General features: G+C 34.3%; 3 protein-coding genes and 1 long non-coding RNA gene across 5 annotated transcripts in view; 1 reads left to right on the top strand and 3 right to left on the bottom strand.

Moving 5' to 3' along the window:
* LOC141723999 (rhodanese-like domain-containing protein 6) overlaps positions 1-2397 on the bottom strand; it is a 6780-nt gene extending 4383 nt beyond the window's left edge. Inside the window, exons 1-3 of the mRNA XM_074525983.1 lie at positions 2136-2397; positions 1517-1678; positions 113-218 (exon numbers count right to left, since the gene is read on the bottom strand). Of these exons, the coding sequence (XP_074382084.1) occupies positions 113-218; positions 1517-1678; positions 2136-2333 (466 nt within the window). The 5' untranslated portion in view covers positions 2334-2397. The remainder of the gene's footprint in view (positions 1-112; positions 219-1516; positions 1679-2135) is intronic.
* A 15887-nt stretch (positions 2398-18284) lies between these two features.
* LOC141724000 (uncharacterized) lies at positions 18285-23713 on the top strand. Of its 2 annotated transcripts, none has more exons than XM_074525984.1 (4): positions 18285-18436; positions 20381-20990; positions 22186-22242; positions 23475-23713. In XM_074525984.1, the coding sequence occupies exons 2-3, from the start codon at positions 20447-20449 to the stop codon at positions 22206-22208; spliced, it is 567 nt and encodes a 188-aa protein (XP_074382085.1). In that variant the 5' UTR covers positions 18285-18436; positions 20381-20446; the 3' UTR covers positions 22209-22242; positions 23475-23713. The 2 variants fall into 2 exon arrangements, with proteins under 2 accessions (XP_074382085.1, XP_074382086.1); XM_074525985.1 differs by having other exon boundaries at positions 18394-18481.
* Positions 23714-24522: 809 nt separating this feature from the next.
* Positions 24523-26952, bottom strand: LOC141660513 (uncharacterized). The gene is made up of 3 exons (XR_012549877.1): positions 26742-26952; positions 26394-26545; positions 24523-24925 (listed from the first exon to the last, which is right to left on the bottom strand). It is a non-coding gene; the product is annotated as an uncharacterized LOC141660513 (long non-coding RNA).
* A 1977-nt stretch (positions 26953-28929) lies between these two features.
* On the bottom strand, positions 28930-35247 carry LOC141661480 (high mobility group B protein 9-like). Its single transcript, XM_074468497.1, has 6 exons — positions 34943-35247; positions 33588-33663; positions 30899-31076; positions 30643-30768; positions 29786-30063; positions 28930-29421 (listed from the first exon to the last, which is right to left on the bottom strand). The coding sequence occupies exons 1-6, from the start codon at positions 35161-35163 to the stop codon at positions 29032-29034; spliced, it is 1269 nt and encodes a 422-aa protein (XP_074324598.1). The 5' UTR covers positions 35164-35247; the 3' UTR covers positions 28930-29031.
* Between the last annotated feature and the right edge of the window lie 36842 nt (positions 35248-72089).

Below are 72089 nucleotides of genomic sequence, written 5' to 3' on the forward strand. Positions count from 1 at the left end.
GTTTATATGAGTAGAAAACAATTAGATTAAACTACAAAGAAATCTAACAGAAACTAAATAAACTAAATAGGACATTAAGTAAAGAGCTTAAGAACATATATAGTTAGCTCACCTCCATTCTGGAGCACAGAATGGAACTCAGCTGCAGATAGATGCTGCCCAGCATTTGAAATTTCTGGTGGATTGGACAGAGGATGAGAACCAAAAGTTACCAACTCCTGAGCACAATATCGACCTATAACATTAGCATAAAAGAATAGACTATACTAGAACAACGAGAAGCTCAAGACCCAATGCATTAAAAATACTACCTTAAATCCCGTGCGATGCACGGGTTTCCGTTAATATTTAAAAATTTTATTTATCCCGTCATATTTTAATTTTAAAATATTTTTGTAAATATATAATAATTACAAAATTATAATAAAAATAATAAGATAATTTTAGTAAAATAAGTAGACTCCGTCTAATGATTTAACAATTTAGTAGTTTAGCGGATATATAACACTATTTATTTATTTGTTAATAATAGGATACATTGTGGTTGTAGTTTAGTAGGATAAGTAGACTATATCTAGTAGTTTAACAAATTAGTAGTTTAGCGGATATATAACGCTATTTATTCATTTTCTTTAATACCCAAAATTAGGGGATAATCATGAAACCAAATTATACCCCATTGCGGTTATTATAGTATATTATAGAAACCTCTAACCCTTGGCTCAAATGAATTTTATTTAGAGCAGTCTGGTATATATCCATCTCTCAAAAACAGACTAACCCATAAAGGCAGAAACGATTACATGATATTCTAGATAGAGTTTGTATAAATCATCCAAGATTTGTAGCTTGCTGCATTAGTAACTCGGATAGAAGAAGCTGTATACTTCAAAAGAAATCAGAATACATTTAAGAACCTTTATGACTACTAATGTAAAGATTCATAATATGCTTTACATTCTAGTTTGTGGACTACGTGTTGGGGTTAAACCCAATATGTGATATGGGCTTGGTGATACAAGACATAATTGTATTGGGTAATAATTGTATTTGTTGACAATTATTATCATAATGGGATTGAGTAATAATTGTATGTGTTGACAATTATTATCATAATGGAAATGGGTAATAATTGTATGGGCAAACAATTATTATTATAATCGAATTAGGTATGTCTTGTTGGTTAAGTTTGTGATGGCTATATATACATAGTCACGTTATTATTTTGATGTATGATTAAGAGATGTAGTTGTCTTAGGTATAGTGTGAGAGATGCTTGAGCATTGGTCGGCTCAAGTATCAGTTTGGGACACCATTGAGGTGTTATGTATTGATGTACAATTGATAATTGTTTTGATTAATAATACAAGTTGGGATGTGGGTTTTTCACGTCAAATATATTATTGTGTGTTTGTGTGCGTACTCTGTATTGATAGAATTGAATCTCGAATATGTGCGTACTCTGTATTGATAGAATTGAATCTCGAATATCTCAAATAGTAAAGAGTTACCTCACCTTGACAATGCGGATGGAGAGAGAAGTGAATCCACACTCCTCAGCAACTCTGTCATTTGAAGGTTGGCGGCAAGTTGCTAGCTTAAAATCCGTCCCTTCGAATGAAGGATTAGACTTCATTGTAGCAATGTGCTTCTCTAAAGATGCAAGCTTTCCACCAATCTATAAATAAAAATAAGAATCACTAACTAATAAGCATTAACACCAACTACGTACATGTACTACTGGAACTTAAAGCTTAGATCGCAACTAAAACTCTCTTCATATAATTGCAAGTTAAAGAGAATTAAGGACATAGAAAATCAGTGTAACAATTTTTGGGAGTACATTTTCTTCCTACCAAATTACCGTACCTTGAAGTATCATGTTTATAGTAAATGGAAATCATTATTGGTAAGAATGAAACCGTGAGCAAACAGATAATTAAAAGTACTCTACTTGCAAAAAATTATATAGTTCCCGGTCAATTCAATCTTCCTAATCAAAAGAAGCACTTAATCGAATAATAACTCTGCTGCAAGAGACTAGTATTTCGAAAAATTATACTCATTGACCAGTAAATAAATAACATAAAAAAGGGGAGAGAGAGAGAGAGAGAGAGAGAGAGAGAGAGAGTTACAGTGACATTGACGCCATTAGGAGAGAGACGAACACGACCAAGGAGGGAGAGAGAGTTGCAATTGGTATTATACAAATTGAATAGCTCGTCTAGGTCTGGAATAACAGTGTACTTGTAATACAACAATACGCCGTACTCCTCATTTGTGCTCTTTTTATCCGCCATAGCTGTGGCTTGAGCTTCTGCATTTGTTGCCATGGCCTCAAACAAACCCTAAACACAATTTCCAATTTTACAATAGTTTGAATTTAGGGTAAATTGCAATCTGTGGGATTTTAAAACTATTTTCTTACAGTCCAATGACCGTATTTTAAATATTGTAATTTGATGACTTAAAAATTTAATTTTTGGCCAATTTAAATGATTTTCAAGTTATTTTGGTGAAATTAACTAACATTCGTTGGTTTAGTGAAAAGTATTACACTCCGATCGTTAATGAAAACAAGATGTCAGCTCAAACAATATACATATAAATAAATACAAGTAGTCGGAAAAATGTTATAAAATGAGAAAAAAAAATTAGAGAACAAAGTTTAATTTGGGTTAATTATCGGTCAATTGGTTCAAATGTACAAGTAATATTTAACAATTAGCGTGCTTGGGACTCAGACTGATTGTTTCAAAACACATTTAAAAAATTTATTTGTAAAATTTTGAAATTAAAAAAAATTATAAATTATAATGGACTTAACACTTACAACCTTCTTTTAGTAGACCTCCAACTTCAGATATGCACTTGAAATCAATGATTGGGTTAAAAATACAATACAAAAATAAGCCTCTATAAATTCATGTAGAAGGGAAGGAAGGCTACACTCTTAAAATCAGCTGCTCAACTCAGCACCCAATTTTTGGATAAATCTTTTTTTGATTTCAAATGAGGCGTGTAAAAGTGTTGAAGTGCAGATGAATGGTTTTTGGTGGGGGCAGGGCAGGAGGGAAGTGATAATAAGGGCATACGGTGGAAATCTTGGGACAAGTTGTGTACGATCAAATAAGTTGTTGGGCTTAGTTTTAAAAGTTTCAAAAATTTTAACATTGATATGCTTGCTAAACAAGGTTGGCGACTGTTAAATAACGACAACACATTAGTTACATGATGTATGAAAGCGAAATATTTCCCAAAAGGTTATTTCTTGAGTGCAAAACTGGGAGCAAATCTCAGCTACATGTGGAGAAGCATCCTAACATCACATGAAATTGTTCGAAAAGGATGTAGACGAAAGATTGGAGATGGCAGACAAACAGACATATGGAAGGATCCATGACTACTGTGCGCAGAAAATGGGTTTATGACAACTATCATGCCAAAGGAGTTGGAAGGAAGTAAAGTCAGTGGCTTGATGGAAATAGATCAAAAGCGACAGGATGAAGAGGTATTAATGGATGTATGCAATGAAAAAGATATAAATCTTATTAAGAAAATTATATTATCGTCACGGATAACAGATGACTCATGGTTTTGGTTTTTTGATAATAAATGATGTTTTTCAGTTAGGAGTTGTTATAGAATGCTGCAGGGAGAGATAAGTACACCATGTACAACTTTTTGGAAGAGGCTCTGGAGTTTAAATCTACCATCTAAAGTAACTCATTTTGTCTGGATAACCTGCAAACTGTGTTTGCCAACTGTATCACGATTGATGACTAAACGAATTCAAATTGAAGAGGTATGTCAATGGTGTCGAAATGCCTCTGAAACTGATATTCATGTTTTTTTATTGTGAGATTGCTCATGCAGTTTGGATGGCAGTGGACTTATATAATGCCATCAATATATCACCGTCTGATAGTATTATGGATGTTATGAGTCGATTGTTTCAAAGGTGTACTAGAGAATAGTGTAGCTTGGTGTCTGTAATTTGTAGGAAAATGTGAAATAGACGAAACAAATGGACATGTGATAAAGTAAATGTCTCAGTGTTCAAATTAAAAGCAGTTGCTATGAATAAGTTAACATAATGCAAACGAGCTCAGCAAGAAAAAGTGGCTAGACGAGGAAATACAGGAGGATCAAATGCACCAAGATCATGGGAGAAACTGCCAGTAAATTGGGTAAAAATTAATGTGGATGCTGCTTTGTTTGGGAGTGAAAATTGCATCGGGTTAGAGATGATAGTTCGAGATGCAATTGGGAATTTCATCATGGCTCGTAGTAGTAAACAAGAAAATCCGGTACCACCAAGGGAAGCTGAGGCCATGTGTCTGAAGGAAGCATTATCATGGATAAAAAATAAAGGTTTCCAGAGGTGTATATTCGAGATTGACTCTCAGGTCCTGGCACAAGCATGCAAAGGAAGTAGCGGAAATTCTTATTTTAATACAATTGTTAGTGATTGTATTGATAGTTTTAAGCACTATGATGATGTGCGAGTTTGTTTTACTCATAGATCCGCGAATGAAGCGGCTCATGTATTAGCAAGAGAGGCTCATTATGTTTCCCAGTAAAGATACAATTATTTAAGGGGGGTTGGATACAATTGTATAAATGTTTCGAATAAGTAATAAAATATAACAGTTTTTATATATATCCGATACAAACTGTTATAAAACTCTATCAAGAAATACTGATGTTCTTGAGAGCTGCTAGGTCGAATGATAATCGAGATCGATACACTATGTGATGACCTAAACTGTGTTTATATACTACACAGTTACAACTAAACAATCTAAGATATGCATTATCAAAAGCTAACTGAAACTGATACATATCTTCAACTGAATAGATAAAGTCATATAACTTAGACGTAAAAGATATCTACTCCACAATACAAGGAACAGAATAAATCTTCTAAGCTGACTGTCTTCAAATATTGATGACATCCAAATGCTGATGATGTGTCCAATCCTGATGACACATCAAATACTGATGACACCCGAACAACCAGATCATGAGCTTCTTCTGATCATTGAGAATTCAATACGTAACAATCTCCCCCAATTTATGCTTAATGTAATGAAGCACAAATTCCATTATCAATGATGCCAAAACCAATCTACAAAATGTACAAGGAGTAAAACTTACTTCAGTATCTTCAAATAACTTAAAGTTGTTTCCATAAAGTTTTTCAATCTTTCTTCCTCCTTATCTCGTAGGACTTTAACAAGCTTTTTCTTCAACTCTCTCTTCTCTTCAGTGTCTTCTCCAAGCTGATAGATGGTTGATCTCAACTTAGAAATTGAGTTTTTTATTTATCTCAAGATCACCAATCAACATGAAACTTAAACTGACATCTTCATTATCGGGACTGAAGGATAACTGAGGACTGTTGAGAAAAACTTTTAGCACTGTAGCTCCCTTTTCATCTTTATTTCTTGACCAGTATAAGTTCTGTACTCAGGAACATAATCACCATTATATTTATCATCTTTTGCCATGACTCTTCTTTTGATGACTTCAAGTATCATAGAAGACCAATTTCTGGTGACACTATTCTCAACTCTAAGAAGATAGTGAATATATTTCAATTCTGTCACAGTCTTCATTAAGAGTTGCTGCAATGTAAAGCTCTTTACTTTACCATCTCTAAAAAAGTACAGAATCTCTTCTCTGACATCATTATAATTTATCTTTCTATAAACGATCTTCACAGCTTCAACTCTCTCAAGATGTGAAGGAGAAATTCTTTCACCAAGATTCTTTATCAGAGTATTTGAATCCAGCAGATCAAATCTTAAAATCTCCATATCAGAATGACCAATGCCTCCTCTGGTTCGAGATTTAACAAGTTTCATTTTTTCATTGTATTCCACCCAAGTAGGTTTCTTGATGGACTTATCAACATCTTCATGTTCTGAAATAGAGTCTCTTAACCCTGCTCACACAAATTCAACATGCTTGAATCCTTTAGGATAATCAAATGTATAAATGTCGTCCATCTTCTATCCTTCTTGCTGAGAGGAGCATAACTTGTAGACAGATCATGAATCTTCCCTTTTGCTTTATGCCATAGTTCTCTCTTTGATTTTAAAACTCTCTGCACATAATCTTTGCATGCTTGATCAGCTTTCCTTCTATCAACCTTTTCTTTTTCATCAACCTCTGAAATATGAGGAGTGACTAATGTAGTAAGGGCTGACTCATTTAGTGTTTCGATCACTTTTTCATCAGAATCAAAATCAGTTATCAGGTTCATAGCATTAGGATCTACTTTAAGTATTAGCTTCAGCTTCAGTTATTTGTATCCAGCAGATCAAATCTTAAAATATCCATATCAGAATGACCAATGCCTCCTCTGGTTCGAGATTTGACAAGTTTTAGTTTTTCATTGTATTCCACCCAAGAAGGTTTCTTGATGGACTTATCAACATCTTCCTGTTCTAAAATAGAGTCTCTTAACCCTGCTGACACAAATTCAACATGCTTGAACCCTTTAGGATAATCAAATATATAAATGTTGTCCATCTTCTATCCTTCTTGCTGAAAGGAGCATAACTTGTAGACAGATCACGAATCTTCCCTTTTACTTTATGCCATAGTTCTCTCTTTGATTTTAAAACTCTCTATACATATCTTTGCATGCTTGATCAGCTTTCCTTCTATCAACCTTTTCTTTTTCATCAACCTCTGAAATATGAGGAGTGACTAATGTAGCAAGGGCTGACTCATTTAGTGCTTCAATCACTTTTTCATCAGAGTCAAAATCAGTTATCAGGTTCATAGCATCAGGATCTGCTTTAAGTATTAGCTTCAGCTTCAGTTATTTGTATCCAGCAGATCAAATCTTAAAATCTTCATATCAGAATGACCAATGCCTCCTCTGGTTTGAGATTTGACAAGTTTCAGTTTTTCATTGTATTCCACCCAAGAAGGTTTCTTGATGGACTTATCAACATCTTCCTGTTCTGAAAAAGAGTCTCTTAACCCTGCTGACATAAATTCAACATGCTTGAACCCTTTAGGATAATCAAATGTATAAATGTCGTCCATCTTCTATCCTTCTTGTTGAGAGGAGCATAACTTGTAGACAGATCATGAATCTTCCCTTTTGCTTTATGTCATAGTTCTCTCTTTGATTTTAAAACTCTCTGCCCACATAATCTTTGCATGTTTGATCAGCTTTCCTTCTATCAACCTTTTCTTTTCCATCAACCTCTGAAATATGAGGAGTGACTAATGTAGTAAGGGCTGACTCATTTAGTGCTTTAATCACTTTTTTATCAGAGTTAAAATCAGTTATTAGGTTCATAGCATAAGGATCTGCTTTAAGTATTAGCTTCAGCTTCAGTTATTTGTATCCAGCAGATCAAATCTTAAAATCTCCATATCAGAATGACCAATGCCTCCTCTGGTTCGAGATTTGACAAGTTTTAGTTTTTCATTGTATTCCACACAAGAAGGTTTCTTGATGGACTTATCAACATCTTCCTGTTCTGAAATAGAGTCTCTTAACCCTGATGACACAAATTCAACATGCTTGAACCCTTTAGGATAATCGAATGTATAAATGTCGTCCATCTTCTATCCTTCTTGCTGAGAGGAGCATAACTTGTAGACAGATCACGAATCTTCCCTTTTGCTTTATGCCATAGTTCTCTCTTTGATTTTAAAACTCTCTGCACATATCTTTGCATGCTTGATCAGCTTTCCTTCTATCAACCTTTTCTTTTTCATCAACCTCTGAAATATGAGGAGTGACTAATGTAGTAAGGGCTGACTCATTTAGTGCTTCGATCACTTTTTCATCAGAGTCAAAATCAGTTATCAGGTTCATAGCATCAGGATCTGCTTTAAGTATTAGCTTCAGCTTCAGTTATTTGTATCTAGCAGATCAAATCTTAAAATCTCCATATCAGAATGACCAATGCCTCCTCTGGTTCGAGATTTGACAAGTTTCAGTTTTTCATTGAATTCCACCCAAGAAGGTTTCTTGATGGACTTATCAACATCTTCCTGTTCTGAAATAGAGGCTCTTAACCCTGCTGACACAAATTCAACATGCTTGAACCCTTTAGGATAATCAAATGTATAAATGTCGTCCATCTTCTATCCTTCTTGCTGAGAGGAGCCTAACTTGTAGACAGATCATGAATCTCCCCTTTTGCTTTATGCCATAGTTCTCTCTTTGATTTTAAAACTCTCTGCACATATCTTTACATGCTTGATCAGCTTTCCTTCTATCAACCTTTTCTTTTTCATCAACCTCTGAAATATGAGGAGTGACTAATGTAGTAAGGGCTGACTAATTTAGTACTTCGATCACTTTTTTATCAGAGTCAAACTCAGTTATCAAGTTCATAGCATCAGGATCTGCTTTTACCTCAGGATTTGTGTCTGCATCAGGAGTTACATTCTGACAATGTCAGTGGCTGATCTTTTCTTCTTTTATATAATCAACTCTTCTGGCTTCTGAACTTCTTCATCTCCTTCATGTCCTTGTACAGGAACATAACCTTCTTAGATAGAAAATTCAGAAAAGTAGAGTTAAATGCGGTCACTTGACTTGATTTAGAATTCTTCCTCTTCCTCCTCTTCCTCTAGCTCTTGTAGATCTCCCACATCTTTTTCCTCTTCCTTTAGAAGTATTAGCTTCAGCTTTAATTTGAGCCATTAACTCCTTTTGTTGCATAACTGCTTCTTCAGGTGTTAGATCAAGAAATTCTTCAGTTATATACCCAAGAGCACTCCTAGCATTCTTTTGCTCAAACCTCTTGTCTTTGTAGTACAAGACAATCTCTTCACATCTTTCCTTATGCTTGTAAGGGAAGAATAATCCCCTAGCATCTGCTAAATTAGAGATTGTAATGCCATCATCCTCAGGAGCACCAGTAGTATTCTTGTGCTTGGCTTTATGAGCACCAGTAGACTTCCTTTGTCCCGAAGAACCAGTCTTCTTGGAATGTTGAGGTTGTTGAACAGTAGAAGCAATTTGAACATCTGTAACTGGATTTTTATTCTTATCACCATCATCATCAATATCTTTATCCTTTGTCTGAATGGAATCTGGTGTACATTTTGTAGCAACTATCCTCTCCCCCTTTTTGACATCAGTATTTGAAAGAAGAGAAAATAGAGCATCCAGTTTGTCACTCATAGAAGATACCTTATCTTCTAAGGAGGAAAGTCTAGAGGTCATGCTATGTTGAGAGTCAACAACATCTATGATAGTATTTTTCACACTTTTGAATTTAGTTGAGGTAGGTGTGTGAAGCATAAATCCATCAATTTTCTCCTTGACAGCAGCATGAGACTTCTTCATTTTATCAAGGTCAGAGTGAATTCCTTTAACAGAAATAGTGGAGGCCTTAAGATGCAACTTCAGATCAGGAGTTTGAATTTTATCATAGGCACGATGAATATGTTGCAGGCCAACAACAGATGAGATAGAAGTATTTGCAAGTTTTCATTTATAATCCCATTCTTTCTATCGAAAATGCTCAGCATCAGCATTGTAATAAGAAGGATTTTCATTGAAGTGCGAAGAAGAACCAACACTGGACTTCTTAGATGCATCAATTGCAGTCTTAAGCTGAGCTGTGTCAGAATCATCTACATCACTGTCATTATTAGAATCAGACAACCCATCAGAAGAATTTGCAGAATCAGGCAGAATTGCCTTGCCTTTATTCAAATCCTTTGCAAGAGATGCTTGTGGCTGATGAGATCCTACAACAGAAACATGGTAACACCTAAATCTCTCTGTTCTTTTCAAGTGACCTCATCACTTCTCACACAATATATTACTTTTAAGAGTATTATTGTTCTCACAGAAGAAACTCTATAAGAAAAAACTTATAAGATTCTTGTTTCAAAGCTACCTCTCCTTTTGCCAGTACAGGAGACTGCCACTCAAAAAAAAATTATATGATATTTTCACACAGTCTCACAAAAAGGCTCAATCACACATTTATCAAAGAAATAAGAGATGGCTGAGAAGAGTTGTATGCTTGTCATATAAATAGAGGTAACCTCAAAGAAGAGACTATTTATAATCATACAAACATGAGAATATATGAGGAAGTTGGCAATACGTTAAGGTGAGTCCTCAAGTGGAAGTGAGGATAGTGGTGGAACAAACAGCACATCCAGATGCTTTTACAAACTAGCAATCAGTTGGGGATCATTAATAGTAACTACTTCAGTTGAAGAATGAATCTCAGCAAGAGCTGTTGTAATATCAGGATTTGATCTGTCAGGAGAAGGTGAAAGACCAGCATCAGTACTTTGAACTGATGGTTCTTGTGGAGTCCAAGAAATGTGAGTTGCTTCAGCAATGCTTGGTGAAGGTTCTTGTGTGCTCTTCTCAAAAAATAGGATCATTTATGATTGCATCCAACTTTGACAATATCTCCTGATGTGTTTGCTTTTCCTGTAGTAGTTGAACAGAGTCAGCAAGAAGATCACTCTAAGAAATATTAACAATGATTTGTACAACCTCGGTGTCTACATCTTCCTTTTGAGAAGATGGTTCTTGTGTGACTGGATGTGTTGCAATTGCTAAATGCCTTTGAGACTTAGGTTCTTATGTACTGACATCCTTGGCAAGAGGCTGAGTCTTCTTCTTCTTTCTGATGTATCCAACTACTTCTTCACTTTTCTTTTCAACTGGCTCTTTGCAGTTGTCTTGAGTTCATCATTTGCTTTAATTACTGGAAGCTTGTCGAGCAGAGCACTAGCATCAGTAGTTGGCTCCTTGGTTCCAGTAGTGTAAACAGAGTCATCAGGATTTTTATCAATGGATTTCTTGATTTTTGACAAGGACCCTATTGACATCTGATCATCCGAGTCAGAATCATCATGTATGATCAATCTTCTTACCCTGACTGGAAAACAGTCTTCTTTCTTCTCACTTTCACTCAGTGAGGCTTGTCTAGCTTTCTGTCCAGATGTGACAGATTTCGTAAACAACCTTTTCTTTATTACAACTGATGTCTTTTGAGAGACAGCAGAGGAGGCTAATTTAGAAGCTGGGTGTGTTTGTTGTTTGGAAGAAGAAATGTTTGGGTTAGAAATAAGATGGGTGGTTTCTTGATTCTCAGTATCAGGAACTGTGACAGAGGTGCCAGCATCAGAATTTGTAGGCACTTGTGTGGGAGTAGGTCTATTTCTTAACGGAAATTGCCTGACCTCTCTAGGAAGAAAGGGAGGTCCTGAAAATTTATTCTTTTCATCCCTTTTAATATGATCAGTGATTGCTTTTTCAGAAATTTGAAAAACACATCATGATAAAAAATAGCATTAGGGCATATCATGATTTGATCAAATATAAATTGAAAGGAATTTATTTGTCCCAACTAACCATACCAAGTTCATTTACAAGATTTGTAAATGTTGCTTCAGGTAATGGCTTTGTGAAGATATCAGCCACCTGTTGATCAGTAGGAACAAAATGAAGCTCTATGGTTCCTTCTATGACATGCTCTCTTATGAAATGATATCTGATACTGATGTGTTTAGTAAGAGAGTGTTGCACCGGATTTCCTGTCATAGTAATAGCACTTTTATTATCACAATAAATAGGAATTTTTGAAAATGATAATCCATAGTCCATGAGCTGATTTCTCATCCATAACAACTGAGCACAACAACTCTCAGCTATAATATATTCAGCCTCAGCAGTTGAAGTAAAAATAAATTTCTGCTTCTTGCTGAACCATGAGACTAATCTGCCTCTCAAAAACTGACAGCTTCCTGATGTACTCTTCCTGTCTATTTTGCATCGAGTAAAATCAGCATCTGAATAACCACATAACGCAAAATCAGCTTCCCTTGCATACCAAAGTCCAAGTGAAACAGTACCCTTTAGGTATCTGAAAATTCTCTTTACTGCAATTTGATGTGGCTCCCTTGGATTTGCCTGAAATCTTGCACACAAACAGGTGGCAAACATAATGTCTGGCCTACTAGCAGTTAGGTATAAAAGAGAACCAATCATACTTCTGTAGCTTGTGACATCAACTGTTGTACCTTCATGAGGATCAAGTTTTGTAGCAGTTGCCATATGAGTGCTTGTAGTTGCACTTTCTTGCATATTAAACCTCTTCAGTAGATTCTTTGTGTACTTGGACTGATTAATATAGTTGCCATTATCAGTCTGTTTAATTTGCAAGCCTAGGAAATAGCTCATCTCTCCCATCATACTCATCTGATATCTTGATTGCATCAACTTTGAAAACTTATCACACAGTGTTTGATTAGTTGATCCAAAAATGATATCATCTACATAAATTTGAACTAAAAGCAAATCTTTACCTTTATTCAGATAAAATAAGTTTTATCAATTGTACCTCTTTTGAATTCACTCTCAAGTAGAAACTGAGCAAGGGTTTCATACCATGCTCTAGGTGCTTGCTTCAGTCCATAGAGTGCTTTATCAAGTCTATAAATATAGTCAGGATGTTTAGGATCCACAAATCCTGGTGGTTGTTCAACATAGACTTCCTCTTCAAGTTCTCCATTGAGAAATGCACTCTTGACATCCATCTGGAAGACTTTAAATTTCTTGTGAGCAGCATATGCCAAGAAGATTCTGATTGCTTCCAGCCTAGCAACATGAGCAAATGTCTCATCATGGTCAATACCTTCCTGTTGGGAATAACCTTTAGCCACCAATCTTGCCTTGTTTCTGATGATTGTTCCATCAGAATCAGTCTTATTTCTAAAGACCCACTTTGTGCCTACTATTGACCTGTTCTTAGGTCTAGGCATCAGCTTCCATACTTCATTTCTTTCGAACTCATTCAATTCTTCTTGCATAGCCATGACCAATCTGCATCCTTGAGTGCATCTTCTACTTTCTTTGGCTCTTCTTTTGAAAGTAGATTATGATACAAACATTCATTCTGAGTTGCACTTCTTGTCTTTACACCATCATCAGGATTTCCAATGATCAGATCAGGAGTATGATCTTTAATCCATTTTCTGGCACTGGGAAATGTCCTTCTGGAGCTAGATGTTCCCCCTGAATTGTATGCCCCATCAAATGCATTTGAGGCTCCCCATGAATCTGTTATGTTATCTCATAATGAAATATTGGGACTTGACTCATGTTCATCTGATGTTGAATAGCATTGGATTCTGAGAGATTAGATTGAGAAGAACCTTGAGATGATTCTTCAGTGTTAGTACCATCAGTTGACCCTTGTTGTTGCTCCCCCTCAACATATACAGGTTCATTGGTACAATGATTATCTTCAGAATCTGAAGGAGTGTAAGGATTTGGATCATCGTGATTTGACAGTTCATTAGAGTTTGATCCAGATTCTAACAATGTATTTTTATTTACAAAGATTAGACTTTCATGAGTGTCTTCTGCAAAACCAGGAATCTTCTTATCGTCAAAAGATACATTTATGGAGACAACTACAGTGTTTGTTCTCAGATTGAAAACTCTGTATGCTCTTGATGGTGAGTATCCAACAAAAATTCCTTCATCAGCTTTTGATTCAAACTTTCCTAACTGATCAGTATGAGTTCTCAAAACAAAGCACTTACATCCAAATACATGAAGATGTTTGAGACTGGGCTTCTTTTCTTTCAGCATCTGATAAGGAGTAACACTATGTATGTTTATCAGAGTGATATTCTGAGTATAACATGTTGTGTTTACTGCTTCGGCCCAAAAGTAAGTGGGTAGTTTTACTTCTTCTAGCAGAGTTCTGCCAGCTTCAATCAAAGTTTTGTTCTTCCTCTCAATAACACCATTTTGTTGAGGTGTACCAGGAGCTGAGAATTGTTGTTCAATGCCTTTGTACTTGCAGAATTCCTCCATTTTTGAATTCTTGAATTCAGTGCCATTATCACTTCTCAGAGTTTTCACTTTATGAGTGGATCCATTTTCAATTTGCCTTATGTGGTCTAGAAGTATTTCTGGAGTTTCATCCTTCCTGTGTAGAAAATAAACCCAAGTATATCTAGTGAAATCATCAACAATTACGATTGTGTACTTTTCCTGTTGATGGACATTATGTTCACTGGTCCAAAGAGGTCTAAGTGTAGCATGTGATATGGCTTAGAAATAGAGATTCTGTTTTGCTTTTGAAAGATACTCTTCTTTGTTTGGACTTTTGGCAAGCATCACAAAGACCATCAAATGAGTATAGCATATTTGGTAATCCTCTTACAAGCTCCTTCTTGGCAAGTTCATTGATTGAATTGAAGTTGAGATGTGAGAGCTTCTTATGCCAGTTCCAGCTCTCATCTATTGATGCCTTAGTGATAAGATAAGTAGCTTCCTTTTCAAGACTTTCATGTAGCCTTGCTTCATATATGTTACCATATCTGTATCTTATCAAGACAATTTTCTTTGACTTGTTATGTACAACTTCACAGTGTGAGTCATAGAGTACCACATGATAACCTCTATCAGTGATTTGACTGATGCTCAGAAGATGATGCTTCAGTCCATCCACCAGAGCTACATTCTCTATTTCTACCTTTCCAATTATCAAGTTTCCATATCCCAGAGTATGTCCTACATTTCCATCTCCATAAGATACATCTGGGCCAGCCTTCTTTTCAAATTCTGACATCAGGGATTTATTTCCAGTCATGTATCCTGAACATCCATTATCCAAGACAAGTGTATTTTTCTTGTTGCACTGCAATCAAAAGAATAATTAATTTGAATGATTTTTAAGGACCCACACTTGTTGGGCCCTCTTTTTGGATAACTTAAGTCTTTGTGTGTCAGGAGTACTTCTGACAGTTTTTCCTTTGTCAGGATTTATCTTGTCAGAAGCAGATTTAGTAGAACCAAAAGAATTAAGCATACAAGCAACTTTATTAAATTTAGGCAAAAGTTCATAATAGTTGTGATACAACTTATGATAGGAACTACAAGTATAAATCGAATGCTAACTACGACCATAATGAAAACAAGGATTTTGTGGTTTATAAAATACTGATCTACCCCTAATATCAGACACAGGAATAGCAGTTTTTTAATTTCTTACTCCTCCTACAATCAATAGCAAGATTATTAGTATTTCCACAGTTAAAACAAGTTTTTCTAGGAGCATTGGAAATAACTTTGTAATTTGAATCATTAGAAATACCTTGCTTACCATTCCTGTTTCTTTTAGGACTTTTTACTTGAGGTTTGTCAGTAACCTCAGATAATTTCTTTTTCAATTGTCTTGCTGACAAAAGTCCTATATTCTTTTCTTTCTTAACAGTCTTAATGGTTTCCTTGCTCTCCATTCTTTGAGATCTATTATTTACCAATTTTTTTGTGATACTGATGTTGAACCCTTTTCAAAGATGGATTTGGGTTCATCAGCTTCTGTAGAGATAAACTTAACAGGAGTCTTAAGGAAAATTTTATTTTCAGTGTCAACATCTTTAACTCCGTCTTTATAGCCTAGGCATTCTTTCCAGTTTTTCTTTGAGATCATCTCATGAACCTTTTTTCTTGAATCAGTCCAGGCTTTAAGGGGTTTTCTATCATTTTCTAAATCCTTTTCTAACATACGGTATCTAGCCTCAAGGATCTTTACTGTATGTTTAGCTCTCTCGCATTCTTTTTTCAAATCAATCTGATTTATTAAGTCAGACTCTAATTGTACATTCCTAGATTTTAAGATCTCAATTTCAGTTACAAGTCTATCATTTTCTAGAGTCTTATTCTTAAAATTACCATGTAGAGATTTAAGAATAGATTTCAACTCAGATATATCTTCAGTATCAAAAGAGAAGAAAGAAGTTGGTACCTTAGACTCAGAGGAAGCAGGATCATCAAGGCTAACCATCAGTGCATAGCATGTGTCTTTATTTTCAGAATCAGAGGAGTCCATCCAATTCTTGCTTGATGTGATCAGGGTTTTGTTCTTCCCTTTATCATGCTTTGTTTTCTTACACTCTATAGCAAAGTGACCAGGTTCATCACAGTTGAAGCACTTGACCTTTGTCCTGCCTACCTTTCCAGCTTTGGAGTCCTTTCCATCGCTTCTTCCAGTTGACTTCCTTTCACCTCCAGTGAACTTCTTTCTGAAGCTTCTGTTGTTCTTAGACTTCCTGAATTGCATTCTCTTGAAGCCCTTAACCATCAATGCAGCCATTTGCATGACATCAGAATCTGTCATGTTCTTATCAGTTTCAAAATCAGTATCATCATCAGGATTTGATGTTGAATCATCAGTATCTGATTCTGGCAAATTGTTCTTCTTTCTTACAACTCCAACAGACTTTTCTTTTGAATCTTTATCATTTACTTTTAAAGCAATTGATTTCCCTTTGTTGCTTTTCCTCTCCTTCTTTTGTTGGACTTCCAAATCATGAGTTCTTAGCATGCCATAGACTTCATCTAGAGTAATTATTTTCAAATCATACTGATGTCGTATGATTGAAGTCCGAGTCTCCCATTCTTCACTCAAGGCTCTCAGAAACTTGGTGTTTGAATTCTCTCGATCATACACCTTTCCCATCAAAGACAGATTGTTGAGCAGGGTCAAAAATCTGTCATAGATGTAAGTGAGACTTTCATCAGGCTTGGCCTCAAAGTGTTCATATTCTTGAATCAGAACAACCCTTCTGTTCTTCTTGATATCCATGGTTCCTTGAAATTGAGTTTCAAGGGCATCCCAAATCTCTTTGGCAGTCTTGTAGGCTATAACCCTATTTGACATCACGGAATCAAGACTGTTATGCAAAATGTTTCTTACCTTTGCATCTTTCAGCACAACTACTTTCTCTTCTGGTGTCCACTCACTCTTCTCCTTTAGCTGATAGTGTTCAACAACAGTAGGAGTTGCAGGCACCAATTTTGTTGGCATGTAGGGTCCATCATTAATTACGTCGAGATAATCTGGATCTGTAGCTTCTAGGTGCATGAACATCTTCACCTTCCATGTAGGATATTCAGCCTTTTTCAGAATGAGAATTTTAATACTTTCATACTTGTTCAGAGACATGTTTAGATCGTTTCTTATTGTAAGTTTATCAGTGACCTCTGATACCAATTGTTACCCAGTAAAGATACAATTGTTTAAGGGGGTTGAATACAATTATATAAATGTTTCAAATAAGTAATAAAATATAACAGCTTTATATATATGTGATAAAAACTGTTACAAAACTCTCTCAAGAAATACTGATATTCTTGAGAGCTGCTAGGTCGAATGATACTGGAGATTGATACACTATGTGATGACCTAAACTGTGTTTATATACACAGTTACAACTAAACAATCTAAGATATACATTATTAAAATCTAACTGAAACTGATATATATCTTCAACGGAATAGATAAAGTCCTATAACTGAGACGTAAAAGATATCTACTCCACAATATAAGGAACAAAACAAATCTTTTAAGCTGACTGTCTTCAAATACTGATGACATCCAAATGCTGATGATGTGTCAAATCCTACGACACATCAAATACTGATGACACCCGAAAAACCAGATCCTGAGCTTATTCTGATCATTGAGAATTTAATATGTAACACATTCTATTTCACGCTCTCGGGAATGGCATGAAAATACTCCCGATTTTATTTATCATGTAATCTTTTCTGATATGTTATAAAAAATGCAAGTACGTTTATCGTAAAAAAAACATATAAAATTATAAAGAACACGTTAAACTGATCCTATACACCCATCCGGTTCTAATCCGGTTCTTACCCTTATATATGTTCATTATTTTTTTTCATGTATACATATATAAAAAAAATATATCTTAATACATTTTTATTATGTACAACATACATGATTATATTAATATTAATATAATTAATAGTAATACTATTAATATTATTAATAGTAATATATTTGTTATAAAAGAAGGCAAACTATAATCACATAAAATTTATATTAATGAAGTAGTTAAAAATAAATTGTTAACATCATAATATATAAAAGATGATGTATAGTACATATATTGAAAATTATATAAAAATAAAAATTTAATTTTATATAAGTGTTTATAATATATTTTTTGTTGACGATAATATTATTAATAATTATTCTTTGATTAGATAGAAGAGTTATATATTCTAAATTGATAAGTATTCGCATATCTACTTTCTTTGTTTAAGTAAATTTGTAACATGTTTCCTCGTTTTTCAATAATTTTCTTAAAAATAGAAAATTGCGAAAATTTTAAAAAATTTGGAAAAGAAATATGGAAAATTTTTGCGCCCCTTTATTATTCGTTCGGTCATTTTAGCCCCAAAAAAAAGTAATTAAACATTTTGCGAGAAATTATACTACCACCATAGCTGTTCAGCAGTAAAAAACGAAATGTAGAGGTCAGTTGATAAACGACGCCGTGTCAAACATATTTATACCAAGCCGGCGCGTTATTGAAGCCGTCATCTCTCTCAAACAAAAAAACACACACTACTGCGTGATCTAAGGTAAACTTTTTCAACTCTACCTATATCCGTTCTATCAATCCCAATGTGAGTTTATCTTGTTTCTAATATTTGTATTAATTCTTTATTTAGTTGATGTAATTGCTAATATATTGTTAATTATATGTATTTTGGTTTGTTATTTGTTCAATAGCTTATGTCTTTGACTATACTTGATGGGTTTTAATTGTTATTTTTTCCTCACTGTTTTTTTAGTTTTTGAGGTGCCCTTATGGCTAATTTTACTGTTTAATTTAGAAAATTTATTTTTTTAAATTACTATAATGGGAAGTTTCTTGGGTTTTGTGAGTTTTGAATTGGGGATTTATCTTAATTAATAAGTATTTTACGTTGAAAGTGGAAATGATTTGAATTTGAATGCACTGTGAAGTTAAAGATAGTTTCTTGAAAGTGTGAAGTACGAAAAGTTTGGGCTTTTGTGCTGTTTTGTGTTGGTTTTGGCTTATTCATTTTGCGAAGTTGTGTTTAAAGCTTTATTGGATTAAAGTTGTGTGCATTTTGTGTTTGGAGATATGGTTTACCAGTTTACTCGAAATGTTTTGATAAGATACTCGGAGCACAGTGTTTGGATTCCTGTGTCTAGAATAAGAAGAAATGTAATTGGGCAGATCAGAGAGAAAATTAAATGGGGCATAAATTTTGTTTAGGTTCATAGGTTAGATATGGGTTAATTATCAAATAACTCACTTATTGCAACTCAATATATCAAGCGGATCACCCAGAATTTGTTGGTCTTTGTTAAACACTTAACAGGCGAAATATATTGCGCTCAGTTAAGTTTTTAAGAATTGATGAACGGAAAAGGCTGATGTGTATATCTAACGGCTAGTTTTGCTGAAATGGCCTTCCACGTCAGACTCGGCCCACTTATACATATGGTTATATCGGGTTATTAGGGTTTTTCATACCCATTTTCTTTTTCAATTGACTTGAACACTAATCTCAACTAATGTCTTCGAATCACCGTATTTGTATAATTCCTGTAACTTACTTAATGAAAACCCTATGTTTTAGCCATCTTTCTGGGGGTTAAAGAATCGTACCTCAACACTCTTTTATTCCACAAATAATCTTTGATTGTTGTTTAATACATCTCATTTACTCAATTTTAAAGGATTTAGGGTTTTGAAAGTGTCAATTGATCTCACTTGTGTTTATCTGTAGGATATATATGTCAGGTTGTATATATATATATATGTCTTTTTCTTTGTTATATTTTTCTTTCATTTTATTAATATTTCAATAGCATATATTTTCTTTGCCATATCAACATTCGACACCAACTGCCTATCAGCTCCAGGTTAGGTCCATGTCATATAATTTAACAAAAAATGTGTATTTTAACGTCAAAATTTTAAAATTTTGACAGAGCGCAACATTTTATCTTTGAGTGTTTTAATAGAGACCAAAAATTTCGGGGTGATCCGCTTGACACATTGGACTGGAAAAAGTGAGCTATTTGATGATTAACCTGTAGGGATTAGTGTAGCCACATTTAATATTCTGACTTTTTTTTAAGGTTTTGATTGAACTTAAAGAACATGTTTCTACAAAATTCTTATGTGTTTTTGAGGTTTAACCTGTGTGTGTAGTTAGGGATTTGCATGGTCTATTTAACAATTTCTTTGGTCTATCATTGTTGGAAGCAGAACACCTTGAAAGTTAAAATACTGTTTAAAGTGAAAGAAATTCTTAGACTGGTTGAAGCTTCCCTTTTGCCTCTTTACTTATTACGCTTTATCTGTATAGTGCTTGTCAATTAGTCTTGACAATTACAGTGAGATCATAGGTGACTGCTAACTACATTTATAAGTTATGGCCTTATGGGTGGTTTATAGATTCATGTCATTGTAAAATGAGTTCTGAATGTTTGATTTGATTGGATTTGGTTCACGAATTTACCTAATGTTTTCTTTTTTGTCACAGTGTGCAGTTATTAAGTCGAATATTAGTAAGCCTGAACAATTGTAAGGAGGGAAATTCGGCCCCACAATGGGTAATTTAGATTCTGAAGGAAGTGACACTGATATTGATTTGGAAAGTGGGGGGAATACAAGTGAGGAAGATGGAAGGATAGTTCATGATCTTAGTGCTGATCATGGGAAGAAAGTCTTGCGTAGGACATGGAGCGGATTTGTGGGATTAAACAGGTCTGCAAGGGTTGGAAATGGCTTAAGTTCATATGATGAAGTGTCCATTTCTGGCCGGGCTTCTGCTGATAATGTTAATATAATATCAGACCACTTGGCCGAAAATTTTGTTGATTCACTGGAGAAGAAGATCAGTAAAGAGAAGAAGAAAACCTCAAATTGCAAAAACCCTTCAAAACCACCTCGACCTCCGAAAGGTCCGTTGTTGGATGCTGTTGATATGAAATATGTAAAAGAATTTTCTGAGCTTGCTAGGTTGAAGCGTCGAAGGGTTGAACGAATGAATAAATTGAAGAAAAAGAGATCTGAGCAAGAATCATCATCTAGCTCGAATGTTATTGCACTGATTGTAACTTGTATCTTCGGCCTTGTAATCATCTTCCATGGTCAGTACATCTAAAGTTATACTTTTTTTGTCAATTATTTTTGATTCTTAGTTCTGGCATGGAGTTTGTTAATACGTTTATCTACTACCTATCAGTCCCGATTTTATAATGAAGTTCAGAGACTTGACACAACTTGAAAACAAGTCACTACTTGTACAGTCGTAAGTCCAACTCTATAGATGATCTGCACCATTATTTTTATTATATACGGGTCTGGGCATATAATACTTATGTCATTAATCATTTTCTTCTAATCAAGATATCATATGAAAAAGTGTAGCACGCACTAGGACCAATAATGCAGAGCATGAATTTAGATAAGCTATTATTAAAAAGTTATATATTCATTTTTTTAAAAATTCTAGAATATGATCATATTTTCTTATGTAAATCTTTTGATTGATAAATACTGCGGAGTAGATATCAATTAGAAGTAGCTTCCTTATTATTGGAATTGGATTTGTTGCTTATGTTTTAGGATCTGTATCGAAACTGTTGTAATTTTCATTATAAAATGAAGTTGAATTGTAAATTGAGTATTTTGATGATAAGTTTGCGGATTAGGTTCAATATTACCCTTTTGAATCCTATCTTACATCAATTAACCTGAGAGCAAATATTGGTTGATGCAAGTGTTAAAGAAAAAGCTGGGATCTGAATCTTTAAACTGTTAAAAAATAGCTAAATTTAGTAGACTCGGAGTACAGAGGGCACTGTGCGGGTTAAGGGAAGCATGTGATACTGTGTCTAGAGTTGGAAGTGCAGATCAGCTGTTACTGCCTGAACACTTGGTTGAGCTTGTACGATCTAATCGTTTTTACTTCAAAACCTACCGACACATTAATCTATATGTTTGTCAACTTGTAACAAACTACATGTTCTCTAAATCCATGTGAATCTGTTGCAGAAAATAACCTTATCTTGGGTTTTTAGTTTTCTAACAGAATGTGAGCATTAAATTTTTGTGCAAACCTTATCATAATTTTGTTGGATGATGCATTCATTTATTGCACACTCAAGTACTCCACAGTGAATAGTTCAATATATGAGAACAGTGATGCTGGTATCCGGAATTAGAAAATATTTAATGGTTTGGTATTACCAATAACTAATTGGATGCTAAACCATATGTTATTTTTTCGCCAAGTAGTTAAAAGTATTTTGTGTTGCCTGTTTTATTATTGTTGGTTTTCAGGACTTCTGGGTTCTCGCGTATGACTCAAATGAAGAGTGTTCTTTGTCATTAGCTCAGGTATATATCTGTAACATTTTATCTTCATAAGTTTGATTCTCAAAATTTTGTTACAGATGATGCACAAGCTATTGTTCATTACCTATCTCCTACATATATTTCCGTTTAAAGAGAATTTTACCATATATATCTTTTACATATATTGCAAAGAAAATTGCGACAAGGTTTACAGTTTTTTTCCTTTTTTAATTATGAAAAAAATCTTCAAGCATCTTCTTCTTTAGTATGCATGTATATACAAAAGATGTTAGAGCTTAGTTCCATCAGGGAATGATATATATCTTTCCATATGAAAGAATTTTATTGTAAGCAGTTATGCAGTCAACTACCTACATTAACACAACAATGGTTCAGATAATATCTACCTTGCACTAAAACCAACAAACTAGGCACATGACACCTCGTTGCAAATGGATGTCACGCTCTTAATTAAAGTTGGACACATGTCTTTCTCTTCTTTAAAGCTGTTGCTTATGTGTTTTCACTAATTTATTTTATATTATAAAAAAATTACTATTAAATATAAATTACTTTCTCTTCCTCCACTAATTCTCTCGAATCCTCATTTTCTCTTTCTGTCCTCCCATTAACTCTCTCTCCCTTGATTTCTCATTCTCCCATCTTTCTTTTATATCAAGTATTAATCATTATGTAACTTAAATAAAATATGAAACAGATTTATTAAAATATCTAAATTAGTTATGCCAAATTAAAATAGTGTTACTTAATACAGTCTATAGGGTTGATGGCTCTGAATTCACCCTCGCTGAGGTTAAGATAAAATGAATGTAAGAGCAGGGCTATCTTTGTAAATACAGGAGGGTGTGTTATATTATTACAAAAATTTCCAATTCACTTTTTATACTGAAAATTCATTTAACCTCGAGTAAGGTCTCTAAGGTTAAACTCAGGGCCATTTCTCTCATATATAATTATGATCATAATTATAAAAAAATAAATAATTAGTAAAAAGTATTTCATATTGCACCTAACTATGAAAAATAAGTTGTATTATATAATGGCTGTGTATTCAATTTATTTTTAACAACTTTATTAGCTTACAAATATAGTGCGGATTGAATTTGTGGCCAGTTGAAGCATGAAATGGTCATTCATGATATTTTCTTGATTTCCAATGTCATATGGTGATCACGTATAATCTGTAGTTGTGACTATGATTTATTTGTCTTACAAAAATGTTGACCTTTTCAATTTTTTTATTCATACTGCAGAAAACTTTGATTGTTATCAGCCTCAAAAGTTTGGACAATGCGCTTCTGCTGAAGTTGATATTCTAGTAGCTTTGCAGATTTGTAGTAATGGTGCTAAATCATTTAAGTTTTGCAGAATAGGTTTTAAAGATGTTGACAATAGTTTACAAAACTGTGAATCTATGGTTGCTATGAACAGAGGCCAGTTTCTGTAAATCCATTATTTTAATTTGCATTTTAGTCTTTTACTTTTTTGCTGACTCAAAGTTACTGAGTGACTGAGAACAAGATAAGAAGTGTCTGCCAGATAATTTACAAATACTTAATGTTCTAATATGAAAGAAAAATCGGGGTATCAATACATACATAATTTTATATTTAGACCTTTTTCGCCGCAAATTCTTCTACATCTCTATTATTTGCTCATTATTCTCTTTTGTGAATTTTTGAAACATGAATTGATAGTTACAGATTTGAAATCTTTCAACGCTGTTTATCTTGAAGAATTTGGTTGTCTTTGTTTCCAAAAATTTATTAACCTTAAGTAAATCATACCAAATGTATGAGACCTTGTTCATCTTGAAGCAGTAGTAACCTTGAATACCAAAATGTATGAGACCCTTAGTATCAGACCAGGTAAAAAACGATTTATCTTCTAGCCAAGAAATCTGAGTTAGAGCCATGAGGCAAAAATTGATACATCTTTTGATAGTAGGGAATTTTTGTTCAAAAGGCCAAAACTGATTCATCTCTTGGCAGAGAAATTGGATGAGAATAAAATTATGAGAATAAAATTATGTCTTTAGAATTTTATGCATGTACAATACTAAAGGAAAAGAGTTCAAAGGAAAATAGTGAACTAGGAGATCACTTTATCCTTGATTTGACATATGTTGTAAACTGCTCACCTGCTTTGAGGGATGCATATGCATATCCGCTCATCTACTAAAACATACACTTCTGTTGTAAATTTGCGCCTGTAACTTCTATGCTAAGCTTGAACATGAAGGAGTACTTCGTGCCAAACAAATTACTGTAAGGGATACATATATATCTCACATCGTCAATGAGGATTCAAGCATTGAATGGATTAGCTAGTTGAGTAAATGAGATTAATCAAATCCATTAATACATAAATATTATTGCTAGTCTAAATTTAACTATCATCATAGCTAAAGGACACAAAGAAATTCTAAATCCTTTTTTAGTTCTCTTTGCTAGGTCATCAAATCTTTGCTTACATGCAGCAAAATCAAATCCAGACAATTAACAGATAATTCTCCCCATGAGCTTAATTAAAATGAATAATAAGACTACAAATTGAGATTCCCAAAAATCTAAGACTCGGTATTTGGAGAACAATGACCATGGACGAAATCACATTCTTGAATTCACTGAGTCTTCACAGGTTCAGCTCGAGGCCTCCACAGACCCAACTTGTATTTGTGGGTATATTTTAATATCAGTTTTCTCTGAAACAGCAAAGCAGATTATTAAGTGACTCTTACACAGAACATCGAACAAGATGCATAATTAGATACAGAAAATCAATAATCACAAAGGCAACAGATACAGTTATTTAACTTTGATTAATTTAAGCTATAAGGTAAAACTCTAAAGTTGTGTTCACTTGGATGAAATGTAATTGGGAGAGAATGGAATAAGATTTGTACTCTAGTATGAAAAGAATGTTATAATTTTTATAAATAATTTCATAATATTTCTCGCAATTTAGACTGAAACTCTGTCCCACGAATTTTGGAGGGAATGCTCAATTAACCTTCTTCCTCACTTTTCCCAATATTTTCATCATAGAAGATTTATGCTACCTCCATTCCCCTTCTTCCTAACTTTTCCTATAATCTTCGCCATAAAAAATTCTGCTACCTCATGTTTGCTTGCCATCCTCCCTTACATCCTTTCTTTCTCCCTAAATTTTGTTCAAAATTTTTCATTCAATTCTCACCAAGTGAACACAACCTTAAGCACTAAAGGTGCTATACACATAACCATCTAACTGATCAACAAGCCAAAATTTTATAGTGCTATCTGTTTTGACACCAGGGTGTACAAAAAAGACAAAAAAAGCCTAACTGAAAGATGCAAGTATAAAGTATGTATCATGTAACAATGAACATTTCAAAATCAATGATCCATCAATATATTGTAAATATTATAAACTATGCCAATCCTTCTATGCTATATCTTACTAAGCGGAAAGTCCACTTTTTCAATTTTTTTCCTTAAAAAAGAAAGGTTAAAAAGAATGGTAAAAACTAATCCCGGTCAAGTAACTGGGAATGGAGGGAGCATAATCATACATTAAGATATGTGATATACTCAACCTAGCTTTTTATGGAAAAATACAGATAATATCAGTTAAACGTTTGCAACTACCACACAATTATCTGCAGAAATGGGCAAACCAATATTTTAATAGTGAAAAACATAAAGCGTGATATAAAATTTATGACATGCCCTTAATGATGATCATTATGAAATTTTACTATCAGTAGACTGATACAGTAACCTATCTGAGGCAGGAACCTTGATGCTAGTATGAAATAATCACCTAAATATATCTGCAAAGTAATATACGTAAACAGAAAAATAAAAAACAGCTCTTATCGAAAAAAGAATGTCGCCTAGTATTTTATATAATTGCGTTTAAGAGTTGATATGCAAGAAGTTCTCTTTCCTTATATTCAGTTTTTACTCTTGGCAGTCATCATCATAAGCAGTTTAAACAAAGTCACAGGAAGTAATATTCAGTTTTTACTCCAGGCAGTCATCATTATAAACATTTTAAACACGATCACAGGAAGTAGCACATACTTTACTAAGTTATACATTACATGACATATAGAAAAACAAATTCAAGAAAATCATTAAGTTTAGAGTAAACAGCAATTAAAAAAGGGCTTTTTGGAAAAAAATTACATGTTTGCAAGATTCAACACCGAGTTGCTTGAGCTTGAGCGTACGAGTAACGAGCAGCTTCTGAAAATCACCAATCCCATTTTCAAGCTTCTCTACATAGTTTTCCACTCCTTTTCCAACACCCTTCAAGAACTCTGGTATCCCAACTTTCACTACACATTTTAACCATTAAATAAAATACCCATCTTCAGTTTCCCACATAAATTACCAAAAATGTAAACATATACACATACACATACACATAAAAATGTAAACTTTACAACAGATACACATACACATACACACACACACAAAAATGTGAACTTTATAACAGATAACCATATACAAAGAGGAATAAGGAAAAATTACCTTGATAAGGGGTTGATTTGGAGGAAAAGCTTCTGAAATTTGAAGGAAAATAAGAGTGTTTAGACAAAAATCTTGAGTTCATTGATGCAAGTTGCTTCCCAGCCATTTTGTAGCGAGATTTTTCACAAGTTGAGGTCGACAAAATGAGTAAAATCTTGACCCGACGCGAATCCGGAACTTTTTTTTGTTGAGTACACATTTCTCCTCGCAACTGAATAGTGACTTAAATTGTTTTCCTAAACTATAATTTAAGGCATTTTGATTAATTAGACAATATCCTAAGGATATCTTAAAATACCAGGATATCTCATTTTTAAGGCTTTACTAGAGATACCTTATTTCAATTTTTTTAATAAAGAATTTACTTCCTTTTTTTTACACATATCTTCTCTCTTATATTTTACATTCACTCCAAATATAATGCAAATATAATATTATATAATTAAAATATAATATTATTTTAATGCTAAGACACAACTATAAGATATTGTTGTTGAAGTATATACATGAAAATATTGTCCTAAATGATTAGGATATCATATTTTATAATATTTTTAAGGTATTTTTTAATACACTCTTGGACTTATTCTAAATGGCAAAAGGCAAACACAAAGAGGAGTTTTTTTTTTTGACGAAAACACATTTCGAAATCTGAGAGATCTCGCCTGGAGGAGTATTAACAAGATTACAGACAAATATTCTTTTAAAATATAAAGTAGATTATGTAAGTCAATGAATTTATCCCAAAAATAATAAGAAAAACCATTTAACTTATTAATTATTAAAATGTACTAAATTATGATAAATTTGTGAGTTTTTTTTTTATATTTTTAAAAATTGTTAAATACATATATTTTTTTAAAAAAATATCAAATATTACTGAAACATAAATTTTTTACAATTAATATAAAATAAAAATATATTAAATGATATTTTGAATGTCCTTTATAATGTTTCTAAATATAGACATGTAGCATTGCTCAAAATATGAGTTCACTGAAGCTAGAATAGAATATCACCACTAACAGATGATCGAGAATAGAATTTCACCTTAGGCCTGTTTTCATAAACAATATTACATATTTTGAATATGATACCAAAAATTTGAAATTTTCTTAAATGGCACTTGACGTTTATTATTTCATTTGACGTTTATTATTTCATTAGTGTGAATGATATTTTACTGCTAAGGTTCATTTTATTAATAAAATACGGGCAATAACAATACGACAATTTATTATTTGGGAACATTTTGACAAGACTTACATTTTTCAAAAATTGTTCTACTCAGTGCAAGTGTTTATTGAAAAAATGATCAATCCTTTTGTCCAAAATACCCATTCCAAAAAAAATCACCAGATACTGGAATATCAAAATGATATGACACTTTCAATGGAGTATCACGATAATACTCTTTTGTCAATAGATTACTCTGTCAGTGAAGTATCGGTCCTGATACTCCTCTTCCGGTGAAGCATCACTTTTATTTTTTAAATATTTTTCTAAAAATAAAAATAATATTTTAAAATTTTAGATACTCCACTGACAAATGAGTATCTCACGTGTTACTTCACTGACAAAAGTATATTGAAAGTACATAAAACTTATTAAAATGTTTTTATTAGTATGTCTAATTTGAAAAACTGATTAATTAATATATCCCATTTATCATTATATTTATGAATATATCTCATTCTAATTTTTTTTGTACAATTTTGTATTAACCATGTGTCGTCGTGTATTACACATTTTAATAGGAGGATTAAAATGTTAGCAACATTCTGTATAAACTTATTAATCAACTCTTAATTCAATCGCTCTCCTACGGTATACAAAATAAGATTGTACTGGTAACCATAATAGGTTTGTCTAGTTTGTGCTCATGAGAACATCCTAAAAAAATGTGATAAATTAGTTGTAAAAATTTGATTGGTGGAAATTTTTGTATATGCACGGTCCATCATTATTAATGAGCTGTCCACCAATTAAATTTTTACTACTCATATATCACACTTTCTTGGCGTGTGTCTATGAAACACACTAAAAAAATCCATAATAATAAGTAAAACTAAACCGTCTTCTAATGCAGCAAGTAGCAACGACAAAACATGATGATAATTGATAACAAACCACTTCAACATCAAGTTTCAACTTTAACAAAATAAAACGTACTGGTTACAAGTATAATTACACAGATCTACAGAATTACATAATATGTAGCATCTACTAACACATATAGTAACCATTTCACTGTCAAAATCACCACTCCAAGAATTCCTTCTCCACCGACTCAGCAAGTGGACCCATCCCCGTTGATCTGAAATGTGGGATAATCTGCTTCTGCTTTCTGCATAACATCAGCAGCTAACTCTTCATGAAATGTAGGATCGTATGATGCGGCTTTCTTCATAATGTCAGCAGCTAACTCTTTATGGGACGTAACAACTTTGTCACTGTCATCATTTGGTAAAGTTATATGGTATGCATCATCTGATAAAGTCGGATGCTGATCACTGTCAGTTTGCAAAGAAGGTAATGCAACCTTATTTACATTAGTTAAGTTTGTACTAGCTGTAGCTGACACGCTATGAGTTACTGCTATCTGATCCTGCGCAATCATGAACTCAGCCATCTGTCGTGTATATCTTTCCTTGTCTCTTTTACTTGCCTCGATGTATGGCTGCAATACATATGTAGTAACTTGCAGATTAAACAATTAAATGGGCCAAAGAAATTTTCCAAATATATATTCAGCAAATGAATGGCTCTCTTAGATTATTTGGTTCAAATTATCGTTTGCGTATGAATTAGCAAAGCACAGAAGGGTAGTATTAATTTTTTACTGTTTTTCTAATACTCCATTCATTTAAAATAAGTGTCGCTTTGACTTTCTGCACGTTATATTTCTATTCAATAAAAAAATTGTAAAAAATAATGTGTGGAAGTCACTTTTTTTAGACCTTAAAATAAGTGCCGAAAGTCAAAGCAACACTTATTTTTAAATGGAGTGAGTATCACATTATTACTAGAAAAGTAAAGTATACCTGTCGATCATGCTCCGAGAGCCGCTTCCATGCATCATTTGCCATGATTTTTATTTGTCCTGGTGAACCCTTTCCATGTATCATCTTTAATCTTTCACATTCCATCCTGAGAAAGATCATATATGCCGTTCTAAGTCCCAGTGGAGCATTTGGGTGTTGCTTCATTTCCTTCAAAGATGACTTTTTAGTTTCCTTGGCTTTTGATGGCGTTTTCAGGACTAAATTTGTCTCTTCTGGTGGCATTTTCAACGACGGGTTCTTCTCCATTGAATTGATCACTGCTTGAATTCTTATACAACATTAAAAGAACTACTGGAGTGTTCAATTTACACTTAATTACATGTAGTTTTAATAGTTAAGATATGATGTCAACTCTGCTTTGTAACCTTGGTTTAAATTATTGTTTTCAAATGACCACTAGTGCATGCAAATTTAATTGGAACTCAATCACGTACACCACAACTAGTACCTAGGAGTGTAATGAATTTAAACCGCATATCTAAACAAGTACAACAAGAATTTAGAGTCTTTTCCTAAGGGTAGCACAATCCATGTCTATTAATTTTCCGCAACAGAACAATTAATAATTCAGCGGAAAAATTGGCATGTTTTAGAAGATAAAGATTATAGATGCGTACAGTAATTAAAATTACTCGCCTCGACTAAATGATTTCATACTAAATGTCGAACTTGTTTACTGTAAGTTACGGATCATAAAGTAAGTATTACTGCATATTAGTCAGAGTACATTGCGACTCAAATTTGTTGTACTGTTTCAAATCACTGTAAAATGCAGTCCTGCAGCTTACCATACCAAATATATGTTTTAGTTAATTCACTAAACAAGAATGACAGACCTGTAGGCAACTGGAAAGAGCTTTGCAGGGAAACCCTTTTTTCTACCAGACTATCATCATCATTTACATCATGCTTTTGCTTCTTTGTTGGTGTGCCTAAGCTTTCATTGGTACAAGAAGACCGACCTGCACAAATAAATGAATAATTGTTTAATTAAGAGTAAGCATAGTAAAAATATTCCAACCTAAAGATAAATTAATAAAAATATGCAGGGGAAAAACAGATAGAACGGTCATTGTAAATAATGAAACAAACCTGTTGGAGCAGCTTTGAATGGTTGAGCTTCTTTGACTTTAGTACGATAGTAGTATGTCTGCTCAAACTGATGAAGGAGATTTGCGTAAAGCATTTGAATTGAATTTAGTGGTATTATAACACCGCTTTCTGCATTTAAGGAAGATGCAACTTCATGCCATTTCCCGTCTTTAGTTACCTGAAACAGTGTGAAAGGATGACCGTCAAATTAAGAAAATATTACTAAAACGTTACATGTCAAATATCCATTAAAATTTAATTTTGCAGAAGTAATTCAATAAAATGGAACCAGAGAATAGCAGCCACTTATCCTCTACGAGACTATGACGAAGATATATGATATTTTTTCTGAAAGCCACAAAGATAATTGATATCAGGTACATGCTTGTTCCGAATTATAGCAATAGAGAATTCAAACAAAGTCGAACTAACACTCATATTATTGAAATTTCAGAAATAGTCGAACATGGATGCTACTATCCTTTGTGTTGATTATATATATATATACATAAAAAGCACAGTTTTTTCCATATATAAGAGGGAGAGAGATTTCATTAAAATCTGGCTAACAACAGTGCTGCATATATCGACCAAAGGAATAATTCTTGGGAATGGGCAGCGATCTAGACAGTTGGAAATTTCTTTAGCATATAAATCAACAATCTCAAACACTGGATTGTAATAAAAGAAAGAAGTGTATATGTAAGTATATAAGCTAACAAAGTTCTATACAAATGCTACGTAAGTATAAAGGATGCATTATGGAACACATGCAAATCTATAATTAAAAAATTGTCAAAGAAAGAACCCCAATGCATGTAATTATGTCAAAGAAGTTCTACAAAAGAGCTGATTAAAATTTCCAAGGTCTTGTCAATAACTATGAAATTTAGTTGGTTTGTCCCATATTATTTTGATGTATAATCTACCGAAGGATTATATTACTTACATTATGATATTATAGGATGATAATTATTAAAATTTCTGCATTACTGCCCTATTTCATCATAAGGGCGATCAAAGAAGTTGGCAGAGTTGTACAATTAAATGCAGTACTATTACTGTAAACTGCCGACTCAATTGAATCTTTCTTGAATCTTTCATAGACGATAACTTATAAGTCCAAGGAAAAAAAGTAGAACCTCTACTTTAAACTAAACAGTACCTTATAACTTATAAGTTCAAGGAAAAAAATGTAGAACCTTTTACTTGAAACTAAACATTACCAAAAACAAGTTCCCTGACCAGTACATCTCTCTTCTCACATCAATCTGATAGCTTTTCCAATTTTTTTGAATTTAACAAGTAACCAATGTTATGTTTCAAATTACTACGGGCAGTCGAAATAATATAAACCAGCTTAAAGTAGCATTAAAATTTGAAAATATTGATGCTCACAAATAGAAATGAGATGAGAGGAACCTTTAAGGTACCATTGCTTTTAACTGTTTGCCGGGGTCAAATATACAGGGACTAGCACCCCTGCTTCGCTGATTGGCAATTTTCTTCCCCTATATCAGGGTTGTTATCTCTAGTTACAAAAGACTCTCTAATTCATACCTGCCGCTTTAACGTCTCTGCTTTCTTATCATCTCCATAAGCTTACCTTTCTTCATTTTACACCAAGTTCATTTGAACATGACATTAAAATTTCTCGGACATAATTTCTTGGTCATTTAAACCTCTATTTCTAACATTTTTACATGTATTATTTAAAAAAAATTAATTATCTATTAAGTCTTAATTGAATTCTTTTTTAAGACCCGTGCTTTTGAACAAATCCGTAGATCAAGGCATCAAAAGAAGCCCTAGAGGAATAAATGTCCATTCAATCCTCAATTTTTGTTGTAGTTCACAATCCTAGATATGCATATCCATTTACGCTACCAATTCGATATATTTTGTAACCATTTCAGAATTTCAGTAACAATGGCTTAGTTTCTTTTAATATGCTAAATACTTATGCAGCTAGAATTATCCGCCTAAAAAGTACTGGTATATCAAGGTACGGTGCCCTATATGCTCATTTACTAAAGAGAATATAGTTTTACAACAAAAAAAATCAAGTGGAAGCTCTGATAAATAAGGCCTGTGGAAAAGAAAAAAAAAGGAAGTTGTTTCAATTAACAGGCTTTAAAAGTTCACAAAATAGATTCAGTGTCTCTAACAGAGGCACCCCCAAACATTGCCAATAAAAATAATATTTTTTTTAAGCATGACAAATGTAGCAACTTTGAGCTTCAAAAGTTAGCAGTTAGCACCTAGCACCCCCTGTATAAGGTGCCAAAATGGTCCATGCATCAACTAATTACTTATCCTTTTAAATTTATATTACATAAATAAAAAATTAGTAATAATAAAAGAAGCATGAGTGAAATAAACATTTAGTATGTTTTTGCCATTTTGAGGGTTCAAAAGTTATGAACTCCTTTTGTTTTTGCTAATTAAATTGTTAACTTCTCTTGGCAGTTGGCACCCATTGGGCACCTGAACATTCCGGTAGGATGGCACCCAAAAGTGTCAAGCCACATAAATGCTCGCACCTTTCTTGGCAGCCCTATTGGAGATGCCCCTAGCAGACAGCTAAATAGCGAGAACATAACAACATTACCAAATTTAGACTACAAACAAGCTTAGTGAAAAAGGGAGACGGAGAACATTATGTACTATATATAAAGATCAGTCGTACCTGAGAGTATCCTCCTCTTTCAGTCACTTCTTTATAGAAATGATACAGGTTGACTCTCGCCTTCCGGAAATTGAAGCTGTCATTTTTTAATTAACATCAAACTACAAACAAATGATTAAATATGCGCCTGTGCAACCATTAAATAAAGACAGAGCCGTCAAGTAGAGGTGGCCAAACGATCGGGCCAAGCGTGCCGGGCCGAATTTTTGGCGGGCCGGTTAAGTCACCATTAAACTCGTGAACGGCCCGTTAAGAACAACGGTCCGTGCCGAACCGGGCCGAACAATGAAAATAGTAAATCGTTAATGGCCCGCGAATTAAACGAATTATACGGTTCATGGATAAGACGTGAAGAAAGAGTTCCGTTCCGAATTATTCGCGGTTTAACTCGCAAATTGGCGCATAAACTGGTTACTTTTTCCGGTTCTTCTACGGATATATATTATTTATTATTTATTTGTATTGTACTTACTTACCTTACTGTGACACACAGTCTGACACATGGAGCACATGGATTAGCAGGTTGCCAAATTTTGAAAATTTCTTTGTATACGTGGCATATAATAATCTTGATACCATAGTTGAAGATCTAGTAATTGCAATTCATTACGGCATTTAACTCATAGTTAAACGAAGTTGTAGGCGAATTATTCGGCACGTGGCGTGTCAAGCCGACTAAAGCAAACACACCAATTCTTATACTGTCCTGGCGGGCCAGTTCCGGGCCGGTTCCGGTTTCAGAATTTCCTCTTCGTATTCGGTTTGTTATCCTACACGGGTTGTGCCGAATAATGACCCGGCACGAGACGATCCGAGTTAGACGATTTTTTGGCGAGCCGAATTGCGATCGTGCCGAGCTAAACCGTTCGTTTGGCCAGCTCTACCGTCAAGCAATACAAATGATGGCCACTTTAACCATCTCATTTTATTTGTCCAGAGAGTGATGTTTTACAATTCCCATATTGCCTACAGGAAGAATCATGCAGTCCCAACTAAGCTGAGGTTTATTTAGTTGTGCTCACACAACAAAAAATATTAAAAATTAAAAAGAAAAATCGAAAACAAAGAAAGGAGGAACAAGAAGAAATCTATCTTCTCCTCGCAAGGTGTAGCCGTATGTATATCATTCATTTTCGTTTTCTATGTAGAAAAAAGTCTACTTTAGTTTTAATTATAGAAAAGGGTTTCCCAATCTGCAACAATCTACAAAACTTAAGCCCACTGGACTCTAAAGCAGTAGTAAATAATTTCATCAATCCCCAATATTATGAAGTATGAACTAAAGTAAGCAGCAAGCAAGCATAGTAGAAGTATACACGACTCGAGCAGTGTCGAAATATAAAATTATAACTTACATTAGAGTAAGTCCAGATGAATCATAAAACCTAGTAAGCTTTTCATAGAAGTCATCCTCAGAAGAAAGCTTCACGTTCGTAATCTTGGCCACAACCTTCTCTGTCAACGAGTCATCAACGGGTGCCGGAACATCACATGCAACATCCTTCGTGTCATCACAGCCGTCCATTTGGTTTTCTGCAGCCACTGTCCCTTTATCTTCCTCTTTATTTTCTTGCATTTTGACTATGGAGTCTTGTTCAAACACAATCGGTAGGACAAGAGGGGAGATTTTCGCTTCATTCTTTTCTTAGTGTTTCGAGAGTTCCCCATATGACCAAATTTGCCACGATCTTGGTGGGACCGTTTTGTAGAGCACACGTGTTGTGTATTTGCAGTTTCAATTTTCAAGCAGGTGAGAATAAAAATCTTAAAATCGGATTATCCAAATTTTCAATCCGATATCCGGTTCAAAAAATCCGATAATTAAAATATCTGATTCGAATAATTTGGACTGAATATTTGATCCGGTTTTTTTATATAGATTCAGATTTGGATCCGGATCACAATTTTTCAGAAAACCGGATATCTGGATCCGATTCAGTTTTTACTTTTTATAATAATAAAAAATTATAGGTATAGATACATGATAAATTATATTTACTCTAGATCTTTTTTAAAAGAATATTTAGTGACATTATGACTGTTTTTCTCTGGGACTTTCAAAATTTCAGATTAATATCTGATTGACTCATCGTTCCTTGATTAGTATCATCAACAAATTTGATATAAGTGTGTAATATCAATATTAACAAGTTTACATTGACCGGGCTTGCAAATTTGACATGAGTGATAGTAAAAAATAATAATTTATGTTTAACGAGTATTCTAAAAGCTAGATAATAACAAATTTAATATAAGTATGCAATAAAAAATATGTTTATATTGATTATGTTCGCTAAGTTACAATCGATATTTATATTAAATTAATTTACGTATCACCATTCTTTCCAACTATTAATATGATGACAAAAAAAATATAGGTATAAATACATGATAAATTATATTTACTCTAGATCTTTTTTAAAAGAATATTTAGTGATATTATGACTGTTTCTCTCTAGGACTTTCAAAATTTCAGATTAATATCTAATTGACTCATCGTTCCTTCATTAGTATCATCAACAAATTTGATATAAGTGTGTAATATCAATATTAACAAGTTTACATTGACCGGGCTTGCAAATTTGACATGAGTGATAGTAAAAAATAATAATTTATGTTTAACGAGTATTCTAAAAGCTAGATAATAACAAATTTAATATAAGTGTGCAATAAAAAATATGTTTATATTGATTATGTTCGCTAAGTTACAATCGATATTTATATTAAATTAATTTACGTATCACCATTTTTTTCAACTAATAATATGATGACAAAAAAATTATAGGTATAAATACATGATAAATTATATTTACTCTCGATCTTTTTTAAAAGAATATTTAGTGACATTATGACTGTTTCTCTCTAGGACTTTCAAAATTTCAGATTAATATCTAGTTGACTCATCGTTCCTTCATTAGTATCATCAACAAATTTGATATAAGTGTGTAATATCAATATTAACAAGTTTACATTGACCGGGCTTGCAAATTTGACATGAGTGATAGTAAAAAGTAATAATTTATGTTTAACGAGTATTCTAAAAGCTAGATAATAACAAATTTAATATAAGTGTGCAATAAAAAATATGTTTATATTGATTATGTTCGCTAAGTTACAATCGATATTTATATTAAATTAATTTACGTATCACCATTTTTTCCAACTAATAATATGATGACAAAAGTATAGTTTCATGCATCATTAATTTCACAAATCGAATCTATATTACTTATCCCGTAAATCATAATTTTCCTAAAAAAATGAAAGTTTTAATTGGATCCAGATAATCCGATTTTCGGTCCGGTTTAATAGAATATCCGAATATCTGGATATCCGGTGAAATCGGATCCGGGTACGAAATGTAATTTTAGCAATCCGAAAAACCGAATATTCGGTTTAAATTTTAAAACCAGACCGGATATCCGGTTTTGCTCACCCCTACTTTCAAGTGTGGAAGCTTCAACTAGACCCGACAATTCGTTCGTATAGAATATTTCCGTGTTATGTATTCTCGTATTTCGTGTATTTAATGCAAAATACAAAATCCATATATTTAAGTTTCGTGTACTTTTATTTCGTGTCATTTCTTATCGTGTACGTCATGTTAAATTGAATATTAATATAATTAAATTCAATAAAAATATAAAAATATAAGATTTTTAGGTAAAAAAATATGAAATATATATTTAGGTCATAATTCTATACAATATTATGAAATCATATACTATTCTAAAATAAAAATAAATATGCATATATTTATTATAAATATACATATATTTATTAAGAAAATAATATTTAATTATAACATTTATTTATATCGTATAATTCGTGTCGTGTCGTGTTCTCGGAAAGTAAACATAAAACCGACACTAAATACTGACCGTGTACTTTCATGTTCGTTTTTGCGTTCGTGTACTTTCGTGTCGTGGACCTAAAAAAATACATACACTAAATTTTTGTGTCGTATAAACCGTGTCGTGTCCAAAATTGTCGGGTCTAGCTTCACCCTCATAAAACTCGGTAATCACCTCAGATGGAGCTCAGATTGAATTTCTGAGCATATACTATTTGTGGCGATATTGAACAGTATAACCAGTTCACTAAGATGATTATAATTTTAAGGTTGAATAGAATAAATAAATTTGTATATCATCTTTACGCACATGATTGAGAGTAAAACATGATTGATTATTGTAACAAAATGTTAGTTGTTAGATATATTTGATAATGTCATGGCTAATATGATTTATGTTTAGTTTTCAGATCTTACTTAAACAGGATAAATCAGTACTTACTGGAAGTCAGGACTTAAAGATATCAGTACTTATATTATCAGGAGATAATCATCAGAAGATGGATATCAGAACTTAAGTACTGAAGGACGTTCAGATAAGGACAGCAACTGATTAAAGGAAAGAAGATCGAGATAAACATAAGAAGAGATATGCATGAAGAAGGAGTTATATGAAGAATAGAATACTTGGAAGAAAACATATCTGATTGATATATTTTAGGAAGCAGAATTATATTCCATATCAATTAGCGATTATCTTGTAACTGTGTAGTATATAAACACAGACATAGGGTTTACACTATAAGTGTTATCATATTCGAGAAGATTATTCATTGTAACCCTAACAGCTCTCGTGATATTTGTTCATCACTGAGAGGTAACAGTTCCATACTGTAACAGAGTTTATTGTTTCAATAAAGTTTGTTTTCTGTTACTTGAGATATTAAAGTTTGATTTGATTGTACTTTACACTGTATTCACCCCCTCTACAGTGTGTGTGACCTAACAAGTGGTATCAGAGCCTATCTGTTAACGCACATAAAGTTAAAGATCCAAACACAATCATGTCTGACACAGAAACTCCAACTAAGCCTACCAAAACTGAAGAACCTCCAAAGACACAAATTCAAAGTCGGTATGAAACCATCAGAGTTCCCATACTGAGACCATCTGAATATGCCATATGGAAGGTGAGGATGACCATGTTTCTGGAAGCTACAGATCCAGAATATCTTGATAGAATCAAGGAAGGACCTCACAAACCAACCAAGCTCGCAGTTGCAGTTGCAGGTGAAGCAGCAAAGACTGTACCAAAGGAAAAGAGTGATTATACTGCTGAAGATATCGCATCAATTGCTAAGGATGCTAAGGTACGACACTTACTGCATAGTGCCATTGATAATGTAATGTCAAACAGGGTAATTAACTGCAAGACTGCAAAGGAGATATGGGATGCTCTAGAAACAAGGTGTCAGGGAACTGATACAATTAAGAAGAACAGGAAGACAATACTCACTCAAGAGTATGAATACTTTGACTCAAAGGCTAATGAGTCATTGACTGATTTATATGATAGATTTGTCAAACTCTTGAATGATCTGTCACTGGTTAATAAGGAGTATGATCTTGAAGATTCAAACCTTAAATTCCTGTTAGCTCTTCCTGAATATTGGGATTTGAAGGCAACAACAATAAGAGATAACTACAGTCTTGATGAAACAACTCTTGATAAAATTTATGGAATGCTCAAGACTCATGAACTTGAGATGGAACAAAGAAGCAAGAGGAAAAGAGGAAAGTCAAGGACAGTTGCTCTTAAGGCTGAAGAAGAATCCCCCAAGGCAGCTACCTCAAGGAAAGACAAGGGTAAAGCTCTTTTCACAAAGTCTGATACTGAGTCATCAAGCTCTGAAAGTGATGATGACTCAGATTCTGAAAGCTTGCCTGAGACTGATGCTGATGAGGAGATGATGAAGCTGTGTGCTCTTATGGTGAAAGGGATCACAAAGATTGCATACAAGAAGTTCAGGAAGGTAAAGAAGTTTTCCAGGAAAGGCACAAGTTCTGATAAGAAGAATTTCAGAAGATCTGAGGGCAGAGGAGGAAAGTCTGATAGAGGAGATTATACCAATGTCAAATGCTATAAAGGTGGTGAGAAAGGCCACATATCTCCTGATTGCAAGAAAGTGAAGGGTGACAAAGGCAAGGCTCTTGTCACAAAGAAGAAAAGCTGGACAGACACCTCAGACTCTGAAAGTGAGGAGAACTATGCTTTGATGGCAAATGCTGATAAAGAAAGTGATGAGAGCAGCTCTGAAGCTGCTGGAACAAAGGTACCTCAAACTACTTATGCTTTTCATACTGATGATATTAATGAGTTGAGAAGATATCTTAAAACCATGTTTGTTAGTTATAGAGATCAAACTTTAACATGTGAAAGATTAACTTCTGAAAATCTTGCTTTTAAGAAAAGAAATGATTTCTTAGAAAAAGAGTTAGTTATGTTCCATTAAACTCAGAAGGATAGAGATGATGCTTTTTATGTTAGGGATGAAATGCTAAAAATGAATGAATCTCTAAAAACTGAGTTAGAAAAGGAAAGAGAGATAATCAGGACTTGGACTAACTCTGGCAGAACAACTCAAAATTTGCTAAGTAGTGAAAATTGGAAAGAGGGATTAGGTTATGGAGAAGATAAGAATGATAAAGGAACTGTAGAAATTAAGCCTGTTGTTATGCAAAAGCCAAAGTTAAAACCTGTTAAGTTTTTAACTGTAAAGTCTGATAATGAGAAATCAGAAGTTAAAGAGGGATTAACTTCTAACAAACTAAAACAGGAAAAGACAGCTGAAGTAAACATAGGCTTAATGACTAAGAAGCAGCTTAAGCATAAGCTGAAAGATGTTAAGAATGCAAACAAGGTAAAATCACCTAGGAAAAATAGGAATGGAAATGAAGGTGTGAATAAAAGCAATGATTATAAGCCTGTTCCTGAAGCTCCTAGGAAAACGTGTCATAACTGTGGAAGTTCTAACCATCTGGCTTCCTTTTGCAGGAAGAATAAGAACATAAACTCCTTACCTTCAAAGTCAGGAGTTAAGAGTCAGTCTGCTAGATATAAGCCACAAAATCCTTGTTTTCATTGTGGTAGTTTATGGTATTCCATTTATACTTGTAAGGAATATCATAGTTTGTACTATGATTATTATCAAATAAAACCTTCTTTAAAGAAAGTTTCCATTGTTCCTTCTAGTGTAAATTCTGATACAAAGTCTGATAGTGTAAATTATGATAAGAAAAATGTTAACATAAACTCTGATGCTAAATCCGCTGCAAATGTTAACAAACTTGATAAGGCCAAAGGATCCAAGCAAGTCTGGGTCCTTAAAACTAATCATTAGTGGTATTTGTGATTGCAGGGCAACAGGAAAAATATTCTAGTTCTTGACAGTGGATGTTCAGGACATATGACTGGAAATAAAGCCCTGCTATCAGACTTTGTGGAGAAAGCTGGCCCAAGTGTTTCTTATGGAGATGGTGAAAGGAATATGTCCTAAGTCCAATCATGTATTAGGATTTAGGAATAACTTTTAATGTAATCTGTTTTGATTTCATTAATATTAATAAGATATACGGTCTCTATCTATTTAAGTGTTTAAATAAGATATACCATAGTTTAGAGTAAAGCTTTTTATGGATTATGATGAGATCATAATAGTGAGACCTAAAAGATGATAACTCTAAACTTAAATAGTTCCTGGTCGTAGGATTACTAACTGGTAATTAATAATCCACAGAGATCGGTACATACCATGCTTGCTTCATTATGAAGGATGTCTGTTCTCATAGACATTTGTGTGGTGACACTATAGCTAGTATGTAGGTGCTTATTATAGAATAAGTTCACTGAACATGACTCGCACAGCTGAACAACTGATGGAGTTCACTCACGTGTCAGCAGTTGTTCACATAATGATAGTTGTACAAGTATTCTTAGACTTGAGGTCATCATAGTCATCTTGTGTACACTGAACTATGCTTTGGTTTAGTTCTTAGTCTCGAGGGACAATTATTAGGGCTCTACTGGGTATAGGAATTTGTACACGAAGATAGTGTATGATCAATAAAGGATCTACCCCTTCCAGTGAAGGAAGCGAATGTTCAAGGCTGATCCACTTATGCTAGTTCAGGAATCTCTGGCCAGAATGAATGAAATTAGAAAGGAGTTTCTAATTTGCATAGAACTAAGCATAGTAAATGGTAAGCAAGTGATTGAATTAGATAGGCTTAACACGAGATCCATGCCTTGTATTTAATCGGGACATTGTAGGGTAGAAGGAGTTTATTGTACGGTAACTATTCACTGAATAGGTTCTTGGTATTCTAAGCAGTGAATTCATATTATCCGGATAGTCGCGATATGCTGAGAAGTATCCCTCACGATGTAGAATAAATGTGATTAATTAATTAATCATATTTAATAAATTAGAGAATTTATATAAATAATGATAAAATAGTTTTATTATTATTTATTTCTACTACCGGCTTAATATTGAACCTACAGGGTCACACCATAAAAAGAGAATGATTTTATGGTGGATGAATTAATTAATAATGGCTAATAATTATTTATTTGTGAAATAAATAATTAATTGGCAAATTTAATAATTGATTAAATGAGATTTAATTGATTATAAATTAATTAAGAAAAGTTCTTAATATTATTAATTAAGAATTTAATTTTTGGAAATTAATCAAGAGAGAGAATTATTTCTAAAGTGTTTAGAAAAAGTATTAATAATTAAAAGGTGTTTTAATTATTAATGAGAATAATAAATAGGATAATAATAATATTTATGGGAAAATTTCAGCTGAAAATTTTGCCTATAAATATACTATTATAGACCCTATATTTAATTCGAACCCAAAAACCCAAAAGTTTTAGAAAACCAAATTCTCTCCACCTCCTCCTCCTCCTTAACGTCGTTTTCTAGGTGGATACCGGTGGAGTGCTTCACGTTTGAGGAGCAGCTGCTAAGGATCTTCGATCGTTGCTTTTGGATCGCATATTAAAGGTTAGTAATCGATCCCTACGTTTTTACCACGATTTATATGCTTTTATTTGGATTTTATGTGTGTAAAAGTGTTTTACCATGCCTCCGCTGCGATTAAAATCCAACATTGGTATCAGAGCTTAGGTTGTATGCATATAGATCTGTGGTAAAAATTTCAGAATTTTATGTGCTTGTATGAATTTAATATGATTTTTACAAGTTATATCATGGTTTAATTTTGTCTGATGAGAAATCATTTCTCAGAATAATTTTAAATGTTGATCTGGGTTCTACAAGTGTTGTAGATCGTCTGGGTATTTTTTTCATAATTTTATGATGTATAGATTTTTTATTATGAATTTTTGAAGATCTTGCAATTAAATTCGTAATTAAATACTCAGATATATATATATATATATAAATTGTAAGTATATATATATATATTGCATCTGCTGTACTGCTGTTGCTTGTCTGTCTACTACTGCATGGAAAAAGACACAGAACCAGTCAGGCGGCACGCTGATCGAGTAGATTGTCAGGCGGCGGCTGCTGCAAAAGAAGAAAAAAAAGGGTGTCGCGCATTCCGGGAATGCGTTACACCCTGTGGCGCATTCACGGAATGCGTTACACCTTTGAATGACTTAAAAGGGTTGTAACGCATTACCGGAATGCGTTACAGGGCTTGTAACGCGTTCCTGTAATGCGTTACAGCCCGACTGTTCACATTAAATTTGATTTTCTGGGAGTTTCGTAACTCCGTTTTGGGCGTGCAATATACCGTTGGATTCGTTTTTCCGAGACGGATCTAATGGAGTGATCAATTTTAGTTTATATAAAAGTTTGAACTGTTTATATTTCCGAAAGTGTTTTAAAGCTATTTTTAACTATTTTAATTGCTTTTAAATGCTTCATGTGATACATAGAGATGTATAATGCTTAGACTAATGTGCTAGATGATATAACATGCCTAACTTGATGTTTATTCATGTTTATATATGTGATATATGCTTAGTGTATCATGCGATGATAGATTTAGGTGAACTTAAATGAACATAAGGCGCTTGTTAGACAATCTAGTATAGTGAAATTGTTTCATAACCTTAATAACAATATTATGAATACAATCATGAGATTCTTGTGTTTATGAAACACGTAATTGAATATGAATTTTTGATATGAGAGAAAGGATGATTCTGTCAACAACAGATTTCTATCTGTAAGAAAGGGTTATTAAGTGACGCCTCTTGACAATGCTCCACCCGATCTGGGAATCATCTGATTATTGATTATTGATTTGAAATATTTAATTTAAAAGGAAGAATTTCTTTATAATATGATTATGATTATAACGTAATATAATCCCTCTAAAATTAAATAATATCAAGTAGTAATTGGCCAATGATACAACGGACTTGTGTCGGTCATAGCCTTCCAACATGATAGAAAGTAGTTCTTATTTTTGAATCATTGTCGGTTCATGCTACAGCCGAGGGCTTTGATTTCGAAATAAGAAATACTTGTCTATTACATAGAGATGTGTACATTGAATAAGAATCTAAAGGTCGGTACGTGCCACAGCCGTGGGCCTTTGGGGACTGATTCAACTGTACGGAATGTTGGGTTAGACTTGACTTAGAATATTGAGTTTGTCGTGCCACAGCCGTGACTCAATTATTCAAGAGGCTAAAGTTTGATTAGGGAATAATATTAGATGTAATTGACAAGAGTTGTCTGCCTATTGAACATTACATGGCGTTTCGTGCCACAGCCGGGGTTGTGTAATGGAATGTAGGATCCCTATTCCCACTAGCATTATGAATGCTTAATTTTTCACGTAGGGGGTTGAATAAATTAGATAAACTAGTGGGAGCCACTTATGAATAAAGACCCGATTTATATAGTGTTTTGAAATGAAATCAAATATTTGCTAAGTGTTGTTATGTGTTTATCATTTACAGATTTACTTTGTACGTTATGTCTTCTGCACTATCACTCAGGAGCATACTAGATGCTCACAAATTGACTGGTCCTAATTATGCTGACTGGCTTCGAAACTTGAGAATTGTTCTCAGGATTGAGAAGCTGGAATACGTGATTGACTCACCTAAGCCTACTGAACCTGCTAGTGATGCACATAATGATGAACATGTTGTGTATCGTAAGTGGATATATGATGCAAATGTTGCTCAATACATCATGCTAGCTTCCATGAACATTGAGCTACAGAAGCAACATGAGCATATGGATGCTCACACTATCCTAATGCATCTACAAGAGTTGTATGATGTGGCGGGGAGGACAGCTCGATATGAGATATCGAAGGAGTTGTTCGGTTGTAGGATGTCTGAGGGATCATCTGTGAATGACCATGTACTTAAGATGATCAATTTGATTGAACGTCTTGGAAAACTTGGTTTTGCCATGGATGGGAAGCTGAGCCAAGACTTGGTCTTGCAATCGCTTCCGAGTTCGTTCTCGCAGTTTGTTGTGAACTTTCACATGAATAAGTTGGATGTCAGCCTGCCTGAACTCCACAACATGTTGAAGACTGCGGAATCGAATTTTCCCCCTAAGAAGATTTCTGTTCTTCTAATTGGTGAAGGTTCCAATCCTAAGAAAAGGAAGAGGAACTCTTCCAAGAAGAAGAAAGTAGGTAAAGAAAAGCCGGTTCCACCAAAAGCTGAAGACCCCAAGAGCAAAGTTGTTTGCTTTCACTGTAACAAGGTGGGGCACTGGAAGAGGAACTGCAAGGTTTACCTTACAGAATTGAAGAAGAAGAAGGGTAGTGAGACTACCGCTTCTGATTCAGGTATGTTCATGATAGAAGTGAATATGTCATTAAATCAAATTTCTACTTGGGTATTAGATACCGCCTGTGGTTCTCAAATCTGTAATTTGTTGCAGGGACCAAGGAGAAGTAGGACTCTTGAGGAAGAGGAGGTGATTCTACTGATGGGAAATGGAGCAAGAGTTGCTGCTGAAGATGTAGAATCATTTCATTTACATATGCCTATGGGCAAGACTATTGTTTTAAATAATTGTTATTTTGTTCCCTCGATTGTGAGGAATATTATTCCCATGTTAGACTTGGTTGGATTTTCATTTATTATTGAGAATAATGAATGTTCTATTCTTAGAGATAATATTCTTTATGGACGTGGTGCTTTAAATAATGGTCTGTATATATGTGACATATTATACTTCAGATTGAACAAACTAATAAAAAAAAGGATGATGAAAATCTCACTTTATAGTGGCACAACAGTCTCCATTTAGTAGACATGGAGAGAGGACTGCAAATTTGCTAGGAATGGTACACATAGATGTATGTTGACCAATGTCTACGCAAGCCATGGGTGGATTTTCATACTTCATTACTTTCATAGATGATAGATCTAGATTCAGATATGTGTTTGATGAAACACAAGTCTGAAGCCTTTGAAAAGTTCAAAGAGTATAAGTATGAAGTGGAGAAACAACCAAACATAGTATTATAATTCTTCGATTAGATCGAGGTGGTGAATACTTGAATGGAGAGTTTCTGGATTATCTCAAAGTAAATGGTATAGTCTCCCAGTGGACTCCTCCAGATTGGTATCTGAAAGGAGAAATCAAACTTTGTAAGACATAGTTCGGTCCATGATGAGCTATGCAAATCTTCCAGTATTCCTATGGGGTTATGCATTGGAAACCTCAGCATATTTACTGAATATGGTGCCTTCCAAAATCTGTTCCTCAAACTCCGTATGAGATATGGAAAGAAAGGAAACCGAATCTTAAACACGTTAAGATTTGGGGATGTCCAGCTTATGTCAAGAAAGTTGACCCAGATAAGCTGGAATCTCGATCCGTAAAATGTAGTTTTGTGGGATATCCTAAAGAGACTTTAGGGTATTACTTTTACACCGATCATCGGGTGTTTGTCTCCAGACATGCTACCTTCTTGAAAAAGGAGTTTATCCTTGAAGGAAACAGTGGGAGCAAAATTGAACTCGATGAAGTTCAAGAAGCACAAACTACTACGGATCAAGTGGAAACACCTGTTCTGACTGAACAACCTTTTGTGGAACAACCCATTCGTAGGTGAGGGAGAGTGTCTCGCCAACCTGAGAGGTAATATGGCCTTGTCATTAAGAATGACAATGAGTTGTCGATCATTGATGATGACGACCCTTTGACCTATAATGAGGCTATGAGTAGTGTTGACTCAGAGAAATAGCATAGTGCCATGAAATCCGGAATGGAATCTATGTATACGGTATACGAAAGAATGATTAGAGCAGATGGCCAGGTGGAGACCTTTAAGGCCAGGATTTTGGGAAAAGGATTCAGACAAAGGCAATGGATTGACTTTGATGAAACCTTTTACCTGTAGCCCTGTTAAAATCAGTTCGGATTTTGCTTGCGATTGCTGCTTACTACTACTATGAGATCTGGCAAATGGCCAGATGGTTTTCTTTCCAAGGGAAATGAAAACCTAGTGTGTAAGCTACTGTGAACCATATGTGGTTTAAAGTAAGCTTCTCGAAAGATAGAACATTCATTTTGATGAGACAATCAAAGAGTTTGATTTTATCAAAAAACGTAGATGAACCATGCGTCTACAAAAGGGTTAGTGGGAGCGCGGTAACATTTCTTGTATTGTATTGAAATAGAGTTGACACACATAACAACATAGCAGACCCACTCACAAAGCTACTTTCTGAAAGTCACCTTGATCGTTATAAAGACTAGATGGGTATTAGATACCAGAGTGATTGGCTTTAGTACAAGTGGGAGATTGAAAGGAATATGTCCTAAGTCCAATCATGTATTAGGATTTAGGAATAACTTTTTATGTAATCTATTTTGATTTCATTGATATTAATAAAAGACTTGTTTTGTTTTTATTACGGGCTCTATCTATTTAAGTGTTTAAATAAGATATACCATAGTTTAGAGTAAAGCTTTTTATGGATTATGATGAGATCATAATAATGAGACCTAAAAGATGATAACTCTAAACTTAAATAGTTCCTGGTCGTAGGATTACTAATTGGTAATTAATAATCCGCAGAGATCGGTACATACTATGCTTGCTTCATTATGAAGGATGTCTGTTCTCATAGACATTTGTGTGGTGACACTATAGCTAGTATGTAGGTGCTTATTATAGAATAAGTTCACTGAACATGACTCGCACAGCTGAACAACTGATGGAGTTCACTCACGTGTCAGCAGTTGTTCACATAGGGATAGTAGTACAAGTATCCTTAGACTTGAGGTCATCATAGTCATCTTGTGTACACTGAACTATGCTTTGGTTTAGTTCTTAGTCTCCAGGGATAATTATTAGGGCTCTACTGGGTATAGGAATCTGTACACGAAGATAGTGTATGATCAATAAAGGATCTACCCCTTCCAGTGAAGGAAGCGAATGTTCAAGGCTGATCCACTTATGCTAGTTCAGGAATCTCTGGCCAGAGTGAATGAAATTAGAAAGGAGTTTCTAATTTGCATAGAACTAAGCATAGTAAATGGTAAGCAAGTGATTGAATTAGATAGGCTTGACACGAGATCCATGCCTTGTATTTAATCGGGACATTGTAGGGTAGAAGGAGTTTATTGTACGGTAACTGTTCACTGAATAGGTTCTTGGTATTCTAAGCAGTGAATTCATATTATCCGGATAGTCGCGATATGCTGAGAAGTATCCCTCACGATGTAGAATAAATGTGATTAATTAATTAATCATATTTAATAAATTAGTAAATTTAAATAAATAATGATAAAATAGTTTTATTATTATTTATTTCTACTACCGGCTTAATATTGAACCTACATGGTCACACCATAAAAAGAGAATGATTTTATGGTGGAGGAATTAATTAATAATGGCTAATAATTATTTATTTGTGAAATAAATAATTAATTGGCAAATCTAATAATTGATTAAATGAGATTTAATTGATTATAAATTAATTAAGAAAAGTTCTTAATATTATTAATTAAGGATTTAATTTTTGGAAATTAAATCAAGAGAGAGAATTATTTCTAAAGTGTTTAGAAAAATGATTAATAATTAAAAGGTGTTTTAATTATTAATGAGAATAATAAATGGGATAATAATATTTATGGAAAAATTTCAGCTGAAAATTTTGCCTATAAATATACTATTATAGACCCTATATTTTATTCGAACCCAAAAACCCAAAAGTTTTAGAAAACCAAATTCTCTCCACCTCCTCCTCCTCCTTAACGTCGTTTTCTAGGTGGATACCGGTGGAGTGCTTCACGTTTGAGGAGCAGCTGCTAAGGATCTCCGATCGTTGCTTTTGGATCGTATATTAAAGGTTAGTAATCGATCCCTACGTTTTTACCACGATTTATATGCTTTTATTTGGATTTTATGTGTGTAAAAGTGTTTTACCATGCCTCCACTGCGATTAAAATCCAACAGATGGAAATATTGGAAAAACATTGGGATATGGCAATATCAATCTTGAGAATGTCATCATTAAAGAAGTAGCTCTAGTCTCAGGAGTTAAACACAATCTGCTGAGTATAAGTCAAATCTGTGACAGAGGTTATCATGTTGATTTCTTTGAAGAACACTGTGAAGTTGTGAGTAAATCTGAAGGCAAAGTTGTTCTGAAAGGATACATGCGTGGTAATATTTATGAAGCCAAGCTTTCAACAAGTACTGATGGTTCTGCAATCTGTCTGATGAGTAGAGCATCAATTGAAGAAAGCTGGAATTGGCACAAGAAACTCTCTCATTTAAATTTCAACAATATAAATGAATTAGTCAAGAAAGATCTTATGAGAGGACTGCCAAAGTCAGTATTTGCTCCTGATGGCCTTTGTGATTCTTGTCAGAAGGCCAAACAAAGAAAATTTTCTTTCAAGAGCAAGACTGAATCATCAATTCTTGAGCCTTATCATCTACTACACGTTGATCTATTTGGTCCAGTGAATGTCATGTCTATTGCAAAGAAGAAATATGCCTTGGTTATAGTAGATGAGTTCACTAGATACACATGGGTGTATTTCTTGCACACAAAAAGTGAAACTGCATCTATCTCGATTGATCATGTCAAACAACTGGATAAATTGGTCAAAGACTCTGTGAAAACCATAAGGAGTGATAATGGCACTGAGTTCAAGAATTTGATAATGGAAGAGTTCTGCAAAAACCATGTAATTAAGCAGGAATTCTCTGCTCCTGGAACTCCACAGCAAAATGGAGTTGTTGAAAGAAAGAATAGAACCCTCATTGAAGCTGCACGTACAATGCTTGAAGAAGCAAAGCTTCCAACCTATTTCTGGGCTGAAGCTGTGCAGACTGCTTGTTTTACTCAAAATGCAACACTCATTAACAAGCAAGGAAAGACACCATATGAGATGGTGAAGAACAAGAAGCCAAATCTGAAGTATTTTCATGTATTTGGATGCAAGTGTTTTGTTCTCAAGACTCATCCTGAACAACTATCCAAATTTGATCTAAAAGCTGATGAAGGAATCTTTGTTGGATATCCACTTTCCACAAAAGCCTTCAGAGTCTACAATCTGAGAACAAGAGTGGTCATGGAATCTATCAATGTCTCTTTTGATGACAAGAAGATTACTGGACTTGAAGATTTTATTGATCATGATCAGCTGAGATTTGCAAATGAAGACTCAAATTCTGATACTGAAAATCCTGACAATCTAAGTCCTGATACTATAAACTCTGATGGATTAAACTCTGATGTTATTGAAACTGTGGTAACCACACCAAAGGAAGATGCACCTATGCAGGGGGAGCATACTCAAGATCTTACCACATCTCAAGAAGCACCAGAACATACATCTGGCTCTTCAAGTTCTGATTCGTCAAGTTCTGATAAGCCAAGTTCTGATAGTTCTGAAAATCTAAATTCTGAAGAATCCAACTCAGAGAGCATAGTTTCAGGGGGAGTATCAGAAAATGAAAATGAAGAAAGCATGGATCATGGGGGAGCATCCAGTTCTAGAGAAAACCTTCCATCTGCAAGGAAGTGGACTAAATCACATACACCTGATTTGATAATTGGAAATCCTGATGCAGGTGTCAGAACTAGAATAGGTACTTTAAATGAATGTCTTTACAATTCTTTTCTTTCTCAAACTGAGCCAAAGAAAGTGGAAGAAGCTCTTCAAGATGATGATTGGGTGCAAGCAATGCAGGAAGAGTTATATGAATTTGAAAGAAACAAAGTCTGGACTCTAGTGCCAAAACCAAAGAATAGATCTGTTGTTGGTACAAAGTGGGTATTCAGAAACAAAACTGACAGGGATGGCATAATTACAAGAAATAAGGCAAGGCTGGTTGCAAAAGGATATTCTCAACATGAGGGAATTGATTATGATGAAACATTTGTACCAGTTGCTAGGTTAGAAGCCATAAGGATATTTTTGGCTTATGCTGCTCACAAAAAGTTTACTGTCTTTCAAATGGATGTGAAAAGTGCTTTTCTCAATGGAGAATTGGAGGAGGAAGTATATGTTGAACAACCTCCAGGCTTTGTAGATTCCAAATATCCAAATTATGTCTACTGTAATAACCCCAATTTTTGGAAATTTTTGAAACCCTTATGAATAGTGTTTTTGCTGAATGAGAAAAATTTTCATGCCACGCTATGTAGGGGTTCTGTTATTGATCTTATGGAATATTATTAGTACTCTATGTGGTATATAAGTGTATGTAAAGATCGTCAGAATCCAATTCCGAACACTTTGATTTTTCCCGGAAATCCAATAGATACGGAAATAATTGAGTATAAGGTAACAGGATAAAAGGATTTAAATTAAAGGATTATAATAGAGGATCATAAAAAGGAATTTAATGTATTGAGAAAGGTTAAGGGAACCTAAGTAATAAGATCCCGGGTATGATCCCTTGAACGATAAACGAAAACGAAAGTTAAGCGAACCGTATAACAGATCAGCGGTCATTAGGCAAACAATTAAAAGCTAATCAAAGGGATTAGTGGGGGTGATGTCATCCAACCAATAGAAAGAGGACAAAGGAGGGGTGATGACATCACAAAGTGATGTAGGCATGACATAGAAGGGAAGGAAGTGTGGTTGAATTATAACCACACAAAATCAAGGTTAATTAAGTCATTAACCAAAAACAACACAAAAAATCAACCAACCAAGCAAATCATTTCATTTTCATCAAACAAAACACAAAAACCTCTTTCTTCCCAAGCTAACTCTCGGCTTCTTTCTTAAAATTTGAAGATCCAAGCTCCACCACTTACTATTTAGCAAGGTAATTATCTAAGCTTCCCCATGGATAGTTACATACTTCCTATAAGTTTAAGCTTCTAATTCCAAGCCAATCTTTTTCTATAAATCAAGGAAGAAGATGGTGAATAGTAACCTTCAAGAAATAACTTTAGTTTTCTTGAATTTTTATGAAAGATTAAGGTGATACAAGCAAGGATCAAGGTTCTTTAGGCATTCAAAGCTCTTGTGTTGTGTTAAAAAGCTTCAAGGAAGGTATAATCTCTTAACCAAGCTTTGTTACTGAATTTTAAGAGCATAATATGAGTATTTTAGTTCATGAGAGGCTTGATGGTTGTGTATGTAGAGATTAGTGAGTTTTGGGATGTTGTTGGATTGGTAAATGTTGTTGTTTTGATTAAAAGAACTTAAGTATGATTAAAGTTAAGCTTAGGCATAAGTATGAATGATTAAATTGAATTGGTTGGGGTTGTTATGATGTGAAAAGGATGGATGTTGGTTGTATGTTGGATTTGAGGTTGATTTGGGATGGTTTTGAATGGTTTAAAATTGGGAAATCGCGTAAACATAGCCGTCGTAACGTCCGATTTTCTTTGGACTGTTTTTGTGCATAGCATTAGGACCCGAGAACCCCCTTCTAGATTATGACCACTGCCATGTTTAGATAACTCATGTTACGAGCTTCGTTTTGATATGTAGTTCGTTCGATTCCGATGCACGGTTTAGGAGAAACGACCGTTTCAAGTAACGGCGTTTCGCGAACGAAACTTTTCCCCTCGCCTTACTTTGAAACATAGGTTAAAGACCAAAAAGGGTTAATTAATGTATGAAACATTTATGGTAAGTGTTTTAGGCAGTTGGTAAGACACTCGCGAAGGAATCGCTTTAAAACTCGTAAAGGTTAAATTATTAAAAATGGTGGAGCCGAGGGTACCCGAGTGACTTAAGCAAATCAGTAAGCGCAAAACAAGCGTTAGAGACTAAGTTAGTTAAAGTATAGATTTACAAGTGATTTTGGTTTAATTCCAACTTACTTGTTGTTTATAGGTTACCAGACCCGTCCCGAGCCTTTTATCACCCCAAGTCGCTCAGGCAAGTATTCTATCCGTTATACTGTTGTTGTGATGTATACATTTGTATATGCATGATCTTGCGATAAATGCATATTGGTTATTTAGCAAATTCTTGCGATATATTGTAGCATGTGATATGGTATATATGCATGCCTGTTTCATATTCTTGAAATATATATCTGTTGGTTCAGTTGATAATACCTATGCTAGAGAATAGCGGTAACTTGCATATACCCTTAGTATAGGGACCCAAAGGTGAAAATATTTTCTAAAACCGGGAGTCGAGGATCCCGAGTAGATTTTGTATATATATGGATATGGATATATATATATATATTTATATATATATATGGTTATAGTTTTCCAAACTATTAATCGAATAAGATTTATTCGATAACTTTAACTTTATTTTATTATTGAATATTATTTCGAATATTATTCGAAGGCGTATGACTCCTTTTATTTATTTATTTGAATATTATTTGAATATTCATTCGAGGGCTTATGACTCTTTTATTTATTTATTTGAATATTATTTGAATATTAATTCGAAGGCTTATGACTCAGTTTATATTATTTAATGAATATTATTTGAATATTCATTTGAGGATCTATGACTCCGATTATTTGCTGAGGTATATTCTTTATTTTATTAAAGAATAAGGTGTCAATAATCAAACTTATTTTCGATTATTCAAATAAAGATAATACTTTCATATAAGTATATCTTTGGTTATTTAATACTCGTTTCAAGTATAAGTTTTAATACTTCTACTTCAATTATTTTTATAAAGATTATTCTTTATGGGAATATTATTTACATAATAATATTCAGTCATTTTCTAAATATTCTGGGGACTGATTTACTTTATTAAATCAGTTTTACTCCAAACACTCTATAAAGTGTTTTCGAGTCTTCAAAATGATTTTTAAAGTCAGAGCGGATCCCAAAACTCATTTTTATATTTAAGATCTTCCTTTTTAAGGGGATTTAAATACTCGCTCAAAACCTGGGGAATCCGGCTCTGTGGTGTATTTTATATTCGCAACGAGGTTGCAGTTTTGGTAAATGAATTGATTACTTACCCAATGTTCGGGAAGTAAGCCCATCTAATTGAGTCGGCATAAGCGACAGGCCGGGGTACGGTCTATGAAAGTGTAAGTGGCTGGGTGGCAGTCCATCAACGCGTAAGAGGCCGGGTGGCGGTCCAGCACAAGGTCCTTATGTGGCCAGGGTGATGACCGGTGGGGGATTCATCCATCTACTAGTAGAAAATGTTACTTATTGGTATCTTTGCCTGATCAGCAAGATATCTGGTTTATGCCAAAATTCTTTCCTTTCCAAATTTATTGGATATTGCAATTCTGTTCATACTTTACATGACAGAGGTTTTCAGGAAATGTATATATATATATAGGTGTATATATATGTCGGGACTTAATGAAGTATCTCGTAACTTCATTATTTATAATGATATTCAAAGATTGAATCTATTCAAATCTTGTCTTGTAGTCTCATCTATGTGATGAACTTTTGAAACTAATTATAACTTGAACGGTGGTAGTTCAAGTAGTATTTGGGAAATATATAAGTATATTGGGGTATCTTGTAACTTCATCTTTTAAACTTATATCTAATTAATAATTGTCTTATGAATGACAAAGATTTTCAGAAAAACGTTGAGACGAGGTTAGATATACGAGATCACCTTGCAACGATATTTTTTTATACAGTTATACACTGGGACTTTGTGTATATTATGCATGGAAGAGGACTTCCAATATTTTGAAAAGTATATATGTATATATACTGAATATTTTGCGACTTCATCGCATTAAGATATCAAACTTGGTTCATTTCTTTTGACCAAGACTTTCATGAGTATTTTGAGTAGGCTCATATACTATTAATCATTATATATATTATTTTGGTGGGCTTGCTGCTCACCCTTGCTTTCTTCTTTCATCACACAACAACAGATAGAAAAGATGAACAGAACCAAGCTCCCGATTCGCAAGCGATTAGGAGACGTTCCGCAGTTTTCTAGAAGCATTGATGCCGCCGTAGCTGAGGTAGGAACTACCAATAGGCTAGGCTTTCAACTTTTGATGGACCAGATTTATTTATATTTATGAATTGTAATAATGGCAAAGAAATGTAAATTTATTCAGAAAACCTTTTAAGGTGTATTGGCAGATAATTGTGGAATAAAATGACTTGTGGTTATTTTTGGATGTTCATCTCTGAGACTATAACGTGTGGTGTGTGTGTTTATTGTGGGGTCACAGTACAGAGTAGTTGAGTAATTATTAAGATTGGGTGTTATTAAGGGAAATGGAACTCGTGACGTCCCGGATCCCCGACCCCGGATCTGGGGGTGTTACAGAAATGGTATCAGAGCTAAGCGTTATAAACCTCAGAGATGATGGGACGTTAAGATAATAAGTTCACTAAGATAATAAGAACTCTTGCCAAGTTCATAGTTGGGCTACCTAACATAGCACTGACAGTTAAAACCCTTATGGGAACCCTTATAGGTATCGTGATAGTAACATAGTTTATTCTCGTATAGGGCAGCGGGGCACCAAACCTTGAGGTTCAGGAGCATCATCATGAGGATGTTTTATTACAAGTTGGAGATCAAATTGTGAATCCGATGGAGTACCCTAATGAGGGACCGGATGAGGTTCAGATAGAGAATGCTGCGGTTGAGGATGTTATTCCGGAAAGGATTGTGGCTGAGGAGGATCTCATGGAGGATCCTGATGAGAATGAAGAGAGGACCGTTGAGGAACAGATGACCGTAGTCAGGGCGACTACCAGAGCAAGAATGGCCGCGAGGGTGGCACTAGAGGATGAAGAGTTACCAAGGGCACAAAGGTTAATGAGGGCAGAAGGAGTGGGGCCTTCCACGACCCCAATTATACCAGTATCAGACCCTCTTCCAGAGGCTCCTGTAGACATCCATGAGGTTCCACCAATTCCTGTTCCCTCCCCTGTACAGAGCCCAGCACATACTGAGGAAATGCCACCTTTATCCCCTGCACCATTGTCACCTGATATCGTGCTTGGTTATCCATTTGGATCTCCTGGGTCTGCACCACCTGCCCCCCATGGACTGCTAGATGCTACCACTCAGGCTTCTCTTATCGCTGATTATCATATGACTTTGGGTGGCCTGTCAGAGGCCCGGAATGTTAGGAGTGATCTGTTGGATCGACTTACTGCACCAATGATTGAGGGTGGGATACTTCCGGCAGGATTAGCGTATAGCATGGAAAGGATTGAGGCTACCACCCGTGTTACAGCTAGATGCCATCTTGAGGGTCAGGTTGATCCAGCTCTACTTGCGACTATCTTAGACCTCATCACCTCTGTGATGGAGCAGGTTAGGGATGTCGTGCGTGCTCGCATCTCTTAATCCATGGTAGTGTGCAGAGCCAGAGCAATCAAACAAGGGTCTCATGTAGCACCGCTTTTGGAGGATTAGCCTAAGTTATGAATGATTAGTTTTAATGACGAGATGACTATCTATGGTAGTACTTTTGGGATAGGAGCGATAAGTTCATATGATGTAATCCTCTTTAATATGTTCAGTTGTTGTACCCTCGAACAAATGGTTATGTATATATTCGTTAATTTCAGTTCAGATCAGTTTGATTGTGATAAATCACATTGTTAATTGCTCTATTAACACTTAAGAGAGTGTCATGAAGTTTATCGAACTTAAGAATTCATAATTTGCAATCGTGCAAGGACTAAACGAGGGGAAGACTTAAGCAAAGTAAGTAAGACAAATATCCGGAGATTCTCAAAATTTTCCAAGTAATATGCCCCCACAAGGAATAAGATTAAGGGCAAACCTTGAATGTGATAATCAGGGAGGTCGCAATTAAGATATAAAGAACCCGGAATATAATAAAGTGGAAAATGAAGATTTTAAATTAAAAGATGACTCCAATTATGGGGAGTAGGAAGAAATATTTAGACTGAGGAAACAAAAGTCGAGTAAGGAAAGGAGACCCAAGATGGTACCCCTATACGGCAATTCATGGACCTGTCTAAAGAGAACTTAGACTATTATCCCCAACCACCACCCTGAGGAGACAGTGCGGTGGGAAATTCTTTCAGGACCTTTAAATCGCTAAGCTCTCAGAGTTCCAAGGAACAAGCTGACCCAGTCAAGGCAAGAGCCTGGCTAAAGGAAATATAGGAATCATTTGAGATTCTAAATGATTGACGAATCACAAAAGACTGTTTTTATCACTTACCCTCCTAAGAGAGAGACCACCCGCCGGTGAAAGGCCAAGGAAGGCACGGAGCAAGAGATTATAATAAACTGATTTAAGTTCAGTCAATTGTTTCGGGAAAGTAATTCCCAAAGATAAGGAGATAGTATAAAAGCTTTAGAGTCAGAACAAAGGCAGACGAGTATGATAAATTATGAATCTAAGTTGAAAAAGTTATCAAGATTCGTTCTGAGGACACGAATCCAGAATGACGGGATGTTTGAAATCAATGCTTATGTTGTGTTGGTTCAAAAAAAAACTGATAAGAGAAAGGAAAATAAAAAGAAACTGAAGTGGAAAGGAATACAAGGGCAATAGAGTTGAGGTATGATAAGGGAGTTGGGTATGAGGAAACCCTAAAGACTCGTAGCAATAGAAATAGAAAAGTATGTAATCGTCAGGATGAGGGTGATTCACCATGAGTTAAAATAGATGGTTGAAGGTGTAAAAGATACATATATTTATCCCCTGTAAGTTGGGAGGATTCGAGGAAACCTTTAGGTAGTTCGAAGGATAAATAATAAGACGCGGATAGACTAAGGAGACAAGAAAGTAGGAAAGTTGGATGAAGGAAGTGACCTTCAATAATGTGAAATATAAGACCGGTGGCTCGATACCCAGAAAGGGAGGCGCCAGGTATGAGAGATATCCCAACATTGAGGTGACTGTTGAGATAAACAACGAAAGTAAATAAGGAATTATTAAGAAGAAGTTCACGTTGAACATGACCAATATCTTCCAGAACATCCATGTTATTGTTACCCAGTTAGGCAAGAAAAGCGGATGACCATTGTTATCTTTTGGAGGCCATATGGATTGACCTCAATTTGAATAAGGATGCTATTATGAAATTAGGCATAGACTATCGAGGTGGGAATGACGAATAAGATAATCTATCAAGGATATATGACTAGATTTGTCCATGGAAGGATGCAAGTACCTTTTTTAAAGGAGGGATTAAGGATATAACTTCGATAACTTGAGATGAACCATAGGGGGAATGTATGAAGGTTGGCATTTCACCCTTAATAGGGACAGTATGAGTTTTGACAGGATGAATTGGAAAGGGTTAAGGTAACAACAACCTTAAGGATCAGTGGAGAATTTTTTTCAGAAGTATATAGACAATGGTTCTAGTAATAGTGAATGGTATTTTGATATGCCCTGTATCTAGGGAATACAGGAGGAACGATTGAAGGATAACCTTAGAGGTTTTACAAGGAGAAAGGTAATATTCAAAATTCTCAAGAATAAAAATGTTGATAAAAGAAAAATGACGTAATTATAATGATGCCAAGTGGGGCACGTGTTAAACCACGAGAAATTATGGATCGAACCAGTAATGGTCGAAATTGTTCAGGGTAATTAGGACTTAAGATAAAAAAAAAATGTTCTAAGTATGATTGAGAGTCAGTCTTGACAGTGATTAGCCTCTAAAGACTGAGGCAATAACTTATGGAAAAAAATGGTGATATTTTTTTTCCCATCTGATTTTAAGGAAAACATCTTCACTCAAGCAGTGATCGGAAATAAGGTAGAAAATTTATTTGGAGGTGGTTAAAATGACATTGACTGTAAGGAAATTTTACTATCAGGAAAGGCCAAAGAGGTGGACGACACTTTAAAGGTAAGTGGATAATTATAGGCGCGTGTGCCAAAAGAATACAATGATGATGGTTAAAAATGTGAAGGTTGTATTGTGGTTTGGAAGATTGACATTCCTTCTGATGACTGTGCAATACCCAACCGTAATAGTAGTTCGGTAAAGGTTTAATTCGTGTAATCGCCAGGAGCGGGCTATCTATCTTAGAAGGTACTATCTTGAGAATGAGCCAGGACTATATTTCAAAAAGGACTAAACAAACCTTTGAGTTAAGTCTTCTATTGAAGGTATATGATTAAGAATGGTATTAACCTGCTATCGTTGCTTTGAGCAAAACTCTTATGCAAATTTTATCTGCTTCATGTCATGTATGTATGTCAGAATCAGGAGTGTACTCCATGAATCATGAATGGTGATTATGTTATCTCCTTAGAAGGATTTGATACGACATGTATGGACTCCGTATGGTTAGCTATTAAGACTTCATGGAAAATGAATGACTACAGTAGGTCAGTGGTGGACCATGGTAAGGCAGCAATGATTATGCAAGTATTAAGCTGATTACAACCGTGAGAGTTGTATTGGAATGGGTGTTGAGATTGAGTACCACTAATCGGGTCGTGGTAGTGTATAAGTTATCATTGATAGACTAATTAAGTAGAGTATCTACCTAGTAAATAATTATTCTTTCTTATCAATAGAGAGTCGTATTATTATACGAGGAAGGTTGCGGTGCAAGCTTAGAATTCTAGTAACGATGATGTATAGAATGAGATCCCAGATTCGATTTTCGATGTCGAGGGAGTTTCAAAGGTGATTATGTATAAGCTCGAGGAAGAGTGTGGGTCCATAGAATGATGGACGGGATAGCGAAAATATTTAGGCATGGGAAATACGAGGCTATAATGCTTAATGTTGATTTATATACGTATATGAATTGTTCTCCTATGACAAACCTCTATAGTTCAGAGGTAGGTTCCAAGCCAGATATTTTGTGGCAGTATATTTTTTTTCACATATACAGTTCTCTTCAATTCGTTCTTTTCTCTTCTTTTCATTTCATGTAAGCTGAGAAGAACAACCCTTCCAGAAAGGGGAGGTATTGCCGAATGACTATCTATCTGTGTGATAGAAGCCTAGTAGGATACCAGCTATTGTTTAATCACTGGTCAAGTACTAAAGGCTGGCCACCTTCTTTACTAACTAAGCGATATAACAAGTGTTCATGATCATAGTGATCTCTCAACAAATTCCTTTACTTCTATTTGATTGATCAAATTTTGGAAAATAGAAACAACTGAAAAAGGAGTAATAAAGTGGTGGTAGTATGCAGAATGGGAACACATTCGTGATACTAAGGTTGACGTGGTTATTAAAAGGTTATAGAAAGCTAACGAGCAAAAGTATAAGCACTATAATATTAGGAACGGAAGGTAGTAGCGATTACGAACTGGAAAAGAATGGGTATTGAGAAGCAGAAGCTCTAATGCTAAAAGCTATAATGAGAGTCTGTGCAATAGACTTGAAAGAAATTGGAATGATCACTTAACACGGATTGAGTTTTCTTACGACAATAGATCATATGTCAGTATTGAGATGTCGCCTTATGAGATCCTTGAGGGAAGACAATGTCGATCTCCCTTATGTTAAGATGAAGTTGTAGAGCGCAAGATGCTCGGATCCGCAGTAGTCCAAAGGACCAAGGATATGATAGATCTAATCAGAGGACGGCTGGTAGTAGCCCAAGATGGACATGACACGAAAGGACAAAGAGTATGAAATAGGGGACCTAGTAATGTTATAGGTATCCCTTGGAAAGGATTGATGAGGTTCGAAAAGAAAGGAAAGCTAAGTCTACAATTTGTTGGACCCTCGGATATATTAAGAAGTATTGGGAAGTTAGCATATGAGCTAGCCTTACCCCAGAGCATGTAGCAAGTCATAACGGGTTTCACGTATCAATGTTAAGAAAGTGTAATTCGGATGCTAGACAAATAGGGGCATATGAGCGAATAGACATGCAACCAGACGTAACCTATATGGAGCAACCAGGAAGGTTATAGAGTGAAAAGGAACAAGTGCTTAGGAGAAGGATTATCAAACTAGGCAGAGTTGGTGGTAGGACCACAATGTCGAAAATTGACTAGAGAGTTAGAAGGCACAATGCTAGAAAAGCATCCCCAACTGTTTTCTATCTGATTCCGGGACGGAATCCTTTAAAGGAGGGGAGACTGTAATAACCCCAATTTTTGGAAATTTTTGAAACCCTTATGAATAGTGTTTTTGCTGAATGAGAAAAATTTTCATGCCACGCTATGTAGGGGTTCTGTTATTGATCTTATGGAATATTATTAGTACTCTATGTGGTATATAAGTGTATGTAAAGATCGTCAGAATCCAATTCCGAACACTTTGATTTTTCCCGGAAATCCAATAGATACGGAAAGAATTGAGTATAAGGTAACATGATAAAAGGATTTAAATTAAAGGATTATAATAGAGGATCATAAAAAGGAATTTAATGTATTGAGAAAGGTTAAGGGAACCTAAGTAATAAGATCCCGGGTATGATCCCTCGAACGATAAACGAAAACGAAAGTTAAGCGAACCGTATAACAGATCAGCGGTCATTAGGCAAACAATTAAAAGCTAATCAAAGGGATTAATGGGGGTGATGTCATCCAACCAATAGAAAGAGGACAAAGGAGGGGTGATGACATCACAAAGTGATGTAGGCATGACATAGAAGGGAAGGAAGTGTGGTTGAATTATAACCACACAAAATCAAGGTTAATTAAGTCATTAACCAAAAACAACACAAAAAATCAACCAACCAAGCAAATCATTTCATTTTCATCAAACAAAACACAAAAACCTCTTTCTTCCCAAGCTAACTCTCGGCTTCTTTCTTAAAATTTGAAGATCCAAGCTCCACCACTTACTATTTAGCAAGGTAATTATTTAAGCTTCCCCATGGATAGTTACATACTTCCTATAAGTTTAAGCTTCTAATTCCAAGCCAATCTTTTTCTATAAATCAAGGAAGAAGATGGTGAATAGTAACCTTCAAGAAATAACTTTAGTTTTCTTGAATTTTTATGAAAGATTAAGGTGATACAAGCAAGGATCAAGGTTCTTTAGGCATTCAAAGCTCTTGTGTTGTGTTAAAAAGCTTCAAGGAAGGTATAATCTCTTAACCAAGCTTTGTTATTGAATGTTAAGAGCATAATATGAGTATTTTAGTTCATGAGAGGCTTGATGGTTGTGTATGTAGAGATTAGTGAGTTTTGGGATGTTGTTGGATTGGTAAATGTTGTTGTTTTGATTAAAAGAACTTAAGTATGATTAAAGTTAAGCTTAGGCATAAGTATTAATGATTAAATTGAATTGGTTGGGGTTGTTATGATGTGAAAATGATGGATGTTGGTTGTATGTTGGATTTGAGGTTGATTTGGGATGGTTTTGAATGGTTTAAAATTGGGAAATCGCGTAAACATAGCCGTCGTAACGTCCGATTTTCTTTGGACTGTTTTTGTGCATAGCATTAGGACCCGAGAACCCCCTGCTAGATTATGACCACTTCCATGTTTAGATAACTCATGTTACGAGCTTCTTTTTGATATGTAGTTCGTTCGATTCCGATGCACGGTTTAGGAGAAACGACCGTTTCAAGTAACGGTGTTTCGCGAACGAAACTTTTCCCCTCGCCTTACTTTGAAACATAGGTTAAAGACCAAAAAGGGTTAATTAATGTATGAAACATTTATGGTAAGTGTTTTAGGCAGTTGGTAAGACACTCGCGAAGGAATCGCTTTAAAACTCGTAAAGGTTAAATTATTAAAAATGGTGGAGCCGAGGGTACCCGAGTGACTTAAGCAAATCAGTAAGCGCAAAACAAGCGTTAGAGTCTAAGTTAGTTAAAGTATAGATTTACAAGTGATTTTGGTTTAATTCCAACTTACTTGTTGTTTATAGGTTACCAGACTCGTCCCGAGCCTTTTATCACCCCAAGTCGCTCAGGCAAGTATTCTATCCGTTATACTGTTATTGTGATGTATACATTTGTATATGCATGATCTTGCGATAAATGCATATTGGTTATTTAGCAAATTCTTGCGATATATTGTAGCATGTGATATGGTATATATGCATGCCTGTTTCATATTCTTGAAATATATATCTGTTGGTTCAGTTGATAATACCTATGCTAGAGAATAGCGGTAACTTGCATATACCCTTAGTATAGGGACCCAAAGGTGAAAATATTTTCTAAAACTGGGAGTCGAGGATCCCGAGTAGATTTTGTATATATATGGATATGGATATATATATATATTTATATATATATATGGTTATAGTTTTCCAAACTATTAATCGAATAAGGTTTATTCGATAACTTTAACTTTATTTTATTATTGAATATTATTTCGAATATTATTCGAAGGCGTATGACTCCTTTTATTTATTTATTTGAATATTATTTGAATATTCATTCGAGGGCTTATGACTCTTTTATTTATTTATTTGAATATTATTTGAATATTCATTCGAAGGCTTATGACTCAGTTTATATTATTTAATGAATATTATATGAATATTCATTTGAGGATTTATGACTCCGATTATTTGCTGAGGTATATTCTTTATTTTATTAAAGAATAAGGTGTCAATAATCAAACTTATTTTCGATTATTCAAATAAAGATAATACTTTCATATAAGTATATCTTTGGTTATTTAATACTCGTTTCAAGTATAAGTTTTAATACTTCTACTTCAATTATTTTTATAAAGATTATTCTTTATGGGAATATTATTTACATAATAATATTCAGCCATTTTCTAAATATTCTGGGGACTGATTTACTTCATTAAATCAGCTTTACTCCAAACACTCTATAAAGTGTTTTCGAGTCTTCAAAATGATTTTTAAAGTCAGAGCGGATCCCAAAACTCATTTTTATATTTAAGATCTTCCTTTTTAAGGGGATTTAAATACTCGCTCAAAGCCTGGGGAATCCGGCTCTGTGGTGTATTTTATATTCGCAACGAGGTTGCAGTTTTGGTAAATGAATTGATTACTTGCCCAATGTTCGGGAAGTAAGCCCATCTAATTGAGTCGGCATAAGCGACAGGCCGGGGTACGGTCTATGAAAGTGTAAGTAGCTGGGTGGCAGTCCATCAACGCGTAAGAGGCCGGGTGGCGGTCCAGCACAAGGTCCTTATGTGGCCAGGGTGATGACCGGTGGGGGATTCATCCATCTACTAGTAGAAAAGGTTACTTATTGGTATCTTTGCCTGATCAGCAAGATATCTGGTTTATGCCAAAATTCTTTCCTTTCCAAATTTATTGGATATTGCAATTCTGTTCATACTTTACATGACAGAGGTTTTCAGGAAATGTATATATATATATATATATAGGTGTATATATATGTCGGGACTTAATGAAGTATCTCGTAACTTCATTATTTATAATGATATTCAAAGATTGAATCTATTCAAATCTTGTCTTGTAGTCTCATCTATGTGATGAACTTTTGAAACTAATTATAACTTGAACGGTGGTAGTTCAAGTAGTATTTGGGAAAGATATAAGTATATTGGGGTATCTTGTAACTTCATCTTTTAAACTTATATCTAATTAATAATTGTCTTATGAATGACAAAGATTTTCAGAAAAACGTTGAGACAAGGTTAGATATATGAGATCACCTTGCAACGATATTTTTTTATACAGTTATACACTGGGACTTTGTGTATATTATGCATGGAAGAGGACTTCCAATATTTTGAAAAGTATATATGTATATATACTGAATATTTTGCGACTTCATCGCATTAAGATATCAAACTTGGTTCATTTCTTTTGACCAAGACTTTCATGAGTATTATGAGTAGGCTCATATACTATTAATCATTATACATATTATTTTGGTGGGCTTGCTGCTCACCCTTGCTTTCTTCTTTCATCACACAACAACAGATAGAAAAGATGAACATAACCAAGCTCCCGATTCGCAAGCGATTAGGAGACGTTCCGCAGTTTTCTAGAAGCATTGATGCCGCCGTAGCTGAGGTAGGAACTACCAATAGGCTAGGCTTTCAACTTTTGATGGACCAGATTTATTTATATTTATGAATTGTAATAATGGCAAAGAAATGTAAATTTATTCAGAAAACCTTTTAAAGTGTATTGGCAGATAATTGTGGAATAAAATGACTTGTGGTTATTTTTGGATGTTCATCTCTGAGACTATAACGTGTGGTGTGTGTGTTTATTGTGGGGTCACAGTACAGAGTAGTTGAGTAATTATTAAGATTGGGTGTTATTAAGGGAAATGGAACTCGTGACGACCCGGATCCCCGACCCCGGATCTGGGGGTGTTACATCCACAGGCTAGATAAAGCACTTTATGGACTTAAGCAAGCTCCTAGAGCATGGTATGAGACTTTAGCTCAATTTCTTCTGGAAAGTGGATTTAACAGAGGAACAATAGACAAAACACTGTTCTACCTCAATCATGGAAAGGACTTACTTCTGGTCCAGATCTATGTTGAGGATATCATTTTTGGATCTACAAATGACAGACTTTGCAAGAAGTTTTCCAAACTGATGCAGTCAAGGTATCAGATGAGTATGATGGGGGAACTTAGCTATTTTCTGGGCCTTCAAGTCAAGCAGAATGAAGAAGGCACTTTTATTTGTCAAACTAAGTACACCAGAAAATTGCTGAAGAAATTTGGAATGCAAGATTTTTCAAGTGCATCCACTCCCATGGCCATTGCAACAAAACTGGATAAGGATTCTGGTAAATCAGTAGATATTACTGATTACAGAGGTATGATTGGCTCTCTACTCTATCTAACTGCTAGTAGACCTGATATCATGTATGCTACCTGTCTTTGTGCAAGATTTCAAGCAGATCCAAGAGAACCTCACTTAACAGCTGTGAAAAGAATTTTTAAGTATCTTAAAGGAACAGCTGATCTGGGATTGTGGTATCCCAGAGAATCAGATTTTAAACTAATAGGTTACTCAGATGCAGATTTTGCAGGTTGCAAAATTGACAGGAAAAACACAAGTGGAAGCTTCCAATTTCTTGGAGGCAGATTGGTTTCTTGGTTTAGCAAGAAACAAAAGTCAATTTCCACATCAACTGCAGAAGCAGAGTATATTGCTGCAGGAAGCTGTTGTGCACAGATTCTTTGGATGAAGAATCAATTACTGGATTATGGGTTAACTTATTTCAAAATCCCTATTTACTGTGATAATCAAAGTGCTATTGCTATGACAGGTAATCCAGTTCAACACTCTATGACAAAGTACATCAGCATCAGGTACCACTTCATCAGGGAACATGTGGATGAAAGTACAGTGGAATTGCACTTTGTTCCAACAGATTAACAACTAGTAGATATCTTCACAAAACCATTGTGTGAAGCTACTTTTACAAGATTGGTAAATGAACTTGGAATGGTTTCAGGTTCTTTCTCTAAATCTGCTTAGTTTTGTTCTGATGCATCAGACTTTATGATCAGTATTTACAGAATTTACTCCCCTTGTGTATTCTGTGCTTAATTGAAAAATGTGCTTAAGTACTGACTGTTGTCTGATATATGTTTCTAAACTCTAAAAATGATATGTCTGTTTGTGTAACTATTCAATCCTATGAGGATAATTGTGCTAGATGCTGACCTAGTAGTCTTCAATAAACAAGGGATCCCATGTTAGAAGTAATTATTTATGTGGAAATTCATTAACACAAGCAAATTCTGATATTGAGCTTAGTTGAGTTTACTTTGTCTATCTTATTACTAAGTCACAAACTAGAATATTGCTTCTCATCTGTTGAGTTCTGATGCTAGTAAATCTGTTTGGATGTACTAAGTGCTGATAAACCTCACTTATCAAAAGAAAAAGAAAAAGAATGAAGGATTAAAATTCAGGTACTCCTTTGAGATCTAGAGTACAAATGTGGAAGGAACGACCCAAGTGCATTGCTGGTATTAAGTAAATATGCATCAGAAAAGCAAAATATTTTCTTGGTGACTTTTCACACTCTATGATTACTGGAGAAATACTCTGATAATAGCATAAATTCTGATAAGCAGTCGTGACTCACTTACACTGAGAAGCCACTGTAAAATAGAATTTAAAAAGATGCACAAAATTAGCACAAAATAGTTGAGGTGGACTCCAGCATGAACTCATTCAACAGTAGGTTTCAGAATAATGACAGATTTTTAGTAAAGTTTTAGTTATGCCTTATTTCTAAGATGTACTGAAGTGAATCAGACTTTACTCTTTGTCTGATATTTGGCTTAATGCACACACTAAACACTCCATATGAATGATGAAAATTACTGTGGTGATCTATGTTATTTTAGATAAACAGTAATTGTATCACATTGCATAAATTCTGAGGACAAGTTCTGATTGCACGTTCTGATGATTAAGTTCTGAAGAATCTATCTCAGAACTTGTGTGAGGACTTACTAAGATAGGCATTCATTTTTCGAGTTAAGAAATCATGTTCTGATGACTGTTAAGTTCTGATATAAGTCTAAGTTCTGATATTAAATTCTAATTCTTTACTTGACTTATTTATGGATAAAATTTAAAAACAGTCTCACTTTACACCAGAATATGTTGAAGTGGAAGATTAACAGTCACTATATTTAGGGATAGTGGTACTCGTTCATGCACATTCAATTTTTACTTGCTACTTGTGCGCATTAAACCATGTTTTACATTTCCAATGACTGTTTTTTCTTTTTCCAAGTCTGGGGAGACGAGGTAGAATTAATTCTATCTGTCAGCATTAAATTTCTTTGCGTCTCCTGGCATTCTCTTGCCCATATAAACAACCACTTCACATCAGCCTTCCCATCAAATCTTTTATCACAAACTCACCTTCATAATCTTTCTATCAAAAACAACATGGTCAATTACAATATGTTTTTGAACTATGAAACATTTAACATGGAGCTGAGCTGTGCCGATTGGTAGCAGGAATGACACGTCACTGCCATTCCTGATGAGATATGGGACTCCGTTCCCCAGGAGGTACTTACCCACCTCCTGTTCTTCAATATGGACTACCATCGCCTGACATTAGAACAACTCCTGACATCAGAGAGATCAGAAGATGAAGCCAAGTCAAGATCTACAACTGGTTAAATTCTGATATTTGTACAGACTGAAGCTGTTATCGGAAGTTAAATATGGTAAAGCTTTAAGGACTGTAAGTTGTAGTTATCTAGTCTAATTCTCATGCATTTGTACTTAATGTTTTTGACATCATCAAATATTTATTGAACTTGTATATTATGCAAATTTACAAGTTGGGGGAGATTGTTAGATATATTTGATAATGTCATGACTAATATGATTTATGTTTAGTTTTCTGATCTTACTTAAACAGGATAAATCAGTACTTACTGGAAGTCGGGACTTAAGGATATCAGTACTTATATTATCAGGAGATAATCATCAGAAGATGGATATCAGAACTTAAGTGCTGAAGGACGTTCAGATAAGGACAGCAGCTGATTAAAGGAAAGAAGATCGAGATAAACATAAGAAGAGATATGCATGGAGAAGGAGTTCTATGAAGAATAGAATACTTGGAAGAAAAGATATCTGATTGATATATTTTAGGAAGCAGAATTATATTCCATATCAATTAGCGATTATCTTGTAACTGTGTAGTATATAAACACAAACATAGGGTTTACACTATAAGTGTTATCATATTCGAGAAGATTATTCATTGTAACCCTAGCAGCTCTCGTGATATTTGTTCATCACTGAGAGGTAACAGTTCCATACTGTAACAGAGTTTATTATTTCAATAAAGTTTGTTTTCTGTTACTTGAGATATTAAAGTTCAATTTGATTGTACTTTACACTGTATTCACCCCCTCTACAGTGTGTGTGACCTAACATTAGTGTTACTCTGGTAGTGGTAAAAATAAGCTTTGTGAGAATATACAGTTTGTGGATATATTGAACAACATACCTAACTGAAATTGTTAACTTGTATAATAATATTATTATTATTAGATAGTTTCATTATTATAATAATTTTATTATTATGATGCTTTTATTAATTGTTGTTTACTTGTTGGCTTTATAAAGCCTCATTCTCTTATAATCGATAACAAATCATATTATAATAAAGTCCTACTTTTCTCTCTTCTCTATATACTTTATCATGGTATCAGAGATATGGTTCGATCCGAGATAGGTTAATGTAGAGTCGATTGTTATGGCCACATGCTGGGTTCAAAACATGTATTTTATTAATTATTTCTTCTCGTTTTCTTCTCCAAGATGGCTTTGTTTTTTTCTTTGATGATTTTGAGTTTTAATCATGATTACTATTTTTTCGAATTGGTTAAATTTCTCTGGGATAAATAAAATTGATTTTTGTAGAAGTTTATTCTGCTGGTTTTGATCGGTACTCTCATACACATTGTTTGTCTCTCTCTGATGATATTGCCTCATTGACTCATTGATTCATTGATAATATTGTTTTTTTTTCTTTTCTTTCCCTCTCATATTCCTTTCCTTTTCTCGTGTTGATGATTGGGGTAGCCCTAGTCACATATGTATACCTTATCCGCCGTTTTTTAATTATCTAGTGCTCTAGGCACATTGGCCCTTCGATGGATTGCTTTATTTTATTTATTACTCCAGGTACATTGTCCCTTCGAGGGATTGGTTTAGTTTCTTGTCCCTTCGCGAGATTGGTTTAGTTTATTTGGTGCTCTAGGCACATTGGACCTTCGAGGGCATTAGTTCATGTAACACCTCGAAATCCGGGGTCGGGGATCCGGGTTGTCACGAGTTCCATTTCCCTTAATAATACTTAATCTTAATAATCAACCAACTACTGCGTACTGTGACCCCACAATACACACACACACACCACAAGTTATAGTCTCAGAGATGAATATCCAAAAATAACACAAGTCATTTTATTCCACAATTATAAACCATTACACCTCAAAAGGGTTTCTGAATAAAGTTACATATTCTTTGCCATTATTACAATTCATAAATATACATAAGTCTGGTACATCAAAAGTTGAAAACCTAGCCTATTGGTAGATCCTACCTCAGCTACAACGACATCAACGCATACAGGAAACTGCAGAACGTTTCCTATCCGCTCATGAATTGGGAGCTTGGTCCTGTTCATCTTGTCTATCTGTTGTTGTATGATAAAAGAAGAAAGTAAGGGTGAGCAACAAGCCCACCAAAATAATATGTATAATAATTTACAATATATGAGCATTCTCATAGTACTCATGAAAGTCTTGGTCAAGAAGAAATGAACCAAGTTGATATCTTAACGCGACCAAGTCGCAAAATATTCAGTATATATGTATATATATATATTTGAAAGTCTTTGAAATCCTTTTTCATGCATAATATACACAGAGTTCCAGTTTATAACTGTATAAAAATATCGTTGCAAGGTGATCTCATATATCTAACTTTGTCTCAAAGTTTTTCTGAAAATACTTGTCATGCATAAGATAATCATCAACCAGATATAAGTTGAAAATATGAAGTTACGAGATACTCCAATATAATTATATCTTTTCCGAATACTACTTGAACTACCACCGTTCAAGGTATAATTAGTTTCAAAAGTTCATCACATAGATGAGACTACAAGATAATACTGGAATAGATTCAATCTTTGAAATATCATTTGAAAGAATGAAGTTACGAGATAGTTCATTAGTCCCGATATATATATACACCTATATATATATACATTTCATACACTCTTCTGCTATGGAAGTATAAGCAGAGTTGTCATTCCCAAGAATTTTAGAAAGAAGAAACTTTGGCATAAACCTGATATCTTGCTGATCAGGCAAAAATACCAATTAAGTCATCTTTTCTACTAGTAGATGGATGAATCCCCCACTGGTCATCACCCTGGCCGCATTAGGAACTTATGCTAGACTGCCACTCAGCCACTTACGCATTGATGGACTCCCACTGAGCCACTTACACTTTCATGGACGCCCACTGAGCCCATGTTGCTTATGCCGACTTAAATAGATGGACTTACTTCCCGAACGTTGGGCAAGTAATCAAAATGTTTTCTCAAAACAGCAAACTCCTTGCGAATATATAATACACCACAGAGCCAGATCCCTCAGATTTTTAAGCGAGTATTTAAATCCCCTTCGAAAGGAAGATCTTAAATTTGAAAACGAGCTTTGAGATCCGCTCTAACTTTTAAAATCATTTTGAAGACTCGAAAATATTTTTAAGAATGTTTGGAGTAATGTTGATTTAATAAAATAAATCAGTCCCGATATGTTGGATAATATCTGAATATTATTATTTAAATAATATTCCCATAAAGGATAATCTTTATAAAAATAACTGAAGTAGAAGTTTTAAAAACTCATACTTGAAACGAATAATAAATAACAAAAGATAAAGAATATTATTTAAAAATAAGTTTGAAATATCGAAACATTATTATTTAATAAAATAAAGAATATTATTTAATAAAATAAGTGGAGTCATAGGTCCTCGAATGAATATTCAAAATTATATTCATTAAGTAAAATAAGCGGAGTCATAAGTCCTCGAATGAATATTCAAAATAATATTCATTAAATAAAATAAAGTTATCGAATAAACCTTATTCGATTAATAGTTTTGAAAACTATATATATATATATACATATACTATACTCGGGAACATCGACTCCGGTTTAGAAAAATGTTCACCTTCGGGTCCCCTATACTAAGGGTATACGCAACTACTGCTTATCTCTAGCATAGGTATTATGCAATTTATAAGCATTTGAATCAAAAATTAGATATCAAGATTACGAAACAGACATGCATATATACCATATCAGCATGCTCCAATATATCGCAAGATTTGCTAATAACAATCATGCACTTATCACATGATAATGCATATACATATATATATCACAACAACAGTTATACGGGTAGAAAACTTGCCTGAGTGTTCCGGGATAGACTTAAGCTTAGAGTGGGTCCGGTAACCTATGAACAACAACATAATCCGGAATTAGACCACGGTCACTTAAGAAACTAGACTTTATCCACTTAGACCCTAATGTTCGCTTACAGTCGCTTATACGCTTAACGATTTGCGTTAATATCTTGCATACCCTCGCCTCCACCAATTTTAATAAATTAACCGTTATGAATTTTAAGGCGACTCTTTCGCAAGTTGAAAGGCATATGTCATAGCCTACTCGTTTATTCGAGTATTTAACTCAACTCAAATAAGAATGTAATAAGTAAATAGTGGATTAATCATCAGAGAGATCTCACAGTGTAAATTCTGTCAAAGAATAAAGAAACATTGTTCATCTGCAGACTTGAAGATTCACTGGAAGAAGTTCAAGAATTTGATCA

The sequence above is a fragment of the Apium graveolens genome, chromosome 5 (assembly GCF_009905375.1).
Source record: "Apium graveolens cultivar Ventura chromosome 5, ASM990537v1, whole genome shotgun sequence".
Classification (NCBI taxonomy): domain Eukaryota; kingdom Viridiplantae; phylum Streptophyta; class Magnoliopsida; order Apiales; family Apiaceae; genus Apium; species Apium graveolens.

Excerpts from the sequence above, each read along its gene's own strand:
- LOC141724000 (XM_074525984.1), top strand. The coding sequence starts at position 20,447 with ATGGGTAATTTAGATTCTGAAGGAAGTGACACTGATATTGATTTGGAA. Across the intron at positions 20,991-22,185 it reads CCTTGTAATCATCTTCCATG|GACTTCTGGGTTCTCGCGTA; the intron begins GTCAGTACATCT and ends GTTGGTTTTCAG.
- LOC141661480 (XM_074468497.1), bottom strand. The coding sequence starts at position 35,163 with ATGCAAGAAAATAAAGAGGAAGATAAAGGGACAGTGGCTGCAGAAAAC. Across the intron at positions 31,077-33,587 it reads AAAGAGGAGGATACTCTCAG|GTAACTAAAGACGGGAAATG; the intron begins GTACGACTGATC and ends ACACTGTTTCAG. Across the intron at positions 30,064-30,642 it reads CTCTTTCCAGTTGCCTACAG|TGATCAATTCAATGGAGAAG; the intron begins GTCTGTCATTCT and ends GAATTCAAGCAG.